We start from the raw sequence: 72,089 nt of genomic DNA on the forward strand, positions 1-72,089 counted from the left end.
ATTACAGACAAAAATAAAAGTGAAATCATTTTCAGGAGATTTTTAAAGAATAAGCTTTGTTTTTTAAGACAAAGAAAATTGCCCTAAAAATTTAAAGAATACAGATCATATTTATTACCCATGTGCTCTTATGACATTGAAATGCGGAGAATTCTTGAAGAATTTTCAAAAGGAATAAACAATATTATTTAGAATTTTGTATGGGATGGGAAAACTAAACACCTAGAAAGACAGGTTTGCTGTCTAGACATAACAAAGGGTAGAATGGGAATGATATGTTCGATTTATTCATTAGATGTAAACAAATAAAGTATCTTTATCGCATTCTTCGTGAACCGTAAGAAAGCTGGAATGCGATTGGCAAGTATTGGCTTCGGCAATTTGATAGCTAGTATAATGATCAATATTTTCATATAATTGTTGAAATGGTAAAGGACAAAATTAAAAATATTCCCATATTTTATCGGAAATTGATCCGGATACATGGTCTTATTATCTATGAAAAACAAAGGCAGACGTTCTTAATGTGAAAATATTTGTAAGTAATTCAAAACTGTCATTCCAAAATAAGCCGTTGTTTTTTTTCTTTCTTTTTTTTTAAAGTAACAGGAAATATATCAAAGATATATGGAATGATGAGACCAAGGAGTTTGTATAGTTGAAAATGTAGTGGTTAAAAGAAACTGTATATCCGAATTTTCACGAGTTAAAAGTTCTATACCATAAGATTTCAATCGAGTTTTTGAAACTGATAGAAATATTAATGATAAAAATGATGAAATGAACATAGATAGAAACGATAAAAACATAAAACCCACAGAATTGAAACTAATATATATTCGAGACATAATTAATAAAGATGTAATTCCTAAATGTCAAAATGAATGACAAGAAACTTTTGGGCACGACTTTAATTGGAAATGAGTATGGGGCAATCTGAATAAAACTAACATTGACAATAAGAATTCCAATGTAAATGCATTCTTAATATTATATAAACGGAAAGCAGGCTTCGAAAAATGAGATTTGCAAACGAACAATGTCATCTTTGCCAAACGGTAAATAATACTGAAAATTTGCAACTTTTATTTTTCAATTCCATTACAACCAAAATATTCATCATTAGAATAAAAATAATTTTCATATATTATGGAATATTCAATTGAATAATGAAATGTTAAAACACTTTATTGTTTTGGGAGATAACAGTGGTCAATCGAACCAAACTTTACTCGTAAATCTCTTTTTCATTTTGATGAAATGGACGTTGTGAAAAATAAGAAACAAAATCAAATATGATGGGATAAGAATCTCATCTATGGATATTTTGAATGTTTGGAAATCAAACATGATAGACAATCTGAAATCTATGCCCATTATATTTTTAATTCTGAAATGCAAAAGACAAAGTAACATTAAACAGTTTAATTAATTATATAAATGTATGTTAATTACTAAAGCGAGAACAGTCACGATGTGATATGATCTGACTTTTATGTACTCGTAATTTGTATAAGGTTAATTATGTTATAATGTTATATAAGTTTGTGATGTAAAATAATATTACTATCTAGAAAGTTTTTTTTTAATTTATTGTCATATGATAGAATTGTTGTTTCATTTTAGAGAATATAGTGGACTTTTTTTAAGACCTTTGCTTCCAGGGTAGTTTGTTTAATTGTAAACTGGGATCCTTAGTTTTCATACTGGTCAACTGTGGAAATTGTTAACAGAACAATTTTGGAACAAACAAGTAATATTTAAAAGAAAATAAATTACTCGAGTTGTGAATATGTGCTAAATTGGATAGTCAATATACTCGAGTTGTGAATATGTGCTAAATTGGATAGTCAATAGAAAGGTATATACTATGAAGTTATGATTCTAAATTTCAAAGTATTTGCCGTTCCACTGATTAACCGGTAGACGACAGATGTTTCATTGAGCCACGCAGTTCTCGAGCTAGACAGCAATTGCAAAATAACAGAAACGGTCGAATCTTACTATGGTATCAATCATTTGTAGAAGAATGCAATAACACATCCCGATACGTAATAGATACTAGTATTAAAATTTTCAATGGTATTTTTAGATGTCAAGTATTCTGATTTTATTTGTAAAACTCTGATGTAAAGAATAGCAGTTTCAAGGTTTATTATATTCAGCTACTTGTTTGTCTTTCACTTTTTAAAAATATGTAAAAAGTCTGCCTACATTTCATATTCAAACTACTTTCTGTTCTATGAGGACATCTCTTTACTTAGAAATCACTAACATAAGATTTGTATTGCAGACACATATTGACAGAAAAATGTTCTGAAAATCTATATATAAACAGGCAGAAAACGTATATATAGGGAAAAGATATTTCGCCAGAAAACTACATGCTTGAAAAGATAAAAAAGTAAAAAGAAGTTGTCCCTGATAAGTAGCATATTCAAATTAAAAATAAATTAAAAGTCAACCGCATTTTTTTTTCTATCCAACTTACACCTTGGTAGGATAAAAAGATCTGACCCGAAATAGTAAAATATATCAATCGTATTTTATTTGCATGATCGATCCCTTATTCCGAGAACCATATTTGTCTGTTACTTTTTACTGAACGCATCGAACTACTGTTATCAAAACCTTGTAAGGTCACAGAGGTTCTTTACGTGAAATCCGTCGTCCCTTATCTAGTTCAAGGTATGAATAATGACGATATCTATTTGATTTCTTTTTATGTAGTACACAAGCACCCTATAACTGGCTACGCCAATAGGTAACACAAATCAAAATTACAAAATTCATTGTATTGCAATGGCAATCGGAAACGCAGACAAGGCATCTGCTGTTTATTAGCAATCTAGAATATAGTTCCTACTCCATCTGCCGTACTGATCGTCGGTAATATAGTGTATTGTAAGACTTTCAAAGTTCAAGCTTTTTTCCTAGTGATCGTGGTAGTTTTGCTTAATTTGTAAGGATGTTTTGTTTTTTGTTTTGCTAAGCATTTATCTGATTTTTAAAAGTTGTGATGTTTTTGTCACCTTCCCAACACAACAGATATAGAAAGCATGCTCGGCGGGCTCCTTCTAATGAATACAAAATAAGATTCAAGCATATTTAGTTTTATAACATGACAAACAATGATAATAATCTCAGTAGTAAACAATTTGATTCGTTAATATGATTGTCATTATATAAACCAGTCTCCCTATTTTGAACTACCATAACGGTCAAACCAAATAAATATTCAGAAAGGATTTTAATCATATAGAAAATATAAACAAACAATAAGCCGTTGTTTTTTTTTTTTTTTTTTTTTTAATTCTTGTAACAACAGTCGTACCTATGATTATTCTTGTAGATATGCACCGTGTCGCAGGTTGTACATTTACAACCAACACACTGGTAATCCTGAGAACCGATAACGTGGCATGCTAGTAAGAAAACACATCTTGAGAACGTCTTTTTTCTCCTCATATAAACCAAAGGAGAAACACCTAGCTTTTTAAAATAAATCCATGGAAAACGGTTCTGGTTTTAAAATAAGTTAAATGTTTACGCCTTGACTTTCAATATTTATCCAATGAGAATGCCTTGCCTTATCAAATAATTCCACGGAGACTGACTTGCCTGTTATAATAAAACCTAAGAAAAATTATTCCATCAATAATAGACCGGATTCTATATAGAGAACTATTTTCTTTCAAATATTTTACCAATAAACTTATAAGCGACTGCTTGTTTTCACCCGAACTAAGAAATATTTTCCAGTCTCGAATGATTCTTCCTTCAAACATTTGAAAACTTGTCTAAACGGAGTGTTATATGAATAAGTGATACCATAAATGTGTTTAAAACCAATTTTGGATGTGTTCGGAAAATTTTGCATCGATGAACAATGAACAATTCAATCTATAATACAAATAAAAGCCACTTATGAAATAGTATTACAACTGATGTATTAGAATGAATAAAGTGTACTAAAATGAGAGCTAAAAAAATAATATTTTGGATCTACAAAAAAGTATAATTATAATGCGAACTCCACGGTAAATTCGATAGTTTATAAAAACTGACAAAATCAAACGTTATCCACCAACAAACGAGTGGAAAACAATTGTCATATTCCTGACTTGGTACAGACATTTTCTGAAGACAATGGATGGTTAAATTGTGTTTTATATATAGGTTCTGTAGCTTAACCTCCGTCTTGTATGACAGTTGTTTATAGTTCCGTTATATTGAAAAAAATGGACGAGCAACCCAAACATACATAACAGGTTAATGTTTTAATAATTTTGAACCAGAAGCCAAAACGGTGTAAACACCCATTAAATGCATACAACGCAACTGACTAAAAAATTACTACAAACATACAAATAAATCTTACAAAGAAGCCAACATAAAAGTCTTTGTAGTTTATATAGTAAATTGACAAAAACCTCTGACATATGTTTTTTCAAACATCGCAAACGAGCCTTTGACAACATCACAGCTGCTACTAGTATACAGGATAACCACAACTCCGTATCCGCAAACAGACGTTCAAGATACAGCGAACATTCCCACTGGAAAATTGGAGATCTTTAAACGTTCACAACAACAGAGAAACATACTGGATAATTTTGGAACTGTTGGAAAAGAGAATGTCTCACGTCATTAAGAGAATTGTATCGGAGTACAGGAAACAACGAGAGGACAATTAACACTGGTCGTACATATTCATGAAGACATATTACCAAGAAGCAAATAGAAACTGGCAATCGTCGAGGAATTGGTGACGGGAAACGATGGACGTTTCAGAGCTGCCGTAGTGAGAACTAGCACAGGACACACAACGCGACCCGTTGTTAAACTGTATCCAATTGAAGTAAATGCAAAAACGAAAACAGATGTCGTACTTTATCAAAAAGAAAAGCCTCAGTTCGAGCGAATGAAAAAATTCACAAGTGGATACATGGACAATGATTTGTGAAAGTTAAATTCAGTGAAATCTAATATTGACAGTTTAAAATTAATTTCACTTTCTGCCGTAACCATGGACAATTTTGAAACTATTTTATATAAAGTCATTATTTGGTAACTAAAAATTATTTGTATGACCCCGCCGTAGCAGAGGGAGCATTAAGTTTTACCCTTGTCCTTCTGTATTTCCGTCCGTTCGTCCGTACGTCCGTACCTCTCAAAATTGGTTTCCGTTCTCTAACATTAGTTTGCCTCAAGGAAATGTGAGGAAACTTATACACAATGCTTATTACCATAAAACACAGATCGAGTTTAAATATAGATGGCGTCACTTTTAACTTCCTAGAGTTATGTCCTTTACATGTGGAAACATTGCTGAATTTTTCGTTTCCGTTCTCTCACTTAATAGAAAAACAAAGGATATGGGTTATCTATCCATGACACAAAATCAGTACATGCACAACAAAAAAACACACAAAAAAGCAAAGGAACAGCTCTTTTATTGCTGTTCTTCATCTTAAAGTCACAGTGAGGCCTTCAACACGGAGCAAAAAAAAAATCTCACCTCACTGCAAGTTTAAGACGGCCTCTAGCACCGGCTTGAGCGGAATTCTTTGCAAAAATAATTTGGATAGACTTTGTAAAATGTAACACCACCTAATCGGGCCCGGTCAAAAAGAACATACAGGAAAGTAGTACATATTTAAAACAAAATAATTCCTGCGCACAGGTGTAAACCTTAAACCATGTAGCATACATTTTAGTAATTAAGGTATCAGATGAAAGGCGATAGACTGGTGATCATTGTAGAACACTCGATTCACTGATAATTCTGAATAATACAAAAATGTCTGAATGAATTCTAAAATTGAGGGCATATATAGCCTGTTTCTCAGATATGAAGTGCCTGGTTTGGTGTATCCAAAATTTCGGTAACCAGTACAGTACGGTCTGATGTATAAATACATTAAGTTTGCCTCAACCAATTGTTATGCATCTTATACATAATGCTTATTACCACAAAACACAGATCAAGTATGAATTTAGGTAGCGTAACTTTTACCGTTCTAGAGTTAGATCCCTTTATAATGTTATATGCAAGCGGGGGCATCATCTATGTCCTATGGACACATTCCCAATTTATTTTATGTTATTAGGTCTTTCCACTTTTCTGTGGAAAGACCTATTGTATTTGTTCTGATTATTATTTATTATTATTTTCTTCCGCCAAATTTTGTTCTCGCGTAAAATTTTTGTTTCGCAAGATGTCGCTTAGATATTTCTTATATAGTATCATACAGTTTATGCGCTTTTTATTTTCACCCATTCTAAGCTGAACAATTTTCTTTGTAGGAGTTATCTCCCCGAACACTGTTTTCCTTGCGACTGCATCTCCTCTGTAACCCTAAAAGAAAGCGACAAATTTATTTTATAAAATTGCTCGTTATATCCTTTGCATGATTTGTCCTATTTTGACCGAAGCGATATGAATATTCCATATGAGAGTTATTTCCCCTTATGCATTTGATATCAGTGATATGCATTTCTATCTTGTAAACCATAAGTGATAGAGACCTAGGATCTTTTGATTTGAGGTCCTTGATCCAAAAATAAGAAAATTAGGTCAAGGTCAGAGGTCAAGGTCATATTTTAAATTTTGATTTTGGCTTATTTTCAATTCTTTTCAAAAACCGTATAAGATATCGACAATATATTTTTACTAAATTGTAAGTTGCGACATGTCGTAACACATAAATTTTGGTTAAAAGGGTACGCTAAAATTAAATTGGAGTTTTCTCCCTTCTTTTATTAAAAGTTAAGCATATAGTGATATAACTCATTAACCATATATAATTAAGACCTATAGTCTTTTGATTTGAAGCCCTTGGTTTATGACCTTGAAATTGAGCTCAAGGTCATAGGTAAAATTGACGTTCTAGATTTTGACCTTTGCTTTTACCTCATATGTATACATGATAAAGCCATGGGACTTTTTGCATTACGTGGCAAGCCACTTGACTATGGAAAAGCCAACCGGAAGAGACCTGGTGTAAACCGGAAGTAGCTATTTTTTGTACTTATTTAATGTAAAAGTATATTGAACCATATATTTTTGGAATCAGTATCAAGTAAACTATCAAATAAAACCGGAAGTGACATTTTTCAAACCGGAAGTTACAATTTATCTCCCTTATTTTGAAAAAAATGTATAGAAACCATGTATTTTTGGAATCAGTGTACAATAAACTATCATTAGACGCTGAATATGATATTTTAAACCAAATTTTAATAGTTCTATTTCAAAATATACCTTTATGAGTGGAAAGACCTTCAATTGTTCTCTGAACAATTGGTTTTTAATTGTATTTATTTTCTTTTGCGAGCGGAGAATGTCGTGAAATTAGTGCGAACATCGTTCCCCTTTATTGTACGTTCGTTTGTCGACGTCAATACATCAATGACGTCGGCTTGGGCTGAAGTCCAAATAAGGTGTTATAAATGATTGACTTGAACGGCTGCATATTTTATATGTCTCCTATCGCCACTACATGTTATTCAAATAAAAATCTTGACGCTCATTGCGTGCATACTAATGATAGTTGAATCCTGAATGTTGAGTCACGAGTACTTTCTGGAAGTGTTCAATATTTTTCGATTTTGAATCTTCTGAAAGCCATCTCCTCCAAAAACACCTTGGTTTTGTTGAATCGTTTATCAAATTTTTTCGTTTTATTCAGTCTACCCATTTTAGGAAATTGCAGCTAAGTTGCTCACATCAGAAACCGAATTTCTTTTTAGACATTTACATCGAAGATGGTCACGATACTTCTTGATCCGCAAGATGTAAATAACGGGATCTAGCAGAGGACTTAGCACAATGAACACATTGTTGAAAATTATGAATAGAGTATCATTTATTTTAGATCCATTTCCCATGTAGAAAAGGAATACAGCAATACATCGTAGTAGAAGTACCACCAAAACAAGGGCTATAATCAAACCAAGGGTAACTACGTTTTTACGCATTCTTATTGTATCTGCCATTTTCTTTGCCGACTGACTAGTGGTCACTCCACTTGTTTGAACACTTTTATGCGAATGGGTCATCCGGTATACCACAACCCCGTAACAAGAGATAATTGAAACAACAACACCGAGACAAGGAATGTCGTGTGAAAAAAGAATCAATGGAATAGCGGAGTTTTTAGGTTCACACGGTACTGGTCCACCAATGGTGTCTATACCAATTCTCAACACAGCAATGAAGTGACAAAGTATAAAACAAAGTAGTACACATTTGTTACTCGTTAAATGCACCAATAATCCTTTTTTTATTGTAAACGTAGCGTTAAGTCGCTCGAGGCAAATCAAAAAAGTCTGTATAAGAGACCACATGAATGTTCCACAAGCTAGATTCAGTATCACCATGCACTGATATTGGAATGTCGCACCTTGTAAATCCATTAAACGCAGAACATTATGATAGATGAATTCTAGCCCCAATGCTATATCACTGAGACTTAGGTATAAAACTAATACAATGAAATGATTCTTCCTAAATTCTTTTGTACATGCCAATATGTATATAGAACAACCATGAAAAAACAACAGTACAGTAACAATTCCAAAATTAACTATTTTCATAACATGCAACATTTTTATTCCATACAATGACCTGCAGTTAATGGAAATATGAACTTCCGATTCATTATTCCAATGCCGTTTTTATGTGAAAACGTGTTCGTTGGCTTACAGTTACCGTCAAATCCACAACATTTAGTACGTCTTATGTCGCCATTTGCAACTTTTTAGTCCATACAATGACAGGAAATTTATAGAAATATGAGCATAATAATCATAAATATATACACAAAAACATGATAAATGATTACAGAATCTTATTGTGTAATTGGTATTTGGTTGATCAAATGTGTTTCCATGACAACCGCCTTATATCTCTAATTTTAAACATCACAAATCAGACAAACATGAATACCACCTTCGGAGAAAATAACTGAACAGCTACCATTGTCTTTAATAATAATGATTTTAATATTTTCATGATTTTATTGGATCTGAAGATATTTAGAAAGAAATATACAATATCCTATTATTGAGATTCAGTAAAAAGAATACGATGAATAATTTATTAATCCAATTAAAACATAGCTGTCATTCGGTTTATCAGGAAAAAAAAAGCTTGAGATAATTAGTAATAAGCATTGCGATCGAATCGTGAAAGATCTGTATAGGATCGTAAATTCAATGAATACAAATTAACTGCAAAATCTGTGAAATTATTCGTTGTATTATAAATTGGCGTACAAAATTAGAAAAAGAAAAGAAATGTGTCTGTAAAACCTACCTTAAAAATATTGTGCACTAAGGTAAGGAACAATGCATCACTTTTTAGTAAAACACGAAAGGCAACACTTAACCTTATGCGAATCGTTAAAACAAAAGTCACATTACATAGACTCATCGATACGATCCATCCCGCAATTAAATTCACAATTGAAAGCAGCATCACTGACCTGCCACATATATACTAAAATTTAAAACCAACGTAGAAATCTCAACAGATATCTACTACAAACCACTAGACACACATCAGTATTTGGATTTCCGATCATGTCACCCCTTGAACACTAGGAGAAATATTCACTTCTGTTTTGCGACGCGGGTGTGTATCATGGTAAGCAGTACAGAAAATAGAGAACAACTCTTAAAAGAAACTATCACATTTTTAAGACAATCTCACATATTTCAAGGGAGAGGATTATCCAAAATACTTAATAAATCCTGGTATTGAAAAGGCCAATTCTCTACCACTTTCGGATTTAAAAAAATCAGAACGACAAAAAAATGGTAATAATGTTATATCTTTTGTTAGTACACAGAATTCATTCAACCATAACATGTACAGCGTCAACAACAAACAAATTTGCCTATAATACACAAAAATGAAAATCTAAAGACGCTTTTAAATGACAACCTCAAAAATCTTTAGAAGATTCTTAAATGAGCAAGATTTGATGAAGGAAATGTGCAAGAATTTTCGTCAAAACCAATATAAAATGTGTGGTCTTTGCAAATATATTCATGTAAGTTACAAACAAACTGGAGTAAAAACACAATTCAACCGAACAGAAGCCTGAACTGTGGTTTAGAAAACCTCATATATTGCGTAGTTAGCAACAACTGCAAAGAATGGTTCATTTGACAAACGGGAAATTTGTTAAGCGAAAGATTTCGAGTTCATAGACAACAAATAAGTGATCCTAGCACAAGAATGACCAATTAAAGTGAACATCTAGAAGTTTGTGCGGATGGAAAATATTCAAATGCACAAAATAGTAAAATAAATAAAATTGGAATGAAAACCAGTTTCGACACAATTTTGAACGTTATGTCTATGCTACCTGAAGCACAATCATTGCTGGATACTCATATATGCCTGATGTTAACATTTCTAAAATTGCTCATGATAAACCCCATTGCTTTCCTGGTCAAAAATTAGATCAGCTGGGTTACACATTGGATACCAAATATGATAACATATTTGTCAAAATAAAAAGAATAGAGAAACTAGAGAATAGAGAATTGAGAGTTACGCATTCCTTCAAGTGACTGATAGTAAAAGTTTTTTTCGGGCTAGATTTCTGGCGAGCTTTTAATTTGGACAGCTTAGTACTCATACAAACAAATTTGCATGGGTTATCAAGGTCATTTAGACACACCCTAGCAGTAGTAGTAGCTTATTTCCATGTATGCTGTTTTTGGTAATGATGTACGTAGATTTCTTTATGGTTGTGTTATGTTAAAAGATAGTTGGCAAACTTACTTGAAACTAACATATAACGCTCAGAATCAATTGAGGTATTGGAACATACACTGTAGCAAAATGACACAGTGGGTGTTAAGATAAGCACAGTAACAGTAAACATTTTGTTTTGACTGAATTGTTTTGTGACGCCTCAAATATGGGCTTACGTTGGTTTGTTAATATCAAAATAAGAAGATATGGTATGATTACAAATGACATAGCTCTCCACCAGAGACCAAATGACAAAGAAGGTCAGCAACTATTGGTCACCACCTGTTGAGTCTGTTAATGAAAATATATATAGTTATGGAGGATATATTATTGGAACCCAATCAGAAAACTTTGGATTGTTAATGGAAAGAATATCATCAGTATATCTGAATGTGAAAATAAATGATCTGGCTTCTCTGATCTTCTTGCTTTTGACAAGTTTCTGAAGGAACTGCGACTTATGAAAATAAGAAGAGGTCGGCAAGGAGAGGCGCACTGTTCGTTCCCATAGGAATGCCGACCATATGTTGAAAAAGTCTACCTTTAAATTCAACAAATATGTTGTCAATAAGAAACTTTAGCATACTTAACACTTGTTCTTCTGTGTAGCATGTTTTACTTTTTTGTTCACTATTATCAAAATATGCCGTATGGTATCCCAAAGTAATAAATGTATAGCGTATGCTATCATTTTTATATTGAAAAGCATTGTGAATTATTTCTTTTAGATCATTTTTCAATTTCACATGGAGAATGGTGGTATACAGAAATTAAAAAATCAATCTATTATACAGGAATGAAATGGAGGTTGAATGTGAGGCACTTGTGGAGGTGAGAGTTCTTTAAGCAGCCATATTTGACATGACTTAACAGGAAAGATGTCTTCTTTTCTCCTACATTCAATACAAACTAGTTTCAAAAGATGCAGTACATTTATTAAAGAACTTGGTTTTAATAATTAACCGGCCGATTCAATTCATGTCGCATTATACATAGCAAAATTAACCGACAAAAAATGTTCTCCAAATTTTATCAATCTTTAGAATTGATACATGAGCTGAATGGGTGTTCTGACAATACTAATAATTCTTTAATTAAACCACCGAAATCGTCCAAAGGATTAAAGGGAAAACCTGTCAAAAAGAAAACAAATAGTATAGAAATGATTTTTGAACTATGTACAAATCTAAAAGATTCAAATTATCTACTAGCTGTAAGGGATTTAGCTATGATAGTGTACATTTTTACAGGATTTTTTCGTTTTGACGAGCTTATATCTGTTATTTGAAGATTTATTTTTCATGATGATTTATTCAAATTATTTCTTTCTTAACGCAAAACGAACCAATATAAGCAAATAAAAGAAATTCTAATTTCAAGAGGAAAAACTATCTCATGTACAGTCAATATTTTCAACAATTATATTCATGTGGGAAAATTGACTCTGAATGCTGATTTGTATGTATTTTTACCTATTTTTCAGCATAAATGTATAGCTCAAATTGTTTTCTAAAATAAGAAAATAAGTTATACAGAAGCTAGAAAACATATATTGAAGAGACTGAAATTAGTTGCGCCTTCTTTAAATCTGGGATTGCATTCGTTGCGTGCAGGTGGGGCGACCTGAACAGCCAGTCCAGATATAAATAAACGATGCATTAAAAGGCACGGCAGATGGAAGTATGATACTCCCAAAGACGGATTTATCATTAACACTTTAGAAAAGAGGCTTTCTTTATATCTGAGTTTGGTTTATAAACATTTTTTACTCAAATTTCGATCCGGAGGTGGGCTTCAGCTGGTATTCAATTCTTTTGTATAGTCTGGCGTTCCAACTTTAAAATAACCTGACGTGGCTTTGTATTTATGCATCGACCAAATCGAAAACATTTCTCAAATTTGCAAAATGCCAGTTTAATATACAAATGCTGGTTATGAGAAGAACACTACATCATGTACATGCAAATAAGTGTCACATAACTGGATCTAAATATTCACAATTTAGCTATGTTGTTGTTTAGTCATTCCACAGTAACTGTGAATGTAGATATAGGAGGACAATAATATTGTCTCTATGCGTTGCTCTGCACACAAATATTACAATGAGAATCTCGCATGCAACTCAGGTACTGAACTCGGATTTTTTTAGAACTTCCGTTATATTTCGATCCCGCTGTTCTCTATCCCACTGAAACGTGTTATGTCGTAATTCTCCATTATATTATGTACAAATTGGTGTATAAAACGCCTGTTTCTGTTGTCGGAATCATTCGTACAAGTCCTTCCAAGTAAGAGCATGAAATAGTTAACGGTTGACCTACTTGGAAGGCCTGCTAAGAATGATTCCGACAACAGAAATTGGCGTTTTATATACATCATTTATGTAAATGATTTACTGTAGATTTACGACATAACAAGTTTCAGTGGGAATGACAACCGCAGAATCGAAATATAGCGGAAGTTCTCGACCGAGTGTAATTTTCTCAAAAATACGAGTTAGGTACCTTGTGGTATATTAAAGTATATAGGTAATTTTTTCAGAGACAGATGCATGTGTAATAACCAGGTTGGTTTCCTTTTCCCTTCATGTAACCGACATTAAAACTGGTTATTAAAACAAATATAACACTAAATAAATGATATATTTTATTTAGCAGACTGCATAAGTTTTTTTATTGTCTAAATGTATGTTAGCATATTTTGACATTCTGAGCAAATCCATAAGGATTTTCGCGATATTATTTGATAACCTCCATTTGAACCCTATCTTCTTTTTATGTCATGGCGACCATGTTGGTCGGAGGCGGAGTAATTGGACACATTTGTTTAACTAAGTATTCTAAGAATGAGTGTAGCCAATTCGCCCAGAAGTTGCATAGAAGTTATCTTTAAGTACGGATATTGGGCGCCACGTGTTGGAAATAGTTCAAATAGGCCGTTTGGACCACGTGAGCTCAAATTATAGAGCTCGGTTATACTGTATGATATTGCTCATAAAGAAAAATAAATTTTGATATTTCAGACAATGATAACAGGAAAATTGTAATTAATGATCAACTTATATTCGTTCAAATGGAACACTTGAAAACTGATTATGATAATAATTATACATAATTAAGTACGTGTTGTTAACATTTAATTAAACGAAAGGTTATAGCATGTATCTCCTAAAGGTTGAGTTTTAGTGAGTTTAGAGTTATGAATTTGTTGGTCCTTCGTTTGGTTTTGTTTTTTGTACTGTGTGTATCACAAAAAAGGGAGGCGCACAGAAAAGTCATTTCAAATGATATAATTTCATAAAGATAAAATGTGGGCACAGATCGGTGTGGGTAGTATTGTTATTGTATTCAGTATAGTTATTCCCCTCCGTAATAGGACGAACAGGTATTTTGTTAAAACAAAAAGAAACAAACTTGAATTGGTTGGCTTAACAACAACATGATTTGTTTACGGTATTCACCACCCTAGTGTCTTTTGGACATATTTTTTTTAAATGTTTCAAAGAGAGGCGAAATATACCAAAGGGACATTCAAACTCATAAGTCGAAAATAAACTGAAAATGCCAAGGCTAAAAAAGAAAAATACCAACAGACAAACAACAGTACACAAAACACAACATTGTTGTTGTATTTTTCATAGGGTTATATGTTAAATTGTGACCCATGGTGACAGCCATCTTGTTTTTCAGATCGGTTAAAATCATCTACTCAAGATTTAGTAACACAGTTTAAGACTGTTTTGGAGAAAATGTTTCATATATTTAAATGTATGTCTAATATGATTCTTTGCTGAACTATGTCACTCAGAGGCGACCCATTTTTGTTTTCAGAAATGCATCAATAACACCAAGTTGGTAAGTGCATGTGTGCTTGATTTGGTTTTAATGTGTGAGACGGTTTCTGAGAAGCATGTATAACTCGCGTGGTTCTATTATATTCAAAAGTGGTGATGGTTTTTATGTTTGTTTGGCAACAAAATCGGCGGCAAAGTACCATAGGACCACCCCAGTATCATTAGTGCAACTTTTTGTTTTAATGTGTAGGACTGTTTATGAAAAGACGCTATGTTTATGTATTTTTCACCGGGATCTATGTCAAACAATGTTCAATGCTGGCGATGATTTTAAATTTAAAAAGACACCAAAAAATCGAAATTCGAACTTGTTTTAGGACTTCTAATGGATCATATATCAATATTTTAGGTATTTCCAAGAGATCCTGTAGGAGATTTTTGGAATATAGGCAATAAGAACAAAGTTTGGAAATTGCAGCCATTTTCAAATGATCCACATTAAGAACTAAAAATGTAAAGTACATTCTTTCCAAGTTCCTACCGGCAAAAATGGTTTTGCAGAAGATGTGAAAAGTAACACGATGTAGGAAACGTAATGACAATACTTCACTAGACAATTGGGCCAGGTATTCTTGTTATATGTTAATGTTTCTAAATATAAAAACAGTGATGTTGTTACATAAATAATAATAGTAATTGAAAGATCGTGTGTTCCTAGGACTCTTCAGTAGGCAGTATAGACTGTTAAAACATGTTTAAAAACACGTGGCATAATGTTATTGCTGACAGTTAATTATTTTTACTCCTAAAAGGTAAAGTAACAAAAATATACGAACTCCAAAAAATTCAAAAAAGGAAAGTCCCTTATCAAATGGCAAAATCAAAAGCTCAAACACATCAAACGAATGGAAAACAACTTTCATATTCCTGACTTGGTACAGTTATTTCTTTATGCAGAAAATGGTGGATAAAACGTTGTTTTCTAAATGTCACTTGCACTTGTTTATGGACGACATCAAAAGATCGATGTCGGATAAAAAAAAATTAATTCAAATAGTTTGGGGGTGGGTGGGTAAAAATCGCTGCAAGTTTTGTTATCCGACATCGATTTTCGGATTGAAAAATACGGATTCAAGTTCGGCCCTTACATATGTTTGGACTTTTAAACCAAATGAAATCCATCAAATCGTACCGGAAAGCACATTTTGGCCGAAAGTATTGGGGCGAAATTAATCATAGTATCTATGTCGTTCAAACGCAATATCGATCGTGAATTTTGAATGGTATGAAACCATATACAGATCAACACAGATTGTTTAGGTCCACACGGCATGGTGACATTCAAAAATAAACTATAAAATTTCTTCTGAAATTGTGTTAATTATCTAATTATTAAAATGAAAACTGAAATATAAATTCAAATACAAATTTGAAAGTTTTATAGAATTTTGTGAGATAGTAGAAAAATATGATAGTGGTCAATAGACATTGAATAGAGATTACATAGATCATATCACATTCACTATATTCATTAGGGATTGTGCTTTTCCCCTCTCTCCCCATTTGGCACAAATGCACTGCCCTGTCATCACCATACATTTCAATGGACCACTATTTAGTTTTAAGCTATATACGTTAAATGAAACAATGAACTGTTTTATATTCATTTGAGAAAAGAAACAAAAGCAATCAAAACAATAAACCCACTGTTTACCCATGCCAATAGTGGGCAGATTAAAAATGCAGAATCCATGCTGACTGTTGTGTTTGTAAAATTATAATTTAACCGTGCCTTTTTTGATGCATAATAAAAATACAAATAACTTTTTTCCAATATTTTTTAAAAGTCATGTCCAAGTCAATATACAGAACAAACATACATTGTTGAGGAAAAACATGATACAAAAAGTATACTCTGAGAGCATATGCCCATATTGGTCAATCAATTTTTTCCCAAATTAAGTTAAGAAGGGGGTGGGGGTCAGTGAAAAAACTATGTGAATTAAATTTTTTATCCTACATTGAACTTATGATGTCGTCCCTTAGCGTAGAAACATTGAATACTAACTTTCAAGTCTTTGGGTTTCGAGAATGGGAATTGAACCAAATAGAATACCACAGGTTGAAAAAATATTATAAAATGGAACAATAATAAATAATATTCCTTTAGTGATTCTTTTGTCATCATAAGTAAGTTGATTTCATATTCATTAGTTTTTCAGATGACATAGATTATTTTTTTTAGTCAGTCTAGAGTTGCAAACACATTGGTCCTTCGTTGTGTAATTTTCTTTGTTCCGTGTGTTTTAGAAAGAGGAAGCGCCAAGGTAAGTCATTTCAAATTATATCAATACTATTAAAATAACGAGGTCTAAGTTGTTAGCCGTCATGACCTAAAAACCACGAATAAAAGAATTCAACTTTATATATAACTAATATAGGACAATGGTGTTGATTCAAAATTACACCATTCCAGGCCCTTTTGTTTTCTAAATAATTAATATTACCAACGATTAACAAGTTCCGGGTCGAAACCGATACCGATACCCATAGTATATGTCACATGCAGTTTCTGATCTATCACCCGCTCAGCTATGTGCTATTCAATTTAGCATAATGAATGTCTTATCATTATTGTCTTTTACTGTTAAATTCGAAATTGAAAGTACTTAACTATGACGTCGCATACATAACAAAGTACGTTACAGTTATTAGAAAAACTACAGAAGTGAAGCAAAATGTATTTTTTAATTTTGACAGTCTATGAAAAACTTGTGAGGACAAAACGTAAAACTTGTCTTTTATTTATCGATATAATTTCAATTCATTGTCCTTTAAATTTTCGATTTTTGATTGGTCTGCACGAGAGGGTTTCATTAAAAAAAATTGTCTCCCTCTGAGCCATGGAGTAGAGTAAATTATCTCCCTCGCATTAGCCAATCAAAATCTTGCATTTTGACGTGAAGTTTAATAAACAAATATATTCACCTCGCGTCATAAATTTGAACATGTAAATATTGAAACCGCTAAAGAATGATATTACAATTACGGATTATTTAATAAACGCTTATGCCATTTCGTAGTAAGGGTTTGCCCGCGTTCCAACGAATTAAATGATATCAGAATAATCACCGATTGATTCGGGCTTTTTCTTTTGCATTTTTTGCTATGCATGTTATGTACATTCAAGCTAGGTTTTATTTGAATTTCAGATGTGACCGGATTGCATAATGTCGAAGTTTGTATGAACTTAGACCGTTATTCAAAGACGCTTTTTTTAAAGATTAATTCCAATTAAATATAGGGCATATGGATTAAATCGTTATCAATCCGTCCTTCATCTAATGTCTAACTAAACTTATGATACTATATCAAATCTATCTCTACTTTTTTTACGATGATACACTTCTCTGTTAAATTTACATATGCCGATCTTGCCGTTTAATTTCGAAAAGACCAAAATGAGACTGTAATTACTGCAAATGTTAATTACTCAATAAAAGAGGGACGAAAGATACCAGAGGGACAGTCAAACTCATAGATCGAAAACGAACTGACAACGCCATGGCCAAAAAAAAGGCAAACAGACAAATAATAGTACAGATGACACAACATAGAAAACTAAAGACTAAGCAACACGTCACATAATAGATATCCACTTCCAAAAAATACAAACTCGAGTTTGTTCCCAATGGATAACTGGCGCTAAAATTGGAGATTATAAATACTTTTGCACTTGTGAACGTCCACTCACCGCTTAGGACTCCAGGGTGCATTTAGGACATTTAATTAAATTCAAAATCAAAATGAATTTATAACAATCGAAAGAAAATTATTCTTCCAACCTGAAAACGATCGTTTTGAGAGTATCAAAACAATAATTATAAAGTTAAAAGTGTCATACTTTAAGTGTTGGGTTAAGTCATTCATGACCAATGTTTATTAAGAATATCAATAATGATGTTGATTAGAAATTATCTAATAAATGAGTTTTAAAGATGAAAGATGGAAAAAAAAACATTTGATGGAAATTTACACTTACTCTGAAGTCTTCTACTTTTAGATGTCAGTTTTGATGGCGGAAGCCGGAGTGCACGGAGAGAACCACCGACCATTGGTAGGAAAACTGACAATCCTAGTCAATTAAGATTGGATCCTGGACAAGTATAATTATAACAAAATAAAAGGTTTTTTTAGAAAAAGAAAATTTTACGTTAAATTTTCAACTTATCAAGTTTTTCAAATTGCTTTTTCTAATATAAACAAAACAAAACTATTCAATTTAAATACAAGTTCTGCAAATTTAATAAATGTTTACTATATTTTATTTTTTTCAGAGACTGATATTTTGTTTATTAAGCAAGCACACACGTATGTGTATGTTAATATTACCAGCCACCTAATTAATCAAGATCGAACTACTGCATCACTAGCATGTCAACACTGATGTTGTGAGATCGAATCCCGCACGTGGCAGGTGCACTCGACTCGGAATAGATAATATCTATCAGATAAAAAAGCGGCGAAGGATACCAAAGGGACATTCAAACTCATAAATCAAAAATAAACTGACAACACCATTGCAAAAAAAGAAAAAGACAGGCAAACAACAGTACACAAAACACCACATATAAAACCAAAGACCGTGCAACACGAACCCCACTAAAAACGTGGGGTGACCTCATGTGCTTCAAAAGGGTAAGCAGTTCCTGCTCCAAATGTGGCACCCGTCGTGTTGCTCATGCTAGTACAAATCCGGTGATAATTCCAAATCGGTAGGTCAAATTCGGGGAAAAGGAGACAGGATTGTAGTTACGACAATTGGAACATATCCGTTGTCAAACGGATACTCCATAACGGTCATAAATTTTCATGAGATGATCTTAGATAGGAATTTCAGAGTTGATTTGTTTGCTTACTACAACATAAATTATGTGTATTTTTTTTCATATTTTAATAAGAAAGATTTGTTTAACTAAACATTCTTTTTGTTCAAGCATATTGTTTTTCTTAAATTGTTTAACATTTCACAGCGGTATAATATGTTACTTTAATTATTCTTCCCTTAGTTTATTTATTTTGTATTTACATTGTATCATAGATCAAATTTATTTGTTCAGTGTATGTTCACTGGTGTTAATATGTCTTTTGATTGAGTTAAGCCATTTAAATTGATATTTTATAGTGTGTCTTTCTATGTTGTGATGTTACACTATTGTTTCAAATAAGGGTGAAGGTTTGGTACCATTAAAACGTTTAAACCCGCTGCAATTGTTTGCACCTGTCCTAAGTCAGGAATCTGATGTTTAGTAGTTGTCGTTTGTTGATGTGGTTCATAAGTGTTTCTCGTTTCTCGTTTTTTATATAGATTAGACCACTGGTTTTCCCGTTTGAATGGTTTTACACTTGTAATTTTTGGGGTCCTTTATAGCTTGCTGTTCGGTGTGAGCCAATGCTCCGTGTTGAAGACCGTACTTTGACCTATAATGGTTTACTTTTATAAATTTTGACTTGGCTGGAGAGTTGTCTCATTGGTACTCATACCACATCTTCTTATATCTATTTAGGGAGTGTGTGTAAATTTTTCCAGTAATTTCAGGGGAGATGATTTTTAAATATTACGGACATTGGTCGCCAAGTGGCGGCAATAGTTTATACATGCTTTTTGTATCAGGATAGCTAAAATATACAGCTACAGATCGGTGGCACGGTATGACGTTGCTCGTGTAAAAATTACTTTTAACATTTCTTTTTAAACACTGATAATATGCAAATTGACATAAAGTTACCACTTATATTCTTTCAACTAGACCATTTGAAATATGATTATAAAAATAAATATACATAATTAAGGAAACGTGTTGTGTCTATATTTATTTCAACGAAAGGTTACAGTATTCATTTCCTAGGGTTGTTTTTTTAGTCAATCTATAGTTGCAAACATGTTGGTTCTTCGTGGTTTTTTTTTCTTTGTACTGTGTGTTTCATATAGGGGAAGCGCCCAGGTAAGTCATTTCAAATGATAATATTTCATGTCATACAACTTTGGACACAGATCAGCGTGGATAGTATTGTTGATCGTGTGATATATTTGATTTATATGTTTTTTCTCCAGGTTCTATGTTTAACTACTTTTAATGATGGCGGTCATCTTAGAATTGGATTGGCACCAAAAACTCAAAATGAGTACATGTTTTAGAACTATTTATAGATCAAACCTTCAATATGCCAACAGATTCTTTAGAAAAAATTTGGAATCTAAACACTTATAACACAGTTTTGGACCTTGCAGTTATTTTCAAATTTATTACACAATTATTGTTACATGAAACATCGCCTTAGGAAATAAATTTCACTTGCAACTTCCTTATCTCTAATCCACAGACGTATCATCCTCGTATATTGTCAATTATACTATGAACATGTAATATATTGTATCCGTTAAAATTCTTCTTCAAACCTTGAAATGCTTGTTTAACGAATATCAAAGCAATTAATATGAAGGTATACATAGACAATAACTGTTTAGTGTCTTTAAATATCAGCTGTATTTGTACGAGGCTAAGAAACAGGTGTAATGCGAGCTTTAGCGAGCTATTACTCCTGTTTCGAGCCGAGTACAAATACAGCTGATATTTAAAGACACTAAACAGTTATTGTCTTTATCCTGCAATTAATTTAGTATTTTGCTTTGGCTTTGAAAGACAGAAAACTCACATTTATTGCCTTTATTTTCGATTTAAACTTCCCTTGAGGCCCGCGTAGTAATATTAAAATCACACAGTCAGCTGAAGACGGGTTCACAGAAAGAATCTCGTATGGTCAACAATAATACATCGCTCAAAGTAAATAATTACTTATTATAATATAACAACTACTTCAACAGTTAAAATAATTAACAAAACATTGTCCGATTTAAAACAAAAGAGTATGATTTGTCCTACGCTTCAAAATTTTTAACTGAACGTGACATTCACTGAACATGCTGAAATTGACATTGTTGCATGGTTGTTTTTTGTCTGTTACACATGTACACATTCAATTGTTTCACTCGATGATTGGTGCCGTAGAAAATGGAGTTAATCCTGGTGTTCATGTTTGTCTGTTAGCAGAAAATGTATTAATTTCATATTGCTCTAAAAAAATGCTTGAAAACAAACAGAACGTAAATTAATCTATAGTTCACACAAGGTCAAGCCATACGTCATTGGAATGCGATTGCAATACACATTCTGAGGTGACGAAGGTTCATACAACACTCGTCAACAGCAATACACAAACGTAGTCCGGCAGTGGGCGGAGCTTTAAAACGATATCTGTATAGGATACAGATACAGCCTAGCGATATCTGCTGGGCTGTATCTGTATAGTACGACACCCAATTGCAGGTAAAAGTTTTTATCGGCACGTGTCATACTTCAAGTTTTTGGATAGATCATGCATGACCAATGTTTATCAAAAATATCAATAATCAGTTGATTTGTTTGCTTACTACAACATAAATTATGTGTATTTTTTTCATATTTTAATTAGAAAGATTTGTTTAACTAAACATTCTTTTTGTTCAAGCATATTGTTTTTCTTAAATTGTTTAACATTTCACAGCGGTATAACATGTTACTTTAATTATTCTTCCCTTAGTTTATTTATTTTGTATTTACATTGTATCATAGATCAAATATATTTGTTCAGTGTATGTTCACTGGTGTTAATATGTCTTTTGATTGAGTTAAGCCATTTAAATTGATATTTTATAGTGTGTCTTTCTATATTGTGATGTTACACTATTGTTTTAGATAAGGGTGAAGGTTTGGTACCATTAAAACGTTTAAACCCGCTGCAATTGTTTGCACCTGTCCTAAGTCAGGAATCTGATGTTTAGTAGTTGTCGTTTGTTGATGTGGTTCATAAGTGTTTCTCGTTTCTCGTTTTTTATATAGATTAGACCACTGGTTTTCCCGTTTGAATGGTTTTACACTTGTAATTTTTGGGGTCCTTTATAGCTTGCTGTTCGGTGTGAGCCAATGCTCCGTGTTGAAGACCGTACTTTGACCTATAATGGTTTACTTTTATAAATTTTGACTTGGCTGGAGAGTTGTCTCATTGGTACTCATACCACATCTTCTTATATCTATTTAGGGAGTGTGTGTAAATTTTTCCAGTAATTTCAGGGGAGATGATTTTTAAATATTACGGACATTGGTCGCCAAGTGGCGGCAATAGTTTATACATGCTTTTTGTATCAGGATAGCTAAAATATACAGCTACAGATCGGTGGCACGGTATGACGTTGCTCGTGTAAAAATTACTTTTAACATTTCTTTTTAAACACTGATAATATGCAAATTGACATAAAGTTACCACTTATATTCTTTCAACTAGACCATTTGAAATATGATTATAAAAATAAATATACATAATTAAGGAAACGTGTTGTGTCTATATTTATTTCAACGAAAGGTTACAGTATTCATTTCCTAGGGTTGTTTTTTTAGTCAATCTATAGTTGCAAACATGTTGGTTCTTCGTGGTTTTTTTTTCTTTGTACTGTGTGTTTCATATAGGGGAAGCGCCCAGGTAAGTCATTTCAAATGATAATATTTCATGTCATACAACTTTGGACACAGATCAGCGTGGATAGTATTGTTGATCGTGTGATATATTTGATTTATATGTTTTTTCTCCAGGTTCTATGTTTAACTACTTTTAATGATGGCGGTCATCTTAGAATTGGATTGGCACCAAAAACTCAAAATGAGTACATGTTTTAGAACTATTTATAGATCAAACCTTCAATATGCCAACAGATTCTTTAGAAAAAATTTGGAATCTAAACACTTATAACACAGTTTTGGACCTTGCAGTTATTTTCAAATTTATTACACAATTATTGTTACATGAAACATCGCCTTAGGAAATAAATTTCACTTGCAACTTCCTTATCTCTAATCCACAGACGTATCATCCTCGTATATTGTCAATTATACTATGAACATGTAATATATTGTATCCGTTAAAATTCTTCTTCAAACCTTGAAATGCTTGTTTAACGAATATCAAAGCAATTAATATGAAGGTATACATAGACAATAACTGTTTAGTGTCTTTAAATATCAGCTGTATTTGTACGAGGCTAAGAAACAGGTGTAATGCGAGCTTTAGCGAGCTATTACTCCTGTTTCGAGCCGAGTACAAATACAGCTGATATTTAAAGACACTAAACAGTTATTGTCTTTATCCTGCAATTAATTTAGTATTTTGCTTTGGCTTTGAAAGACAGAAAACTCACATTTATTGCCTTTATTTTCGATTTAAACTTCCCTTGAGGCCCGCGTAGTAATATTAAAATCACACAGTCAGCTGAAGACGGGTTCACAGAAAGAATCTCGTATGGTCAACAATAATACATCGCTCAAAGTAAATAATTACTTATTATAATATAACAACTACTTCAACAGTTAAAATAATTAACAAAACATTGTCCGATTTAAAACAAAAGAGTATGATTTGTCCTACGCTTCAAAATTTTTAACTGAACGTGACATTCACTGAACATGCTGAAATTGACATTGTTGCATGGTTGTTTTTTGTCTGTTACACATGTACACATTCAATTGTTTCACTCGATGATTGGTGCCGTAGAAAATGGAGTTAATCCTGGTGTTCATGTTTGTCTGTTAGCAGAAAATGTATTAATTTCATATTGCTCTAAAAAAATGCTTGAAAACAAACAGAACGTAAATTAATCTATAGTTCACACAAGGTCAAGCCATACGTCATTGGAATGCGATTGCAATACACATTCTGAGGTGACGAAGGTTCATACAACACTCGTCAACAGCAATACACAAACGTAGTCCGGCAGTGGGCGGAGCTTTAAAACGATATCTGTATAGGATACAGATACAGCCTAGCGATATCTGCTGGGCTGTATCTGTATAGTACGACACCCAATTGCAGGTAAAAGTTTTTATCGGCACGTGTCATACTTCAAGTTTTTGGATAGATCATGCATGACCAATGTTTATCAAAAATATCAATAATCAGTTGATTTGTTTGCTTACTACAACATAAATTATGTGTATTTTTTTCATATTTTAATTAGAAAGATTTGTTTAACTAAACATTCTTTTTGTTCAAGCATATTGTTTTTCTTAAATTGTTTAACATTTCACAGCGGTATAACATGTTACTTTAATTATTCTTCCCTTAGTTTATTTATTTTGTATTTACATTGTATCATAGATCAAATATATTTGTTCAGTGTATGTTCACTGGTGTTAATATGTCTTTTGATTGAGTTAAGCCATTTAAATTGATATTTTATAGTGTGTCTTTCTATATTGTGATGTTACACTATTGTTTTAGATAAGGGTGAAGGTTTGGTACCATTAAAACGTTTAAACCCGCTGCAATTGTTTGCACCTGTCCTAAGTCAGGAATCTGATGTTTAATAGTTGTCGTTTGTTGATGTGGTTCATAAGTGTTTCTCGTTTCTCGTTTTTTATATAGATTAGACCATTGGTTTTCCCGTTTGAATGGTTTTACACTTGTAATTTTTGGGGTCCTTTATAGCTTGCTGTTCGGTGTGAGCCAATGCTCCGTGTTGAAGACCGTACTTTGACCTATAATGGTTTACTTTTATAAATTTTGACTTGGCTGGAGAGTTGTCTCATTGGTACTCATACCACATCTTCTTATATCTATTTAGGGAATGCGATTGCAATACACATTGTTGCATGGTTGTTTTTTGTCTGTTACACATGTACACATTCAATTGTTTCACTCGATGATTGGTGCCGTAGAAAATGGAGTTAATCCTGCTGTTCATGTTTGTCTGTTAGCAGAAAATGTATTAATTTCATATTGCTCTAAAAAAATGCTTGAAAACAAACAGAACGTAAATTAATCTATAGTTCACATAAGGTCAAGCCATACGTCATTGGAATGCGATTGCAATACACATTCTGAGGTGACGAAGGTTCATACAACACTCGTCAACAGCAATACACAAACGTAGTCCGGCAGTGGGCGGAGCTTTAAAACGATATCTGTATAGGATACAGATACAGCCTAGCGATATCTGCTGGGCTGTATCTGTATAGTACGACACCCAATTGCAGGATAAAAGTTTTTATCGGCACGTGTCATACTTCAAGTTTTTGGATAGATCATGCATGACCAATGTTTATCAAAAATATCAATAATCATTTTGACTAGAAAAATTTAGTTTAGAAGTTTCAAGTATGTTATAGAGACATAGAGTACAGTAGTGTTATATGTCTCTGATTGTTAACAAAACATGAGATGAAAATTTAGACTTAGTCTGAAGTCTTTTATTCTAAGCTGTGAGAGACAGTTTTGAAAAAATGTTGAAAAAAACTTTAATTAAAGGATTCAAAACTATTCCTTGTATCAAAAATCTTGGAGTGTTATGAAATTCAGATGAACGACGCAATAATCACGTATTGGTCACTTTTTAATAGAACGGTAATAAATTAATGTTACATCATTTGATCTTACATAATTAGAGGTGATATGTGTTGGTAATACATGTATACACATACATTCATGCTTGCTTTAAAAACAAAATATCTGAAAGTTATCTCAGTATTTAAAATAAATAAACTAACTCCAATTTTACACTAAGCTTATGAGCTAAGAAAAAGCTATGACTCGGAAGAAATATGTTAAATATTTGCCAAAAGTTTTCTAAATGAAATTAATTTCGACACTAAACAGCTTAATTCATTCAAATATAATTTTCTACAAGGGACATATAATTGTAGTATATAGCTCTGGTTCAACAAATTTATAAACAGCTTTATTCAAGATGGACCTACACTAAATTAGAATAAAAATGGATGAAAAAAGTCAATTGTTTTAGTAGTCTAACAAAAATGTAGTTGGCCTTTGATGTGAATATTCTCTTTTTGTGAACGTTGCCAAATCGTAAAAGTTCTCTTCTAGTACGAAAAGTCGATGGTTCAATTCCCCAAAGACTTGAACATTGATATTCCCTGTTTCTTCAATTCCCAGTTCAGAAACCCAAAGACTTGAACATTAATATTCCCTGTTTCTTTATGATAATATCCTGCTAATTAAATTTAAGCAATGTTACTATCATGACATGTGTTTGATCTTTCGATGGTGTCATAGATATAACTTGGCCGTCAATTTTGTTATTATGTGCTATGTTGGAACAGCAAGATATGATTTTTGGACGTTTTGATGTGGAGTCTGGTCATATACCGTATAATGTCTTTTATTTGAAAACTCTTTTTTTTTTAATTTGTCTGTACTGGATTTTCCTGTTGATTTAAAATGTAATTGCATACGTAATTAAACTTTCTTGATGCATACGAATAGATAGATTAATACATGCCTTTTTCCAGTTAGCCCTGTTATTATCCCTCGATTGAGATTTACCCTAGAGAAAATGCCCATTGGTAGATATCAAGATATGGTAAAAAGGCATGTATTAATCTATAATCTATAAGTATTAGCTGCTCAAACTCAATTTTTCACCCCGTGTTTCCAGTACTAGTATTTCCCACTGGGAACACCCGGGTATTTGCCAACCCTGTACTAGAGTCTACACGATGATTAAATAGATTTATGCTAGATTATCACTGCAGGTGAGTGTCGACTGGTTCACTGTCCATTATCTGTCAGGTGCCCGTATGTTGCAAGGGAGGGAACCAGATTGCATGTAAGTATTACTTGTCGTTTTTTTTTTTGGTAGAGTTGCTTGGGTCATTGCATATTGATTATGCAAATAAGACCCATGTTTGTATAAGTATTGCCTTTTGCTCTCGATCTAAGCATAGGTAACGGCGTTGGCTAGTTTCCGAAATGTGTACTAACACTACTGTTACAACTGCAAATACTGCTAGTACTTGGGCTTCTATAACTACTGTAGAAATCAATTCTTATAAAGCTTTACAATGAATTATTTTTCATATCTGTATTATTATAAATTGTAGGAACATGTCGACTTGAAAAGTTCAAAATGTAGTCGCAATGGTGATTATATCATAAACACACAGGGAACCGCGGACATAGAAAATACTAATGGAAGATGTTCCTGTTATCAGTTCTACTACGGCGACAATTGTGAATGTAATGACAGATCATGCAGCTACTTTAACAATGCTTTATGTGGAGGTTTGAACTTTATCATATATCAGTATTAAACGATTTAGAAGATGCAGCCCATTTCTTTTCCTGCTCTCTCAAAGTAAAACTCTATGTCCTGAATTTGATTCCAGAGCTATACTATTTAGATAAAAACGATATCTAATAATATTATCTTTTTTTTATTTTGTTTTTTATTTTATGAAAGAAAACATCTTTTATTGCAGATCTGCTGTTTTAACAATTTAATAATGTCTGTGCCTTATGTATTTATCAGTTCATTTATTAAAAGGTCCAAAGAACTGTTGGAAGTGGACTTGTTAATTGTATTGTTCACAACACATCTATGAAATTAACATATTATGCTGAAACTTATATTTTTCAATCTATTCAGTGTTTTGAATTTTTGTTGGTCAATTGTTATTATGCCATCTTTCAACCGATTTAACCCACCAATAATCCCTATTCATATCTATTGAGTGTTTGTACTACCTGTTTAACTGTTTGTACGAAGATAGCATAATTATCTGATGTAGTTTAAAACAAAGAAAAAAATCACCATTTATACTATGCTTAAAATTTTTAATACGAATTTGAAGAGCCTGAAAAAATCGAAAATCCATATTTTTATTATAAATTTTTTTATAACTTAAACAAAGATATAATTAAAAGATAAAAGATCTGAAAATTGAAGATTACACACATTGTGCACAGTTGCATTTCCTCTTCTGCTTACTCTTCATTGTCAATGAAAACTGTCCCTCCTAAATGAAACAGCTCTTTCATTTAGATCTCTAAAAGAATTACCAACTAATGTATTGACTAAAAAGACGATTCCATGTCCACATTTTTAGGGCCTGCTCATGGTACGTGTGTCTGTGGTACATGTTCGTGTAACCCTAGATATACAGGTGAAAACTGTGGTTGTACAACTAATACAGATACATGTATCTCTTCTGACAGGGTACGTTTTTGTCATAAAATATATAATGTATTGGTACAACTTTAGAAAATGGCGTAACTAAAAAGCTCCAGGTAAATTAAAAAAAAGGGGAAGTCCATAAAAACTGACAAAGTCAAACGTTGTCAATCAACGGAACAAGTGTTTAATAAGTTATCATATGTTAACTCTTATAGATAACGATATACAAATCGATTTATTTAGGATTTTTTTATTGTGTCTCACGGTAAATGTTGTTTTTAAATTGAATACTATATATAGAAAATTTATATGATACATAAATGTCTCATTTAAAAATCATGTGTAAAGCTTTTTAAAGCAAAGCAAAAATGAAAGCCAAGGATGTGGAGCTATTTCAGGTGGGACATAACACTACAGGGAGATAACTCTGTAGAAATCAGCTGAACGTTTTAATCACGTTCTATTGTTTAGGAAATATAAGGCTTCTCATTGATTAAAATTAGTGTTTGTCAAACTGCTATATATCCAGTGAAATTTTTCCGATAAAGTGTGTGGTTCAAGTTTTTTATATTTTTGTCAAAGGGTCAAAGTTAATATTTTGTCACCATTTTATGAAAATTAAACGAACCAAATTAATTTTAGTCAAGGTGTTTGGTGTTTGGAACATCATATAACAGTCTGACCCATATGAGGTAGAGGGTGTTTGAATATTAGTTTATCAGTGTCTACAGCTATGATTAAATCGTAAAATGGAAGAAGTAAAATTAAAATTGAGAATGGAAAGGGGGAAATACGTCAAGGAGACAACAACCTGATCAAAGAGTAGGCCGTTTTATATATATGTTATTTATCGATAGATCAGAATATATTTTTTGTGTTTTTCAGTCCATATGTAATAACCATGGATACTGTGAATGTGGTAGGTGTAGTTGTTATGAAGGTAGTCGATATCAAGGACCTTTATGTGAAGATTGCAAGGTATTTACTTTGATACACCTTACAACTTTCCGAGTAATGATTTTTTTTAAACTATTTCATTCAATGTTGTGGCAATGATCACATGACATCATTACGTCATGAGAAAAGAAAATGTCAGCTTCTTTTCATTTTTCTTGAGAAGCTCCTGTACGAAGTCTGCCGCAAAAGAATAAATGAATAAGTCGGCAAGATCAGGGACACAGTTGATTTGCATAGGAATGTCGACTGCTTGTTGAAAAAACAATACGTTTATCAAACTTAACAAATATGTTATCATTGAAAACCTCAAGAATATTGATGACAGATATAAGAAGATGGGACATGAGTGCCAATGTGACAACTCTCCATCCCAGTCAAAATTTATAAAAGTAAACCATTATAGGTCAAAGTACGGTCTTCAACACGGAGCCTTTGCTCACACCGAATAGCAAGCTATGAAGGGCCCCAAAAATTACTAGTGTAAAACCATTCAAACGGGAAAACCAACGGTCTAATCTATATAAATAACGAGAAACGAGAAACACTTATGAACCACATCAACAAACGACAACTACTGAACATCAGATTCCTGACTTAGGACAGGTGCAAATAATTGCAGCGGGTTTAAACGTTTTAATGGTACCAAACCTTCACCCTTATCTAAAACAATAGTGTAACATCACAACATAGAGATACACACTATAAAATATCAATTGAAATGGCTTAACTCAATCAAAAGACATATTAACACCAGCGAACATTCAATGAACAAATAAATTTGATCTATGATACAATGTAAATACAAAATAAATAAACTAAGGGAAGAATGATAAAAGTAACATGTTATACCGCTGTGAAATGTTAAACAATTTAAGAAAAACAATATGCTTGAACAAAAATATCAGCCATTTGCAATTACTTTAAACACAGGTAAATGAAAATAATTTTGTTGTTAGGTATACGTGTACAGTTCAAATAGAGAAAGGAAATATTTTAACAAAATAAATAGTTTTGATGTTCATAGTACGAAGAAGTGAAAATTTATAGTAATACCAAACACTTATAAAAGCTGGTATATAGACCAGATATAACCCTGAATTACATTAAATATAAAAAAAAGCATTACAATAAGAATCAACAGGTCAAATATACAAGAAAGTACGATTTGAGAGTACTCGCAATTACTGACAGCTAGTTAAAAGCCAAAAACAATTGATAATAAAAAATCATGCAACAGAGACTAAAATCAACTAAAACACATCCCGGGGATTTAGTATTTTAACGTCATTGACAGTCAAAGAAGACATGACTTTTGCAATGCCAAAAATAAATGAATCGACAGACAGTAGGATAGTTAGGAGTTAACCTCTTTATAGATCATAATGAACGTGGGTGTGTCCTTATACATCCCGTTTGAAAAGAATACAAATTTAGTTATGTTTTAATTTGCTGATGACAAAATCGATATTAGTGCCAATGTAAACTATATTCAAAGATCTAATTACAACATTGGTAAGACAACCTTCACTAATAAGTTTGTTTAAAGGTTCGGTGAGTTTACACGGATCACATAGTGATTTCCGCGCTTCAAGTACAATATTATCGTAAAATTTAGGATGTGAAATACCGTTTTTAATCAGTTTTCTACAGGTACAGCCAAATTTACTAATCAAATTTTTGTATCTATGAAAGAATTTAGTAAAAGTTTTACGTAATTTATGGTAACGAAATCCCTGACTTTATTATTTACCAGTGATGCATTGATTACGTTCATTAAAATCTATGACATCACTACACACACGGGCATAACGAACGAGTTGGGATATATAAACACCGTATGATGTCGGTTTCAGAGAATCGTCCGCTTGAATGAGATGGTATTTAAACAATTAATCAAATGCAAACTAATTCCAATATAGAAAAATGTTCAACGAATGACCGAACAACACACTCATTGACGAATGCCCATAACGAATTATCAGTGCCGTTTGGTCACGATTTTTTTTCTTTCGATATTTCATTCTTGGATTCGTTTATCGTTTCATTGCATTAACTTTTAAATGAAAATAAAGTATGAAATATAATGAAATAGAACTTTTTCAAGCATTCTTAATTCATTTGGATGATACGTTATCAACAGTCTTGATAAGCACTATGGTCGGACATCGATAGAGGGGTACTTTTATCGGATTTATTTCTCAAGTTAACTAATTGGCTTTTCTTGCCTGGGAAATCCCGGTATGTCACTGCAACAAAACGTAATAATGTCTAATGTTGTTCACTCGGTAGTTTTTAACATAATTTTTGTTTATGAAAGGGAAGTTGTACTGCTTTGTTATATTGATTTTATTTCATTGACTTTAAAATAGTTCTTTGAACTTTTTATTGGGTGTAAATCATATATTTACAATTAAAGTAGAAGAGTACTTTATGAAATAGAAAAAGTCAATCAATTCAGATTTTACAAAATTAAATAAAATCAAAAACCAAATGTTCAGAGGACAATGTACGGTCTTTCTTCCTCCTATGTTGATAATTAAGGTTTAATTTAACTTTTGTACAGATATTTATATATATGCAAAAACTTTTTAGAATAAAAAATGTTACTGTCATAATCAAAAACGATTTCAGAAGATAACTTATCTTGCAAATATTCCAAAAATACGTAGTTTGTAGTTCTGTTCTTTGAATTAAGGGAGATGATCAGCTACTTCCGGTGTCACTATTCTAAAACTATATGGGTTTTATGTGTTTCCCGCTGAATTAATTGACTACCTTCAGTGTGCAAAAGGTCACTTCTGGATGAACTTTAAAGGTCATATGTATGATGTCAAGCAAAATTAAAAAGATTTAGAACCCCCCAAAAAAATCAACCGAAAGTGAACTTTTGTAAACTGGAAAAAGACACTTTTGCATTCATTTCATTTTCAAGTATATACCAATAAACCAAAATTAGGGGTTGAGTTAAACAAACCAATTATTCTCGTCCTAAAAAGATATTTGATGTGTGTACATGCGTAAGTAAGCTATATATGAGCTGCGTCGGATAGAAATCGACCTTATGCAAATGAATATCAATACATCTGTTAACCTATTTCGGGTTAAAAAAAATCTCTACGGAAAATCTGTAACTGTTTTAACATTGAATTGTCGAAAGAACCCTACAAAACAGACCAAAATTGATCTTTTATTTCGTATTTGAATGTTCCAAAACCAATCAAAGTCTTATACAAGTACATGTATACATGCACTTGCATAAGGTCGATTTCTATCCGACGCAGCTCATATATGAATATCACATACACTGTATATTTCAAGCATAATTTAGCCGTCCGTTTAGGTTCAGATACACACACCACAAAAAAAAACCCCAAAAAACAGGATAGTTTCATAATGCAAAATCAATACTCCACATAAATTGTAAACATTTATCATTTCTAGGGCTAAATATACCATTACAGTAATTGCCCTACTGTTAATCGTTTTGGATATTTCAGGATTGCTCCAATTGGTGTAGAAAGTTGAAAGCATGTGTTCAATGTAAAATATTTGGAACTGGTGAGTTAAGTGAGGAGGGATGTAACAACTGTAACGACCGGTACGACATATATCCTGTCGATACAATTCCAGGTACGTATCATTATATTTGAATGTTACTTGAGTATTTTTTGTGTAAAACAGGCGAAGGTTACAAAAGTTTAATGATGGTCCAAAAATTCCGTTATAAAAAGTATGTAAAAACATTTGATAAATCCAAAGCCAAAACATTCTAATAGCTTGCATTAATGTTAATGGCATTGTGGATCATGATTTCTGGTAAAGTATATGTATATCTTTACTGTCTTAATCCCTTAAGTTAGAATAAAGTAGAGGCAAAAGATACCAAATGGACATTGGAACTCATAAGTCGAAAACAAACTGACAACGCAATAGCAAAATAAGAAAAAGACTGAAAGACAAACACAGTACACTAAACACATCATAGAAAACTAAAGACTGAGCAACAAGAACCTCACCAAAAAAACTGAAGGTGATCTCAGGTGCTCTGGAAAGGTAAGCAGATGGTTTTTTTTTTTGCACAAGCGATCATATTCATGGGTAATTATATCTGTGTTGTGATGTGTTTTATATAAAAATAAGAAAATGTTGTATGATTGCCAATAAAACATCTCTCCACCAGAGAACGAATGGTGTAGACTGATTGATTGTTGGTTGCTTAAAGTCCAGTGGCAAATATCCCATGCATGTTAGGTTACCAACTATAGGTTGCATACCGCAATGCAAGCTAAAAAAGGTTCCGAAATCCATACTCCTTCGCACCTTTCTATATCTTTATTTCAGTAAACGATTTAGAAATCTACTCAAACAGCCAGTAGTAGAAAAATAATAGTTGAATGAAAAGAAAAGAAACGATAAGTCCAATTTTCACTTGTTGAATTCGAAAGTCAAAAAGTATGATAAATCATTCATTAATAACTACATGACATTGTTAACCAATATTTTGATTAGCCTGATCATTCAATCCTTTATATGCAAGTTCGCATCATCGAACAAATATACATCAGGACTAACAATCCTCATCCTGCAACACCTCTCCGTAGACAAAAGGAAGACAACTGCTTCCGAGAATTGGGAACTGCGACACCATATGGTTGCAACGACAAAATGTATGGTATGGGTAGTCTATCTTGTCCTTCCTATAGCTCGGTGAAAGTGATAAACATTTTCAACTCTACTCTTCGACGGGTAATCGTCATTATACATCACCTACTCTCCATGATTTCTCTATTAATGACCTTCTGTCATCTATACAAAAGCCGTTGGATATTTATCACATTCGTACGAAGCTTATTTCACTACCCCTTTCAAAACTTTATTCTCTGTACAATTTATTTTTCGAAATCACTGTTACAATCCCCCATTCAAAACAAAACAAACTTACAGCAATCATTTCGGATATTGCCAGTCACAGACCTTTCAAACCAGTTCGCATGGGAAAAGATGAAAAGGTGATAATCCTTTCAAAAACTTTACTTTCACAACAAAGGACTCGATGCCATCAATTTGGGCATGATTCTTCTTCATAAATCAGTTCACTCAAGAATACCTCCCTACTTTAAAGATAAATCTGTACTTATCTTTTCTTATACCTATACCAAACCAATTGCAACAAACATTTTCAATTACAAACACGTGTTGCAGGATCTCAATATTGACGAATCTAAGTTTAAACCTCTTGATTGCACCTGTGCTAATTCACCATTCATATATAATCCGGCTGGCCATGTTATTACTGGTGATCTAAATATTGTCAATAACACTTCTCAAAATTTGGATTCAGTCGAGGATTAAGCCATGTAATGGGCTGAACGCGAGAAAGAAGACGTAGATACTTTTTCAGAATGAATTGATAAAAATCGGAATTTAAAAAAATGTTGTGTTTTGTGTGCTGTTGTTTGTCTTTTGGTCTTTTCTTTTTTTGCCTTTTCGTTGTCAGTAGATTTCGACTTTGAGTTTGAATTTCCCTTTGATATCTTTCGTCTCTGTTTTACAGATGATCATATATTCTGTCAGTTATCAGTATCAAATTTTTTAAATTCTGTTCTACATATTTCTTAAGACCTCCAAAGAGTTGGCAGTCGAAATGATAATTTGAAGATGAAAACAAACACCATGTCTAGAAAACAAACTTACAAGAAATTAAACAAAATACTACAAAAAGAGTACTAAAGAGTGAACAAAAACACAAAGAGTGGGTAATCAAGTGATCCGAAAGGATAAGGAGTTACTGAAAACAGAAAGTTTTAAGCATGTGTAAATCCAGTCTGATGTAAACGAAATAAGATATTGGGAGCTTGCTTTGATGAGACTGGTGTAAATATAAATCCATCAGACCATTATTACATAGTCATCGCAAAGAACCTATTTAACTAATTTGCAAACCTATTTCATTGCAGAACATTTCACTTCTCCATGCGAATTCAAAGACTTGGATGATAACTGCATTTTCTATTTTGGATATTTGCTCAATGACCAGCATAAGGAGATTTCAGTTGCAGTTCAGTCGACAAAAGGTAAAATCGGTTGCATCGAGTAAATAAAACCGAGACACTGTATAATTACATTTATGGTACCAATTTTACGAAACCAAATGCGTTTTTCGACAATTATTGTCTCTTCAGTGATGCTCACGGCCAAAATATTAGAAAATCCTTAACTTACTATACAAACGATGAAGGGCTGGTAAAACCAAAAAGTACCAAAACAATATCCAAAACCAGACAAGGAATCCACAAACTAAAGAAATATATTTTATAAAAATAGTCTATCCACTGAGTCGCCATTCTTTGCGTTACAAACCTTATAATATCCCATTTTTCTTAGCCATGGGGATATTTCTTTGAAAACTAAATTTATCTTCCAAAATGTGGCAGCGTCAAAAACATTTAAAACCATTACGTTTCATCTTTGCCTCCATGCAATTTATACGACCAAATCAGTACCCTTGAGATGATCTTCTGCTGAAGTTTCTTCCTTTCTGAATTGATGCTTTAACAAGAATGTTAAAAAAGTACTTACAGTATGTTAATTAGAAAGGAATGTGACCCTAGACACATAATTGAGACACTGGTTTTACTATAGCGTTTCTATGACTATGATATATAAACTTATGGAAGCTGAAGTAAGAATCAAATGTACTTTTTATCTCTTGTTATTTCGAGCCGTTACTTTCTTAAGTACCAAACTGGTGAGTTCACTACAATTGACTTTTTACAGTGGTATTGTTTTGGTTTCAATACGATTGTCCTGGTAAATGAGGGTTTAGAGTTCACAAACATGTTAAAACTCTCCACATAATTGATTGTTTGGTATGCCTTTCTCATTGCAGGAACTTATAGTTCAGAGGTTATTCCTACTTCCCATTCTAACATTTGTTATTGACATGACATTATTCGCAAATCAAAAAATCAATGAAAAACGAGAACGAAACAAACAACAAAAGAGGCAAGATTAATGATTTAATCACAAAAGGCATGTCTACATGTAAACACTTGAACCCATTGAAAATGAATGATATTCAGGTAATAGAATTGTGGTTATATCTTAAAATCTTCTTAGTTTAGCTTACAGAAGATAGGTATATATTAATTAATATACATTTTCTTTCTTTATAGAATGCCCTGCCCCATTGACCCGTAGGATGAAGATTATTTTGGGGCTAATCACTGAGAAATAATTTGCGATACTGTTAATATGTATCAATGTACATCAATGGTACAAAATACATGTGCTCTGTGAAATAGATCATTAAGTCAACTTATTTTGTTTTTTTAAAGTTAATTGATCAGTATGACAGTATTTTAGAACAATTGATATCAATCCATACATCCATTAATTCAAACATGATTATAAAAAATCTGATTGCAAATATATTAGCTGCAGCTCATATAAGACTTCCGTCTGTAATGAGAAGGGTGAGTATGCTAGATATTCTTACTAGAACTGTAATGAGATGATTACAGCTGTTAGTTTTTTCCTTGAACATATCTGTCCAGATTCCATATAGTTGATAAAATATAAACAGCAATTGTCGTCCTTTGCTAATAAATAGACGCTTTTTCGTTGTCTTTTCGTAACAAAAGAGATGATTTTTTGTTCCCTGTTGTTTATTTTAACTTTTTGGACAGTGATGTTCCTTTGGCCACTCCCTACGTTGTATGTATTTCCCCCACTTGTTTGCTTTACCAATGTCTGCAGTGACAATATATATTTCAATAAACTTAATCTATGTATATAACAGGTAAATTATAAAGTCGAGGATTTTGTTACCACAAAATGAAAACATTTGTTATATTTTATCACAGAAACACAGTTGGTTTAGAAGTTTGGCTGTAACAAACGGGATATCAGATCATTGTTTGTACTGTCATGTTTTTTATAGAGCCCTTATTTGAATTACGATTCATGTAAACTTATGGATCCTTTAAATAAACTTATTCCTTAAGTTTATCAATTTAACACTGTAAGAACTTTGAGTGTTGTCTTTATCGATGCTTGATTTTGTTATTAAAAAAATGATACACAACTAAATATGTATTGCATACAATTATGAACACGTATGTCCGACATCCTGTCTACACTTATGTATTGTCGTTAGGCATGGTCATGCTGCTCACACTGTTTATGACGTCCGTACACAAAATCTATTGGATGTGTACTACTTGATATTTTAGTCTAGGAAAACATGATGCATTTATTAGTCGTAAATGACAGTACTCTCAGATTTGTGTGCTTGGTGACCTTTCCAACTGAATTTTAAAGTTTTTTATTATGCTGTGGTGTAACACCACTGCCCTAGGTTAGGCCAGCGTTGAGCGCTTGCAAATATGTTTAATCCTGCCTCATTCTGTATGAGCCTAATCCTAAATTGGGAGCCTGTAATTCCGTGGCTGTCGTTAGTTGCTGTCAGTCATATTTGTTTTTCGTTTGTTGTTTTATTGTAAATCAGGTAATTGGTTTTCTCGTTTAAATTAATTTTCATTTTGTCATGTCAGGTCTTTTTTAGCCAACTATACGGTATATGTTGTGCTCATTGTTGAAGGCCGTACGTTGACTTTGTAATTACCTACATCTACGTAATCTGGTCTCATTGTTAATCATACCAAATCTTCTAAATTTTATATACATGTTACTTCAAGCATTTAACTACATATTTTGTTTAAGATAATCATTAACATTTACGAGTAAAAACAGAACAAGCAAAACAGTCCAAAACCAAATTTGCCGGTAAGAGATTCAACACTTGTTCTATAGCAAATACATATATTTATGAACTGAAAATTTACTGACAAAATGTCTCACGGAAACGGAAACGGAAGATATCAAAGGAAGTAACTAATTAGTCAAAAAGAAACCGACATAGTCATTCGAAAAAATATTGCATTATAAATCATGTCAGTACCGAAGTACTGACTACTGAGCTGATGATACCCTCGGGGACTGATAGTCCACCAGCAGAGGTATCGACCCAGTGATGTAAAAAATTGAAAACAACACGTTTAATAATTTCATGCGTCCGAAGCGCTTTTCTGGATTTACCTTCATCAGGAACGCTCAAAGCCAAACATTTAAAATCCGAGGGATGTTTAAGTACCGAAACAGTTGAAGAGCTATATGACAAAAATACATAAAACAAATAGCCAAATTCATCTAAGGTCAACTTTGCCTGAGGGAGTTGAAACCGTAGTTTCTTTATAATTTCAAAATTTATAAACGGACAATTTTAGAAGTTACTGGTGAAATCTGGAGTAGTGATTAACATATTCATGTCTTACATGTGCTCCTCTTTCATTTTTTATGTTTACAAGTAGAAATGATAGTTGATAAACTAGTAGCAGGTGTCTTTTAAACAGTCAAAAATATTAACTGTAGATGGTTTTAATTTTTAAAAAGTAACCGAATTTTTAAAGTCATAATTACCTTCTGGTTGTACATTATTCAAACCATCGGTGTCTCGTAGGATGTTCCGTGGAACACATCAAATGATACAGTATTTCGTGTAGCAGAAGAGGACCTTGGTAACCCGGCCGGTTTGGTCTTTGTATTGCTATTTATTGTGCATTAAACTACCAAAGTAATAATGCTCTCGGGGAATAATCATCAAGCAGTAAAGTTTTTTTTCAAGGGAGAAACTTGACATCGACTTGGTTGTAGTAAAAAGTTAAAAAAAAAAAAAAAAAAAACAGAACTCCAAAAAATATTCAAACCGCAAAGTCCCTTATCAAATGACAAAATCAAAATCTCAAAAACATCAAACGAATGGAAAACAACTGTCATATTCCTGACTTGGTACAGCCGTTTCCTTATGTAAAAAATGGCGGATAAACCCTATTATAGCTAGCTAAACCTCTCACTTGTATGACAGTCGCGTAGAATTCCATTATATTGACAACAATGTGTGAGCAAAACAAACAGACATAATAGGTAAATAAAGGCAACTGTAGTATACCGCTGTTCAATAGTCAATAGTCAAATACTAGTAAGCAAAAACAAATCCGGGTCACAAACCAAAACCGATGGAAACAAATCAACTATAATAGGAAAACAACGGAACAACAGAAACACTGAATTGCATCAAAAACAAACGCCAACATACATAGAAACGGACTATTTGATAGAAACTGCCATATTCTTGACTTGGTACAGGATGTCAAAAATATAAAAAATTGGGGTACAGCATTCAACATTATGTTATAATCTTAATCACTATGAAAACAAACAACTATGTCAACAAAGAAAACAATGGCATATAGACACTCTATAGACAAGGTACATAAGCAAAAACGAAAGACAAGAATACAAAAAATGACCATAGCATTACACAACGGCGGGATGTATAAATACCTAGTCACACCGAAAGGATTGCGCCTACCACTTTGTGACTTTGCTCGTGTATAGTTAATCTTGGTTGAACGTCGTCGAAATTAAAATAATCAAGGCACCTCCGAACATTCACCATCGATCTATTGTAGGGGTAAGGATTTTTTTAAAAATTATTTTCAATTGAAACAATCGATTTTCAAATGAATTAAATGGGAATATTTAATAATTTAACTTCAGAAACTTCCGTATGTGAAAGCTTATAAAAGCTAGGGTCACTGTTAAGATATATTTTCGCAGAATTAAAAACCATACATTAATTTCCCAAATCAGGTAAACAGATCAATTCGCAAACATTAAATAAATATTAGCTTCAACGCTAGAAACGTTCTTTATCTAGAACGTTAAAATCCTCTTTTTATTTGGAAAATCGTGTTATGCTCAGTGTTATTAAAACTGGGCACAAAGTCTATATACAATATAGATTTTGTTAGTAGAGTAATACCTCTATATATACATTCTGCTCTAATACCCACAATATTAAGGATAACGTTGAATTTTCAGTGATATTTACTTCATGTTTTACCATGAAGGTTTTAATATTAAATTTTGGTTAAAACTTCAGAAACACATGATAATTTTTTTTATCTAAACGTACACTTTTATTCAAACAAATATAATATTGGTGATTTGTTTTCATCAATTTTCTTTGCTTTTATATTTGCTTTCAACCTTTGGAAAATTTCAGATCTAACCGTTTCTGGTTATGCTTTATTCGCAAAATAACAGACTTAGTCTTTTAACTCAATATTGATAAAAAAAAATTGTTTGATTTTCAAATAATAACGAGCACCACTCAATTCTAAAACGTAAAATTTTCATCGAATTACCAGAATTTTAACTTTTCCCAACATCTGCGACAATGATATATCTCACCATAGTCCCGACGCAGTTCAACGGAGAGCAGTACTCCTTTAGGTCGAATCCGGTTGAAATGGTAAGGAATGACAAGTGAGGTGTTGTCAATTTGGGAAATGATACCGCCTTGTTTTATTTACTTTTATTTTCACTTTCTTCAAAACGTTTCCATACCAACAATTGTGACGCCAGTTAAACTTATGAGCTAAAACCTGTTGAACAATTTTTGTCTAAATGAATGATAGCAGTTCTTGACATTCAGAGCATTCTGACAAATTTTCTATATTCGCAAAAATTAGATTAAAATTAAATATTCTAAGGATGAGTATGGGCAAATTGTCCAGTATCTTCAGAAAAGATATCAAGTGTAAACAAAGTATGGACATCGGACGCCAATTGGTGGGAATAGTTCATACAGGACTTTTAGACAAGATGAGCTAAAATTGTACAGCTCGGTTGTACGGTGTGATATTGCTCATGATGAAGATACATTTTGACATTTTACACAATGATAACAGGCAAATTATATTCGTTCAATCAGAAAACTTGAAATCTGATAATCCTAATAATTGTACATAATTAAGTAAACGGGTTGTTAACATTTAATTCAACGAAAGGTTATAATGTGTATCTCCTAAGGAAATTTGTTGGTCGTTCGTTGGGTTTGACCTTTGTACTGTATGTATCACAAGGGGGAGGCGCAAAGACAATTCATTTCAAATGATATGATTTCATATAAAACAACTGTGGGCACAGATCGGTGTGGGCAGTACTGTTTGATAAACGAAAATATGTTCGAGACGTGTTATGTTGAGACTGTCATACTGTATTTGGTATATTATAAATGGTAATTTTATGGAGTCATCATCCCATTAAGTTATTCCCCTCCGTAGCAGGACGAACAGGTATTGTGTTAACACAAAACAAAAACATTTGGAATGGATTGAATTAACAACACCATGAATTTATTACGGTGTGCACCACCCTAGTGTCTTTCGGGCATAATTTGGTTAAAATGTTTTAGATGTTTTGTGACGAAAAAACATTGTGTGTGTATGTTTCATAGAGTTATATGTTAAATTGTGACCCACGATGAAAGCCATCTTTTTTTTCAGATCGCTTAAAAAATCTACTCAAAATTTGTTTCCAATGTTTGAGACTTTTTTGGAGAAGGTACATGTATTTGTATGTATTTCCAATATGATTCTTTGCTGAACTATGTCCATCAGAGGTAACCATCTTTGTTTTCAGAAATGCACCAATAACTCCAAGTTGGTAAGTGCATCTGTCCTAAATTTGGTTTTAATGTGTGAGACGGTTTCCTAGAACCATGTATTTCTCGTAGGGTTCTGTTATGTTTAAACGTGGTTATGGTTTTTCATGTTGGTTTGGCATCAAAATCGGCGGCAAAGTACCATAGGATCACCCCAGTATCATTTGTGCAAGATTTTGTTTAAATGTGTAGGACTGTTTATGAGAAGACGCTATGTTTATGTATTTTTCACCGGGTTCTATGTCAAACTATGTTCAATGCTGGCGGTCATCTTACATTTGTTATGGCACCAAAAAAATCTAAATTAGAATTTGTTTTAGGACTACTTATGGATCATTCCTTCAATATTTTCAATAAATATTCCGAGAGATCCTGTAATTTTTTTAGAATACAGGCAATAAAAACAAAGTTTGTAAATTGCAGCCATTTTTAAATGATCCACACTAAGAATTCGAAATGTAAAGTACAAACTAGCCAAGTTCTAATTGGCAAAAGTGGTTTTGCAGAAGAAGCGAAAAGTAAAATGATGTAGGCAACGTGATGACAATACGTTTCAAGACCATTGGGCCAGGTATGCTAATTATATGTTTATAAAAATAAAACAGTGCTGTTGTTAGCATCAATACAAAATTTTATTATAACAAATACTGATAAAGAGGAACAAAATGAAGGAATTTTGGGAGTTTTGTTTATTTACCTAAATAAAAATAGTAATTTAAATATGGATTGTAACTGTGTTCCTAGGACTCTTCAGTAGGCAAATAGATGGTTAAAATATGTTTTAAAAACACACGGCATCATATTGCTGATAACAGTTATTTGCTTTTACTCCTAAATGTCACTTGCACTTGCTTAGCGTAGAAACAGAGAAAACTAATTTTCAGGTCCTTTGGTTTCCAGACTGGGAATTGAACCAAAAACCTTTTGCATTTGACGCGGCGGACTTTTACAATTTGACAACGTTGACAAAACCACATTGCAGTTGACAATTAAAAAGCCCAAAGAACTAGCAAAAAAAAAATAACGCGGGTAGAAAAAAATATTATAAAATGGAACAGTAATAAACAATGTTCCTTTTGTGATTCCTTTGTCATCATTAGTAAGTTTATTTTCATATTCAGTAGTTTTTCAGATAACATAGTGTGTTTAATGCAATTAATTTTTTTTTCCGTGACAGTCTAGCAAATAAATTACACAAATGTTGTTGTATTAAACGGAAATAAATGTCACTTGCATGTTCGTTATCTCTTATTCGCAGACGGTATCATCCCCGTATATTGTCAATTATACTATGAACAAGCAATTTATGGTATCTGTTAGCTTTGAATTTTGCAAACGAGGTCATAGGTAAGTTAAACATGATCGAGTATTGTACGACGTTTTGTTTTTGTATTCTGATCTATATCAACACGACCTTCAATTGTCATCATAATAAACAAATATATTTACCTCGCATTTCAAACTTGAACATGAACATATCGGAATATTCAATCAGCTAAAGAATAACATTACAATTACGGATTATTTAAGAAACGTTTGCGCCATTTTTTTCCCCGGGTTCCAACGAATTAAATGATATCAAATTAACCACAGTATAATACATCATATAGATAATAGTAATAAAATGTGGGTCATCCAACCCCTATTTCAGATAAGAGGAGTGTTTCGAAAATTTAAAGAAGGTATTTAGCTTGATACGTTGAAAATTTAACGAATTATTTTTCGTCGTTGTAAATTTTCGTTTTTCAATAAACTTTATTTTGTGATTTTGTTGTAATTGAACTTGTCCGAGAAAATATCAGAAAAATTACCATTCGATGATCTTAGATTAAAATTCGAAGTTGACCTGTTTGCTAACTACAACATAAAGTCTGTGAATTTTTTCCCCTCCATATTTCATTAAGACAGATTAGTTTAACTAAATATTTTTAGGAAGTGGGTGTAAATTTCCCAAGTAATTTCAGAGAAGAAGATTTTAAAACATTACGGACATTGGACGTTAAGTGGTGTAAATAGTTTATACACGATTTTTGTACCAGGATATGTAAAATGATAGCGCTCGGTTGTACGGTATGCTATTGCTCGTGTAATTAATTTTGACATTTTTTTAGACACTGATTATATGCAAATTGGCATGAAGTACCCACTTATTTTCTTTCAATCGGAAAATTTGATGTATGATTATGAAAATAATTATACATGATCAAGTAAACGTGTTGTTAAAATTTAATTTAACGAACGGTTACAGTATTTATTTGCTAAGGTGTTTTTTTAGTCAGTCTAGAGTTGTAAACATGTTGGTCCTTCGTTGTTTTTTTTTCTTTGTGCTGTGTGTTTTAGAAATAGGAAGCGCCCAGGTAAGTCATTTCAAATTATATATATTCATATATTACAACTCTTGACACAGATCAATATGGATAGTATTGTTGGATATAAAGTGTTATATGTTTGAGTCATGTTATGTTGGTACTGTCATACTGTAATCGGCATAATATATCTATAACTAGAATGTCGCGGGTCCGTGACTGAATTCAAGTAACTACACCTTATTTTTAGCCTGGATTTTTAGTATTCGTATTGTCATCTGATAAAGTCCTGCTGATTATAAGGTGCACAGTTTTCACTGCTTTCAAAATCTTTTTGTTTAATACCGTCGACCCGGAACTTGTTAATTATTGGTAAAATTAATTATATGAAATCAAAAGGGCCTGGAATAGAGTAATTTTAATCAACACCATTGTCCTATATTAGTTATATATAAAGTTGAATGCTTTGATTCGTCGTTTTAACGTCACGCCGGCTAACTCTTTGGAAAGTACCCACGCCTTATTTTTAGCCTGGCTTTTAAGTATTCGTATTGTCATCTGATAAAGTCATGCTGATTATAAGGTGCTCAGTTTTCTCTGCTTTCAAAACCTTTCTGTTTGACCCGTCCTGGTTTTCTTACTATTACCGGATACTACATGTGACATATACTATTGGTATCTGTATCGGATTCGACCGGAACTTGTTAATTATTGGTAATATGAATTATGTGGAAAACAAAAGGGCCTGGAATGGTGTACTTTTTAATCAACACCATTGTCCTATATTAGATATATATAAAGCTGAATTCCTTGATTCGTCGTTTTGTGTCATACCGGCTAACAAATTTGACCTCGTTATATTAGTAATATAGATAATTATATGAAGTTATAATTCCCTATAGTCGTTCTCCTCATAGGCATGACTAACATGTATTATGTTAAAACAAAAAATATTCAATTTGTTGGTTTAACTACAAAAGAGGGACGAAAGATACTAGAGGGACAGTCAAACTCATTGATCGAAAACATACTGACAACGCCATGGCCAAAAATAAAAAGACAAACAGACAAATAAAAATACAGATGACACAACATAGAACACTAAAGACTAAGCAACACGAACCCTACCAAAAACTGGGGGTGATCTCAGGTGCTCCGGAAGGGTAAGCACCCGTCGTGATTATATGCAATAATTTTATATTTTGTTCACCCACCTAGTATCCTTCGGGCATGTTTGATATGTTTTCTGACAAAAAAATGTTTGTATGCATTTCTCATAGGGTGATATGTTAAACTGTGATCCATGGTGATCCACAGTGATCAAAGGTGACAACCATCTTGGTTTTCAGATCATTTACAACCAAAATAAGTGTGAACGTAATCTATGTATTACTGGAAAATTATTAAGTCAGGGATTTCGTTACCACAAATTACTTAAAACCTTTACTAAACTCTTCCATAGATATAAAGATTTGGTTTTGAAGTTTGGTGGTACCTGTAGAAAACTTATTTCAAACGGGAAAGCACATCCTCATTTGTACGGAGGTGTTGTTTACCGAGCCCGGAAATTTGGAAACGATCCTGTAGAATTACCGATCCTTTAAATAAACTTATTTTAAAAGGTTACCAATTCAACACTGTAATTAGATCTTTGAATATTGTTTTTATTGGTATTAATATTGATTTTGGTATCAGTAAATTAAAATCAAACTAAATATTATTGTTATATACATTTGCACATTCATGGCTCTACAATCTGTCGATACCTGTATCTTGGCATTGCACAAGGTCATGTTTTCCCTGACTGTTCATGACGTCTTTACACTAAATACATTGGATGTTGGATGTTTACTGATTAATAATTTAGTCTTATATGCATGAACTTTTTTTATTAGTTCTTATTGGCTTTGAACTAGCTGTCAGTAACTGCGAGTACTCTCAATCTGTACTTAGTGTCTTTTTGTTGTGGGGATGTATAAGTACCTGTTCACGTCCACTCTGTGTTTTTGTTAGATGTATTTTTATTTGTATCCATTTGATTTGTTAAGCATTTTTTCAACTGATTTTTATAGTTTGTTCACATGTTGTACTGTTACACCACTGTCCCAGGTTAGAGGAAGGGTACGCGCTATCAACCTAGTTTAACCCCACCACATTCTATATATGCCTGTCCCAAGTCAGGAGCCTGTAATTGAGTGATTGTCGTGTTTTGCTGTTTCTCATATTTGTTTTTCGTTAATTGTTTTGCATAGTTTGTTCTTATGCTGTGCTGTTACACCACTGTCCTACGTTAGAGGGACGGTTTGGCGCCAACAAACTATTTTAACCCCGCCACATTCTGTATCTGCCTGTCCCAAGTCAGGAGCCTGTAATTCAGTGGTTGTCGTTTGTTGCTGTGATACATATTTGTTTTTCGTTCATTTTTTTGTACATAAATTAGGCTGTTAGTTTTCTCGTTTGAATTGTTTTTGTCATTTCGGGGCCTTTTATAGCTGACTATGTTGTATGGGCTTTGCTCATTGTTGAAGGCCGTACGGTGACCTATAGTTGTTAATTTCTGTGTCATTTGGTGTCGTTTGGAGAGTTGTCTCATTGGCAATCATATCGCATCTTCTTTTTATATATAGTATAATTTACTCAACATTTGGTTACAATGTTTGAGACTGTTAAGGTCATAATTATAAATTGGCAAAACTTTTCGGAATTTTTAGTCCTCAATTCTCTTCAACTTCGTACTCTATTTGTCCTTTTAACATTTTTGATTCGAGGGTCACTAATGGGTCTTTTGAAGATGAAACTGCTGAACTCAGAGGCGTCTGTTTCAAGAAATGCACTAAAAACTAAAAGTTAGTAGAGAAATATCCTTAGTGCGTTTGTGCTTGATTTGGTGTTAATGTGTTAATGTGTGAGACGGTTTCTGAGAATCTGTTTGTATGTATTACTCGTATGGTTCTATTATGTTCTAACCCTTTGGTCATTTCTTATGTTGGTTTAGCCCAAAAAACGGATGCAAATTAGCATAGGATCATCCCAGTATCATTAGTGCAATATTTTGTTTAAATATGTGAGACAATTCATGAGAAGACGCTATGTTTATGTCTTTTCCTAAAATTTTTATTTTATCAAATAATGATAAAGAGAAACAATTTAAGTTGATTTGATGAGTTATGTCCCTTACATAAATATGTACGATACTAGTAATATCATACTATATACTAGTAATTGAAAGATCATGTTTTCCTATGACTCCTCAGTAGGTAGTATAGATGGTTAAAAGCGCATTTCAAAAACAGATGGGATCATATTGCTGATATCTGTTATGTGGTCTTATTCCTAATTGCCACTTGCTTATAGTAGAAACAGTGATTACCAATTTTCAGGTCTTTCGGGGTTTCCATTTCAAAAAAAAGAGAATGTTCCAGTTGATTCTTCAAAGGCAAAAAGAAACTAGCAATTAAAAAATGGAACAATAATGAATAATGTTCCTTTTGTGGTCCTTGTGTCATTGTTAGCAAGTTTATTTTCGTACTCATTCGTCTTTCAGACCACATTGAGTATCAACTGCAATTAAAGTTTTTTGTTTGACAGTCTTGCAAAATTCATTACACAAATATTGTAATATAAAATGTCGCCTAATGGAATAAATTTCACTAGCAACTTCCTAATCTCTGATCGACAGACGTATCATCCCGTATATTGTCAATTATACTATGGATATGCAATTTATTGTATCCGTTAGCTTAGCATATACTATTTGAGACTCCTGTGTACATTCAGGACATATAATCAAATTCAAAATCACATGTTTAATTTTTGTAAATATCTGTTTCTGAAACTTTGATATAGGAAAAATACAATAAATTTTAACAAAAACATGTATTTTTTTGTTTCGATCGATAATCACGAGAATGTTCTTGTTGATTTATAAAGTAATTTCATGGTTAATTAAACATTATTGATGCATACAAATAAGAAATAAATAAAATTGATACATGCCTTTTTCCAAACTTGCCCTGTTATTATCCCTCGATAGATATTTGCCCTCGAGCTAAAAGCCCATTGGCAGATATCTAAATATGGTAAAAAGACATGTATTGATCTATAATCCATAAGTATTAGCTGATCAGATTTATTAATTAACCCGATGTTCCCAGTACTAGTATTTCTAACTGGGAACACCCGGGTATTTTTCAATTGTTGATATCTCAAAAACAAGGACACGGTTATTTATATACTATTACCTTATAACAGTATTTTAAAAATCTTGTTATTTTGAAACATCCTTATGGTAATTGCATTTTGATTATGCAGAGATAACACCTGTTTGTATCACTATTGTCTTTCGTTCTCGAAATATAAAGTGTAGGTATCGGTGTTGATTAGTTTTCGAAATGTGTACTAACACTACTGTTACTACTTCAAGTACTACTAGTATTGGGTTCTATTACTACTACAGAAATAATTCTTATGAAGCTACTCAATAGTTTTATTTTTTTTTTGTATCTGTTTTTTATGAATTGTAGGGACATGTCGACTTGAAGAGTCCAAAATGTAGTCGCAATGGTGATTATATCATAAGCACACCGGGAACCTCGGACATAGGAAATACTAATGGAAGATGTTCCTGTTATTTGTTTTACTACGGCGACAATTGTGAATGTAATGACAGATCATGCAACTACTTTGACAATGCTTTATGTGGAGGTTTGAACTTTATAATACATTACATCTTGTGTTTAGTTTAAAATGATTTACAAGATGCAGCCTACTTCTTTTTCACCTGTCTCAAAGTAAAACTCTATGTCGTTAATTTGATTTCAGAGCTACATAATTCAGATAAAAAAGATATCAAATAATATTATCTATGCCTAAACTTATGCAGTTTATCAGTCTATTTATAAAAAGGTCCGAATGGAAGTGGACTTGCAAATTGTATAGTTATCTATAAAATAAGCACAGTTATCTTATGTTGAAGTTTATATTTTTCAATCCATTCTTGTTTGCTGATTGTTGTATGCCATCTTTCGGGATAAAAATGTGCAGAAACCGGTTTAAACCAGCAATAATCCCTATTCATATCTTCTGAGTGTGTATACCAACTGTTGAACTATTCGTACGAAGATATTCCAATTATCTGATGTAGTTTTAAACCCCCAAAAAAAAACTCATCAAATATACTATCCTTAAAATTTGGTACGCCAGACTCGCTTTTAATACGTATTTGAAAAGCTTAAAAAACCGAAAAGACCTATTTTTTTCAAAAAGGTTTTTTTAATTTAAGAAAAGGTTAAATGTAATTAAATGATAAAAGATATGAAAACTTGAAGATTACACACATCATGACAGTTACATTTGCTCTTCCACTTGCTCTTCATTGTCAATGAAAAATGTATCCCTCTTAAGGGAAACAGCTCTTTCATTTAGATTTCTTAAAAATTGTCAACTTATGAATTGATTAAAAAGGTTATTCCATATCAACATTTTAGGTCCTGCTCATGGTACGTGTGTCTGTGGTACCTGTTCGTGTACCCTTGATTATACCGGTGATAACTGTGGTTGTACGACTAATACAGATACATGTATCTCTTCTGATGGGGTGAGTTAACATATAATATGTACGTTTTAGTCATAAAAAATAAAATATATTCGTGTGAACTTTATGAAAATGCTTAAAAAAGTATAACTCAAATACTGAACTCCAAGGCACATTAAAAAAAGGGGGGTGAGTCCATTAAATCTGACAAAATTAAACGCTAGCAATCAACGGAACAAGTGCTTAACAAGTTAAATTTTAAATACAATTATAATGCATTTAAAATCATAAAAAAAGGCCCAGTTTATATTTATTTCTCTTAGAATATCAAGGAATAACATCACACAATTTCATACGTAAGTGGGATTTCCGTAAATGTCGTTTTGCATGATATAATTTCGTTTTTTTATTTTGCATTTGTCTGCAATTTCACGCGTTAATTCATTTATATATATTGTTTATATTTTTTCGTTTGGGCTTGTATTATATTTGCCTTTGGGTTTATATGATTCGTTCCTCCTATTTTGACTCTTTCAAAATTCAAGAGTCTATCCTAAATTGAGGTAAATTATATGGCCTTCCAAATACCGTTTCGATTCCTAACATCACTGAAGAGACATTAATTGTCGAATTCCGGATATGGTGTACAAAAACCTTTGCACCTTTTGTTTGCGGTATACCATCTTTTCCGCAGGTTTATTGTTTTCTGTTTAGTATTCAATTTATAATTGAGATCCATTTATTACATCGGTGACCCGTTATTTGGCAATCGCCAATGGCAGTCAGCAGGGTTTATGAACATCAGTTGTTCGACCTGCTAGTCAAATGCGTTTTGTTAAAATATACTTTTTCACTCATTTGGTCTTTTGGAAAATGTTGTTTGTGCTGTATTTAGACCCCTCTACCAAGAAATTTGTTTTGCATGCACACGTATAAAAATTGCGGTTTTTATCCAACGCAATCATAGGATAGAACGTTGTTTTCAATTTAGACTTGTTTATATATATATATATATATATATATATATATATATATATATATATGTACACGTCTAAACATGTGACAACTTTATGACAGACATTCTCCATCGGGTAACACGTGGTTATACAGGGCTAACACCATATATGTAATTCGTTTAAAATTTAGCCCAACAATGTTAGATCTTCAACTTTGCGTTAGCAAATTTTTGTTCTTCCCTCAGCGGGATTCGAACCCTTGTGTCTGTGACATCGTGGTAACACAGCCTCCACCGTGTCCAGCGTCCTTGACCACTCGACATCCTAGGCTACATAAAAATATAGCTTTCGGTGGTCGATTTAATGCCTTTCCTCGTCGTCTTTATCTAGGGTTGTAACACAGTACATGATGTATAGTGGCAAGTAGATGCTGTACCTTTCAGATCAGCTATTTTGTCTGTCGTAAAAGAGGGACGAAAGATACCAGAGGGACAGTCAAAGGATGATAATGTTAATTACCATGCCGCCACATCAAATTTTTAATTTTATTATACACGTCTAATTTTGAGACGAATTATATAAATATATATATATATATATATCGATTTATTCAAGTTTTTTTATAGTTTCACAAAGTAAATGTTGCTTTTTTTAATACAAAAATATATATAATACATAAACATCACGTTTAGAAATTATGTACAAAGCTTTTCAGAACAAAACAAAAATGAAAGCCAAGGATGTGGAGCTATTTAACAAAACATAACATAAAAGAATAGTCTGAACCATATTAGGTAGATTTAACTAAAGGGTGTTGGAATATCAGTTAATCAGAATTTACATTTATAATTAAATCATTAAAAGGAAGATATATATGTTATTGATAGATCAGAATATTTATGTGTGGTTTATTTTTCAGTCCGTATGTAATAACCATGGATACTGTGAATGTGGTAGGTGTCGTTGCCATCAAGATGGTTATCTAGGGCCTCTCTGTGAAGATTGCATGGTATTTACTTTAATTCACTTTACAACTTTTCGAGTAATGATTTTTGTAAACTGTATCCCATTCAATGTTTGGCAATGATCACATGACATCGTTACGTCACGGAAAAAGATAATGTCAGCTTCTTTTCATTTTTCTAGAGGAGCTCCAGTACGAAGTCTACCTCATCAACAGAATACATGAATTAGTATGCAAGATTATGGACACAGTGGATTCCCATAGGAATGACGACTGCTTGTTGAAAAAGACGTTTTTTAAACTTAACAAATAATTATCATTTAAAACATCAGGAAATTTTATGATGTTAGTTTCGGAGAATCGTTTATTTGAAACAAATGGTGTTTCGACAATTGATCAAATGCCAATTTATTCCAATATAGAAAACTATTTGACAAATAACCGAACAACAGGTTAGTAAACGAATGCGCATAGTGCATGAGTTAATTATCAGTGTTTTGTGGTCACGAATTACATTTTGTTCTATATTTCATTCTTGGATTAGTTTTTCATTTTATTTCTTTAAAATTTAAATGAAAATAAAGTAGAAAATGAAATGAACTATAACTACTTGCGCATTCTTAATTCATTTTGATGCTAAGTCATCAACAGTCTTGATAATACATATGGTTGAATATCGGTAGTGGAGTGGTTTTATGTATTTATCAAAGTTGTACAAAGATTCGAACATGTAAAATTTTGTTTGTTTGTAGTTAACAAGTTTTTAGTTATTTATAGTAAGTTTGGTTCGATTGGGTAATTGCGTTTTATGCACGAGCCCATCATGAAGTTTAAGTCATTCGAACCATTGCAGTCAATGTGTACAGAATCATTTTACCAAATAAATTATATAATAATTGATATTATTTATTTTCAGTTTTGTTGACCACCAGGATGCGGCAACCAGTACCAACTGCTAGTTTTCGGTGTATTTACACCAACTTTCCATATTAATATACAAATATGAATAATAAAATGTGCGTTGGTCTCTTGAAGTGGCGTCTCCCATGTTAGCGATTGTGTTTTTTTTATGAATATTTTATGTTCGTTTGAGTTTAAAAGTTAGAATATAGATCGGATTGATTTAACATGTTGAAGTGTCAGTTGTGTTGGCCTGCGAAAGCCCGGAGTGTGACTGCAACCAAACATAATAATGTCTAACGTTGGCCTTCTGTAGTGATTAACATCATTATTTATAAGAAAAGGAAGTGGTACTGCTTTGTATTATCTATTTAATTTTAGTGCAGTGACTTTAGAGATCTTTTTACTATTGATTGTGTGTAAATCATGTTTTTACAATTCCACATACCTGATTAACACATGCAGGGAGAAGAATACTATATGAAATAGAAAAGTCAATCAATTCAGATTTTACAAATTTAATTAATCAAAAATCTATTATTAATAGAACAATATACGGTCTTTCGACCTCCCATGTTGATAATTAAGGTTTAAATGAACTTTTATACAGGTATATATGCAAAAACGTTTTTTGATATACAAAAAGTAACTTTCATAAACAAAAACGATGTCAGAAGGTCTTGCACATATTCCAACAATACGCAGTTTGTAGGTCTTTTGTTTGAATTAAGGAAAATGGTTAGCTATTTCGGTGTCACTGATTCCAAAAATATAAGGTTTCATGTATTTTCCTTTGAAATAATGGATATAATTGGCTACTTTCGGTGTGCAAAAGGTCACTAATGGTTGACTTTTTGAAGGTCATATATATGTTGTCTTGCCGAACTTAAAAGATTTAGACCCCCCAAAAAAATAAACGGAAGTGAACATTTGTAAACCGGAAGGAGCCACTTTTACATTCATTTCATGTACAAGTACATAGAAACTATATAGATTGAAAATCGGCGATAAATAATCTTAAGCCATCTGTAAAGCTTTCAGCCATTTAAACTAGGAAAAAGTTTCAAAGACAATAAAATAGTTATTACTGAAGGAAGAAGACCCTAGAAATGGGATGTGCTTCTGCTAATACAACTGCATACTAATGTTATTGACTTGTCTTAACTTGTAAACCTTAAGCTGACATAATCACAAACATAAGGTGTCATGTTAAGTTATCTTTAACTTAAGCTATACTTTAGGTCCTTTTTGGTTTTATCTGCTTTGATATTGTCAAATATTTTCGCCGCGAGCATCACTGAAGAGACTTTAATTGTTGAAATGTGCATAAAATGCATTAACATTAGTTCCGTTAATGTTATAATTAAAGCATCAAATGAAATATTTCCCTACAAAATTGTTTGGGTATTTTTCCTAATGTTCTAACTATAAGATTTCCTTACTTAGTTCTGATTTTAGATATCGATCAAATTGTAAACATTTTTCAAATTAGCAAAACAGTAAAGTTTCTTTATTTTATTCATTGATTATATTATTAATTGTGAGGCGATAAACATTTTCAAAACAGCGAAATTTTTATCAAATTGAGTTAATCTCTGTTTGCAGGAGCGAAATTTGCAACAGGCTTTGCAGAAAAAAATTACGATGAGAATCTCACATATCAAAATAATAATTAAGTGCATTAAAATGCAATCAGCTATATCCTAATCTATATTCCCTCAAAATAAATAATGAAGCATTCTGTATACGAACATATAAACTGTTATTGAAATTTATGTGACTTCAGTAAGTTATGGCTTCTGTTTTATATAGTTTATATAAACACGCCTTTTGTACCAGGATAGCTAAAATGATACGGCTCGACTGTACGGTATGATATTGCTCCCTTAAAAAAAAATGTTGACATTTCTTTTTAGAAAAATTATATGCAAATTGGCATGAAGCACCCACTTATATTCTTTGACTAGAAATTTTGAAAATATGATTATGAAAATAGTTAAATATAATTAAGTAAACGTGTTGTTAAAATTTATTTCAACGAAAGGTTACAATATTTATTTGCTTAGGGTTGGTTTTTTAGTCAATCTAGAGTTGTACACATGTTTGTCCTTCGTTGGGTTTTTTTCTTTGTGTTGTGTGTTTCAGAAAGGGGAAGCGCCCAGGTAAGTCATTTCAAATTATATAATTTCATATTATAGAACTGTGGACACAGATCAGAGTGGATTGTATTGTTGGATAAGTGTTAATATGGTTGAGTCATGTTATGTTGGGACTGTCATACTGTAATCGGCATAATACATATAATAGTGTTATGAAGTTATAATTCCCTATAGTCGTTCCACTCTGAAGCATGACTTACAGGTATTTTGTTAAAACAAAAACTACTTGAATTTGTTGGCTTAACTACAACATGCATTAATTTTATATTTTGTTCACCATCCTTGTATCCTTCGGGCTGTTTGATATGTTTTCTGACAAAAATGTGTTTGCATGCATTTCTCATAGGGTGATATATTAAACTGTGACCTACGGTGATCAAATGTGACAACCATCTTGATTTTCAGACCAGTTACAATTAAAATAAGTATAGTATAATTTACTCAACATGTGGTTACACTGTTTGAGACTGTTATGGTTATAATTATAATAAATTGTTTACCAAACTTTACATTTTTCGAAATTTTCTACTTAAGGAATAGATTATCTTAGCTGTATTTACAAAAACTTTTCGGAATTTTGGGTCCTCAGTGCACTTCAACTTCGTACTCTATTGGGCCTTTTTAACTTTTTTTATTCGAACGTCACTGATGTGTCTTTTGTACAACATTTTAATCCTGGTATCTGAGATAAGTTAATTGGACAAGAAGCTTCATGTATTTACAATATGATTATACGCTGAACTATATCCCTCATTTGTTTTTATAAATGCACCAAAAACTAGCATTTAGTAGAGAAATTCTTTAGTGCATGTGTGCTTGATTTGGTGTTAATGTGTGAGACGGTTTCTGAGAATTTGTTTGCATGTATTACTCGTATGGTTCTATTATGTTCCAACCCGGTGGTCAATTCTTATGTTGGTTTGACAACAAAACCGGCTGCAAATTAGCATAGTATCATCCCAGTATAATTATTGCAATATTTTGTTTAAACATGTAAGACGATTCATGAAAAGACGCTATGTTTATATTTTTTTCACCGGGTTCTATGTCAAACTATTTTTAATTATGGCCGTCATCTTAGATTTAGATTGGCACAAAAAACTCAAAATTGTCACATGTTTCAAAACTATTTATGGATCATTCCTCAAAAATGCCGACAGAAACAAGAAGATTTTGGAATACAAACAATTATAACACAGTTTTGGACCTTGCAGCCATTTTCAAATTCATATCCACATCAAAAACTCAAATATTAAATGAAGATTCACGCCAAGTACTTATTTGCAAAAGTGGTTTTACTATTATATGAGAAGTTACACGATGTAGGAAACGTGAAGACAATACTTCAAATGACCAGGTCAGGTGAATTATAGTCATTTCGTACCCTAGCCATTTCCTATCCCCCATGTCATACCCTGGCAAAAACTATTTCGTACCCTAACCATTTCGTATCTTGACCTTTCCGTACCTCAGGGAATATTTACATGTATACCATTTCGTACCTTATGGAAGGTTGTGTGTATTCCACGTCGTACCTCGCGGGAAATTTATATGTGTTTCATTTCTTGGTTGAAACAGTCGCGTTGACCTTTTACTATAAGGCGGTAGAGTTCACGAGAAATGCCTAAAATTCAAAATTAAAGCACCTATGAAATATTATATAGAAATAAAGTCAAAAAATCTAAAAAAGTTTTATATCTTAAAAAAATGAGAACTTTTACAAATATATGTTACGAAAAAGTAAACATGTATTTAGCCCATGGGGTACGAAATGGTAGATGCATTCGGCCCATATGGTACGAAATGGTTTTTATCGTGGGTACGAAATAGTAAATGTTGGGTACGAAATGGTAATTTTGCGTACGAAATTGCAGACGTACGAAATGGTCAAGGTACGTAATTACTTGCTACCTGTCAGGTATGCTAATTATATGTTATTGCGAACCCAATGAAAGTTTTCCACAGTGCCATCTCTATCTTGACCAGGTATTTAAACTTTTGCAAGTTCACCTGTCCTATTGAATGAAGAACTGTTAAGAAAGGTTTTAATTAACAAATGGAAACACATGGAAAATATGGAAAAAAAACGATTGTCATGGCTCTTTGAATTCACTTATTTGTCACGTTTTGCACGTGCTCTGTTTTTATTGTTTATCAATGTCACGATCCGGTAAACTTCGGCACAAAAATCGAAAATTAATAAGCTTGCGATAAACAATCACTGAATCAATGAAATATTATTTGTCAATAATACGTTATAGATTCATAATAGATATAAAAAGAACGTGCATACAAGCCTTAGTTTAGTATATATGAATGCATTAGTTCAATAATTTCGATAACATTAAAATTTCATATGACTTTAAAAAGTAAAACAACAAAAATACCGGACTCAAAAGGAAAGTTCAAATCGGCAAGTTATCAAAAGGCAAAATCAAAAGCTAAACCACATCAAACGAATGGAAAGTAACTGTCATATTCCTGACTTGGTACAGGAATTTCCTTATATAGAAAATGGTGGATTAAACCTGGTTTTATAGCTAGCTAAACCTCTCACTTGTATGAAATCGCATAAAATTCCATTATATTGAAAACAATGTGTGATTAAAACAAACAGACATAATAGGTAAAAATGTCAAAAATAGGGGTATATCAATCAACATTGTGTTATAATCTTAATCACTATAAAAACAAACAAATATGTCAACAAAGAAAACAAAATGGCATAAGGACAAATCACATAAGCAAAAATAAAAGACAAGAATAAAAAAATGAAAGACAAGAATACAAAAAATGACCTCAGCACAACAACATATTGGCGGGATGCAGTACCGAGCCACGCCAAAAGGATATTACGAAAAACTGACTAAACAGTTAAGGTTAATATTTTACAAAGACAAAAAAAAGAACACTATAACACGTTATTAAGATGATAAACAACGTCAGTACCTAGAATCTATATTTCAAGACCAGCATGTATTATTTGTGAAGTTGATACGTAATATTTATCAACAAGGTCTAGGTATCTTCCGATGAACTTTTTTAGAAAAAAGGACGACACGTTCTTTGACACTGGTTTATCAACTTTGTGCTCAGACACTGGTGACGTTTTATAAACCCATCTCACTCTATGGGTGTATAGTATGGGTTTTTAAGGTCATGATTCTGTCATTGAAAGTAAAGATTGAAAATTCTATAAACTTTTGCAAAATCTACACCTGATTTTATAATATCAGCAGAATTGGGCGAATATTACTTTTTGAAATTGATATTAAACCCTGTACAATACATAACTGGACAAATTTATGATTTGGAACACAATATAATCTATCTATAATTTTAGTGTATTCATTGTATAAAATACAGAAATGATATACATGGGTTAGAATATGTAAAATCCATACTTGGTGATTGGTGTTTGTCAATTGCATGGGATATACTGTATCTTTGAAGTGATGCATATAGATGCTTACATTGGTACCAGTACATTATCGGATTTATCCCTATCGAGATAGTTAAATTATCAAATTTTAAAATCCGATCTAGTGCGAGGACTTTGAAATTCGATAATTTAACTAACTCGATTGGATAAATCCGCTAATCTACGAGTAACTATGTAAAAATCGGTTTCTCAAATGATTATCAAATAAATTTCCATGATTGATTAACCAAAATCCCACAAAATCATTATTTTTCTCTATTTTGATATCGTTTAATTTTATCAATTTTTATAGACTTCCCCTTTTTGAATTTGCCTTGGAGTTCAATATTTTGTCATACTTCTTTTCTTGTTTACGTATATATATTTATGTAATCCAAGAGGACAAACTGGAAGTTTATTTGAAAAAAAAAGATAATTTTTATGCACAAAAAGATCTCTTAGAGATCGATTTATTACCATATACTATTTGGTACTATGCCCTTATACGGTAATATTTTCTTAATGTCTATCAACGCAATTGATCACTTCTAAAAGTTTTAATTGAACTGAAGTATTTTCTGACACAAAATCGGTTTGGCTTAAGCAAATTTTAACGTGAGCATTATTTCAAATAGTAAAAGGAGGAGGATTAGTTTGGTTTCAGTTTGGTTCTTGGTTTATAGTATTAGTTATTTTATGATTTGCTAATAATTATTATACAAAGTGAATCTATTTTGGTATAGAAATCTTTCTGAGTGTAAGTTGAACTCTGATTGAAAGATTCCAAATGCATATGGAGTGATAATTGTCAAAACGCTTTTGAAAATAGCAAATCACTTTTAACTAATAGTCCAGTTCTGATCACTCCAGACTTTGGAAAAAATCAAACTTGCCGTTGACACAAGTGATGTAGGAGTTGGAGCCGTTTTATATCAAGAAACAGATGATAATGTTGAAACACCTATTTCATATTTTTCTAAGAAATTAGATAAACATCAGAAAAATAATTCAACTATTGAAAAAGAGTGTTTTGCACTGTTGTCTGCAATTCAACATTTGATGTATATTTAGATTCCACTATGTATCCTTTTCCTGTTTATACTGATCATAATCCTCTCACCTTCATACAAAAAATGAGAAACGAGAACCAGAGGTTGACTAGGTGGAGTTTATTGTTACAGGAATTTGATGTTATTGTAAAACATATTAAAGGTAAAGATAATGTAATAGCAGATGCTTTATCTAGATCTTATTAAAACATTGCATACATACTATATATTTTTGTATATATTGTTCATGAAAAGTTATCATCAATTTTACAACTTTTGTCAAAATGTATTTGCATGAATTCTTTTAAGTTGAAGTTTTGCATTTTATTGTTATAACTTCTGATTTATGAAAAGTATAGACACTTTTAGCTTTCAGCGGAGATAACTAAGATAATTTATTTCTTATAGAATGTATTTCAAATTATTCATCGTGCTGTGCAGAAATTAAATAAGTGCAATGATCCAATTTTTGCTCTTCATTTTCAAAAAGAATGTTAAGAGTTTTATTATATTTTTTCTTGTCTGCGTATTTAATATTCACTACACATTTGCTAATGGAAGGAGGTATAGCAGGCAATACCCAATTAATCGATCAATCAATCCTTTTGCACACGTATTCTTGCTTTATCGTGCACGATATAAAATGGGAATTTTGCACAATTTTTAGGTAAAACAAGCCCGATGTCCTATCCCTTGTATCATAAGTTTGGAAATAGCACGATACAAACTACATTTAAAATAAGCAGGAAAATATAGTGTACACTTACACGTTACATTAACAGATACATTATAGAACATCAACAGGAAATTTTTTCGCCTGGTATCTATGATGAGTTATTTTACAAAAACTAGGTTTATATTTATCCCGTTTTATTAAAAATAATATGTTGTCTTCAGTTTTGCAGAACATAAAAAAGTAACAATTATTGCAATCTTTCTCTGTTATTCCTTTTTTATAATTTGGCTTATTACCGCCATTTCATTGCGGTACTTTTCAATATCTGTTTAATGTTTTACCCGATAAGGATAAGCTTTAAAAATTACATTCTGACACTTTTTTTTATATTGATTAATTGATTTTGGCATATATCTGATTACAAAAAAGGAAAAACCTCTAAACAAACAACCAAATCTGAAGCTTTATACAATGTACTTAATTTCAGATACAAACGTATTCATGTTGCGGACATCCTTTATTGTAAAAATTTTACAAAAATTCTAAAATAAAGTATAACATGATGTTATCAAACAAGGTGTGACAGATGAATTGAATGGATTTTAAAATTAATTAATTGTTAGTTTGTAGAGATACCATCAAAAACCCTGGAGTGTTACATGTACTATAAAAGTATTTATAATACTAATTTTCAATAATTTATATTACTTGTAAAAACTCCACCAAACAGGCATTCAATAGAAACAATGTCTTTCATATTACTTCTGACGTTCAGCTACAACTGTTTTTCCTGTAAAAAGTGATGTTTTCGTAATGTACTTTTTACGACCTTTCATTTGATATACGACAAGCATACCTTCTGAAACTTTTCGCTTTTTACACTTTATGACCCCATCCACTTAATTTTCGAGATCGGAAGTATGATATATGTAATGTAGACTTGATGATCTTTCATTTGATATGCGACAACGCCATCTTCTAGAAAGTTTGATTTTTGCACTTAATAACCCCATCCAACTAGTTTTTGGAGAACAGGAATTTGAAATTTGAAATGTACACGTTATGACCTTTCATTTGATATACAACAACCTTATCTTAAAAGAAAATTTATGTTTTGCACTCAATGACCCCACCCAACCCATTTTTTGGGGACGTCAATTTGATATTTGAAATGAACGCTTTATGGACTTTCATTTGATATGCAACAACCTAACTATCTGAGAAGTTTTAATTTTTTGCACTAAATGACCCCACCCTTCACACTGGGATGAAAAAGGGGTTTGAAATTTTCATTTTTGAGTAGAGCTCATTTATACGTTCAATTTGATATACATAATGACCGCATTTGGCAAAGAGCCAAACATGATGCAATATCAATTATATAAATAGAACTTATGAAACTTACAAAGTCAATGTTAAAGATGAAAATTTCAAATTGATTTTTTTTTTGAGTTTTTCATTGAAAGTTTTTGGTAATTAATCAAACATATAACCATTTTAAACTCTTCAATTTCTGAAAATTTCAGGTGGAAAGCTGTTGTTGATTCAGAAATACATGCCTCCGCTCGCAAAATTTCAAACTGTATTATCTCTAAAACGACAATAGATATCTCAAATCTGTAAAATGATAAATGATCTGCAGGTGAAGGGAAACATTGTAAAAAAAATTGGGACAATTCCAAAGTTCATCAATGAATCATCAAATATATGATGCAAATACCAAACTTGAGAACCGGAAGTCGTAGAGACATGGGACTACCACCATTTAACTCAGAATTGCTTGACCTTTCAAATGTCACAAGGTCAAGGTCTTAGTACACTTTGAAGGTCAAGGTAAAATTTCATCATGACCTGACATTGACCTCAAATTGAAGGTCTTAAAATACTGGTCATTTTTGCAGTTTATTGTAGGTTGATATCTGTTACCTTTAAAAAGATATACACACAATACTCTACTTTTAAGAATTATCACGTTCGAACTTTCGAACAGACGGTCGGACAGTTTTGAACTTAATGTATAAAATGTAGAGCTCGTCGAGAGGAACATTTTATACGTAGTATGTATGCAGCCAACTGTTATCGTTTTCTTAATCTGTAAGCTTGAAATTGCAGCGTAAATTTTTTTTGTACTCAGTGACCTTTGACCGTGGGTGCAAATTAAGGGTCACATGAATTAAAGATTATTGGTGAAGGACCCAAGTCTCTACGACTTCCGGTTCTGGAAATACAATTTTTCAAAAATTGAGTAATTTTTTTCAAGGGAAATAACTCCTTATAAGGATTGATAACATACTAATTGTTTATGTTTATCAACATTGCCATTTGTTCCTGTAGATGCTGCCATTTTCAATTCGAATCTATCTCTTATACTTTTTAAGAAAAATGCAAATGAAAAAAATTGCTTCAAGGGAATGTAACTCTCAAAGGAGTTAATGAAATCCTACGCAGCCTCATATGGTAATACATCATGATAAGATCTACCTATAGTACAAATAAGGTCATGATATCTTTAAAAACAACGAAGGGGGTCCATGTTGAAAAAACACAATAAAAGGGAGATAACTTCTAAAGGGGATGATGAAATCCTTAACAGGTTCATCTGGTAATACTTCATGATGAGGTTTATCGAGAGTCCATATTCGGTCTTGATAACTCCAATAGAAACGAGGTGAGGGCATGTCAAAAAAATGTTGGAAGAAAAAAAGGGAAAAAAAAGAAAAAAAACATTAGAAAAACTATAAGGTCTTTCCTAACGGAGTGGAAAGACCTTAATTATCGAAAAAATTAAACAATACAGAAATGAAAGAATCCTCATCCAGACCCTTATAGATTATATGAGATATGACTTTTAATTAAAATTAACTGTAAGTAATTAGAATAATCATCAGTCACCAAACACCCTGGAAGTAAAATTTGATACAAGCAAACAAAGGTGTGGCATATGGCTTGAATGGAATTTAAAATTAATTAATTGTAAGCAATTAGAGATATCATCAAAAACCCTGGAGTGTAATATATACCATAAAGGTCTATTTTACATGTAAAAATCCACAAAACAAACATTCATCAGATACAATTCTGAGAACGTGAGTATTTTCTGTATGTCTGCTGTGTACATTTTTCATTTTTTTTTGTAATTTAATCAATAGAAAAAGCGATTAAGGACGCATTCAAAACAACTTAATATGATCCTTGTACTTATACCTCGGTTTCTTTACCTTTCAGACAACTGTTGTTTTAACATTAAGGAATGTATCTCCCTCATGCAAAGCTCTGATTCCTTGCCCGGCTTTGGCTTTACTTTTTTGTCCCTTTTGGTTTATAGCTCTTCATCTTTTTAATAAGCTTTGGATTTTCAAATATTTTGGCCTCGAGCATCACTGAAGAGACATTTATTGTCGAAATGCGCATCTGGTGCAGAAAAATTGGTACCGTTTATGTTATTGTCATGTTAGTGAGTCACATTTGACGGTAGATGTGTTTCCTAAAATATTTCCTCTGAATTAAACAACGGGTTTCAGTGTGAAGCAGAATATGATTACCCTGATCCGACTTTTCTTATATATCCTTTTATAAAAGGAACAAGCATCTACACATAACCATTATGATGACTACTGTAAATTTTGTATTGTTAGTTGTCAATCAGCCATTCAATTTATTTTCAGATCTCAATTTAAGCAGAAATAACAGCGATGAAGATCCTATTGGCTTTCTTCTTGCTTGGTAAGTTTAAGGAAGACACTATTTACGTCATAAACGTAAATGAAACAGCTCATTTTAAGAAGTCAATTTTGATGATTATTTCAACCTTTGAAATACACTAATATTGTTAAAATAATAGCCAGTAATTACCTGAAATACAGATTTTAACTAAATGGTTATAATCAGATTTTAAAACTGATCGTTTATTCGAGGATATCATCATTTCAGTCGTCAGTGCTTCGGAAATGACATGATTCATAACATTACATTTATAAACTTCCCGAGTGTTAAATTAAGAAAGAATTAACAAACTAATGTTTCAACTCCTCAAGCAAAGTTGACCTAAGATAAATTTTGTTATTCTTTGTTTGTCCTTTTGTTCATACACCTCTTATCGTTTCTACGTGTTTATATATCCAGACTTTCAAGAGAGTCGTTATGGGGGTACCTTTATGACAAATAATGGTAAAAAAATCTTGCCAAATGACGTTAACGGTTATTTTTGGTGCGTGACGATAAAATGTACATTTTCTTTAGGACGATAAAAAAATCTACTGATTTTGACGAATCACGTTAATTTTTTTCCAAAAATAACGGTAACGGATAATTATTTGAGACCTCTGACGAATCACGATATGGATATTTTGACGAATCACATGGCATTGCATGGGATACACTGTATCTTTTAAGTGATGCATATAGATTGTTACATTGGTACGAGTAAATTATCGGATTTATCGCAGTCGATATATCAAATTATCAAATTTTAAAAATCCGATCTAGTGCGATGACTTTAAAATTCGATATCTTAACTATCCCGATTGGATAAATCCGCTAATCTACGAGTAACTATCTATAAATCGGTTTCTCAAATGATTATAAAATTAATTTTCATAATTAATCAACCCAAATACCCCAAAACCAGTATTTTCCCTATTTTGACTAAAAAAAAATATTCCTTTAACATCTGATCATTTGATGCGACTGTCATACAAGTGAGAGGTTTAGCTAGCTATAAAACCAGGTTCAATCCACCATTTTCTACATAAGAAAATGTCTGTACCATGTTAGGAATATGACAGTTGTTATCCATTCGTTTGATGTGTTTGTTTTTTGATTTTGCCATTTGATTGGGGACTTTCCTTTTTGAATTTTCCTCGGAGTTCAGTATTTTTGTGATTTTACTTATTTCTTATATTTGAATATTTAAAAAAAAGTAAAAAATACATAATTTACTTTGAACAAAGCTTTCTCAATTCTATTTCCGTAAATATAAAATCTTATGCAGAGTTAACAGCTACAGCCGAAAAACGAACCAAACTGGATTCTATCTTATAATTGGGTTCTTGGCTAAATGGAGAGAAAAAATTCTCTATTCGCTATTTTGATATCGTTTGATTTTGTCAGTTTTTATGGACTTCCCTTTTTTGAATGAAATTGCCTTGGAGTTCAGTATTTTTGTCATACTTTTTTTCTTTTTACATGTATATATTTATGTAATAGAAAATGAAAAACTAAAAGTTTATTTGAAAAAGAAAACCTCTTATAGATCGAGATATTACTATTTGGTACTATGCCCTTATACGGTCATATTTTTTTAATGTATATCAACGCAATTGAACGCTTCTAAAAGTTTTGATTGTACTGAAGTATCTTTCTTAAACAAAATCAGTTTGGTTTAAGCAAATTTTAACGTTAACATTATTTCAAAGAGTAAAAGGAGGAGGATTAGTTTGGTTTCAGTTTGGTTCTTGATTTAATGTATAATTTATTATGCGATTCGCTAATACTTATTTATTATACAAAGTGAATATATGCGGGTATAGAAATCTTTTTCATTGTTAGTTGAACTCTGTTTGAAAGAAACAAAAGACTCCTGCAATAGTGTGAGGGACCACTACATGTTTAAAAAAACGAAAAATGGCAATTTAAAACTCACCGAAACAAAATGTATGACCGTAAGACTATCCTGTGACTAATGTACATGTATTGTCAACATAACAATCAATCCGTTCGGTTAAATGCTATTTCTTTATAAAATTAAAGAAACGGTGGATATAGCGGATGAACGCAACAGGGCACAGCACTATTTCAATTTTTAAAGTAAAGAAACAGTAGCTACATGCGGACACGGTGCTTTTTCTATTTGAAATTTGAGAAACAAGGGAATACGGATGGACACAATACAATTTCTATACAAAAATAAAAAAATTAAGGGCTACAGGCGGACACAACTGGACACAATGATTTTCCTATATAGGCTAAACCAAGAGCCGCTATCTCGTAGCAGACAAAATCACCAGAATTGGAAGAACACATATGACACTAGAGATCAGTATTCAGGAAGTAGTAACGATAATAATATTTATAACTTACTTCATATATTATTACATGACAAACTTGCATGGGTCAAGATAGAAAATTATATTTTTGCTTGTGGTTAGACGTGTTACAAGGCAGTTTTGTTAGTGGTTCATTCCCTTTAAACAGTGTATATGTCAGATTATAAATATGAAAACTTTTTCAAGGATTGATGCTTAAATAATTGTTTTAAGAAACCCAAATATAAAAATAACAAGTAAATTTAGTTTCCATGTGTAAATTAAAGGTATACACATTTGTATTATCATTATTTTGCTATGTTTTTGTAAATTTAACTCCCCCATTTTCAACAATTTAGAACATCCTATGTTTATATCCAGCGACGACTCTGAAAGAGCGGGAAAACATTTTTAGGGTAGAAATTTTCATAATTCTAGAAGTTTGAATTGAGAGGTAAAAAAACAAAACAAAAAAAAACATCTAGTATTGATTAATGGTTAACATCTATTTTAGATATATATTTAAAGCATTTGAGCTTGAGAGAAAATATTCATCATGGTATGATTCGAAATTTAGGAAATCCTCTTTCAAAAATGTTTGTATTTTATACATTTTGTAATTACATTTCTTTTATGGTTAATTGTTTAATTTTTAACTATTTCATTAATTACTCAAAACACACCAAGTTACTTGACAAATAGAGTTATCTGTCTTTCTATGCATAAAAATGAATGTATAAAAAAAATAATAGGTTTATAGGTTTCAGTCATATTTGATTTATTGTCCATCAAAAGTTTGATAATAAATAGTTTAAATATGAATACAAACATGAGTCAGCTATCTATATCTGCCTGGAATGTTCATGGTTTAGGCGATAAAATGAATGATCAATTATTTTTGGAAAAATTAAACAGTGATATTAATATACTTATAGAAACTTGGACTGGAGTTAATCCAAAAACTAATCTACCAGATTAAGTTTCAATATCTAAATGTATAAGAAGGAAAAAAAAGAAAGCAAAAAGGAATAGTGGTGGAATAATTTTATCATACAGAAAAACATTATCTAAAGGTAAAACATATTTAGAAAAAGGAACCACATCTGTAAATAGACTTTGGTTAAAACTCGATAGAAACATTTTTGGTTTTGATAAAGATTTATATTTATGTACAGTTTACATACCCCCATCAAATTATGAAAATTATTTCGAATCTTTAGAAAATGAAATTAGTATTTTTGAAAATAGAGTGAAAATTCTCCTCATTGGTGATTTTAATTCACGAACAAGTCTAAGTCCTGTTTATATCACAAATGATTCTATAGATTTAAATGATTTTTGTGAGGGAAATATATTACCACAAAATTATCCTATAGATGAAGTCCTGAATAGAAATGATCAAGACAAAAATAACCAATGGTATGAGTTTATTAGATATGTGTTTGATAGTCCCCGAGGGTATCACCAGCCCAGTAGCCAGTACTTCGGTACTGGCATGAAAATACGGATTTTGTGTTATCAAAATTTGCTGTTACAAAATTTTGGAAATTATTTAAAATTAAGGAATGTATCTCCCTCATGTAAAGCTCTGATTCCTTGCTCAGCTTTGGCTATACTTTTTTGTCCTGATTGGGTTATAGCTCTTCATGTTTTAATAAGCTTTGGATTTTCAAATATTTTGGCCCCGAGCATCACTGAAGAGACATTGATTGTCGAAATGCGCATCTGGTGCAGAAAAATTGGTACCGTTTATGTTATTCTGTCCTCAGAATACTAAATGGCAGGTATCTAGGTGACTCAATGGGATTTGTACTTGTTTGACACAGAATGGCTTAAGTAGTGTTGATTATGCCATAATAAGTGAACGTCTTCTGTCCTCAGTTCTTTATTTTATTACTAAAGATTTTAACTATTCGTCCGGCTATGCTCAAATTAAAGTGATAGTAAAATGCAATTTCAAACAAGAACATTTTAAACACTCATCAAATTTTACTGGCTGGAATGCAACCAAGGGTTACAAGTGATCAAATGAATCAAGTTATAAAATCATTTATGCACTTTCTTGTGTAAATGTGCAAACAAAAATTATTGATTTGAAATTTTGTCACAGTGCAGTCAACATGACATTCTCTTGCACAATGTAATGCAAATGAATTTCTTAATGCATGGGTTTCATTATTTCTGCTTTGAGCATGCCTTAAACAATGCAGAATATAATGGTAACATACCGGTAAGTCATTTTTTTTATAAAGCATAGTATGATATGATCTGAATCAGCAGAATTGTCATTGTTTTAGAAGTCCAAGTGAAATCATTTATTTACTTGTTTATCATCGGATGGATAATTTGCTTTAAAATCACACTTATCTTGTCGTTATTACGCTCGGCTTTCATCCAGAAGACGATCACATTCATTTTAGGAAAGCACTGAGCACTGTGTAAGCAGACACTTATTTTATTTTTTTCATGTGTGGGCAGCGTGTCTGTAGATTATCTGAATTATCATGTCTTGTCGACCTCAATGCTCAATATTATTTCAAACATTTCAATGGATGTAACTCAAATGTGGTCTATTTACTTTGGCTTTTCGTGGGTTTTTTTTCAAGTCATGTTATTTATTTTTCAACCCGGACCGTTGAAACGTTGAAGGCCCTACGGTAAACTGTAATTTTGTTCGCTTATTTGTTCTTTGGTCTATCAATAACTGTCTATACATTGGCATTGAAACCACATCTTCTTGTCCCATAAAAAAAGGTTGAAAGTGTGTATATTCTATTTTTTTGTTTTTAGCTTTTCTCCTGCGATTGCGGTACCTTTTTGGTCAGCATTTATGTGTTGCGTTTAAATATGAGTTGTAACACTTTATAGTGACTGGACAGGTTGAACAATTCCTTCTCAAGAAACAGAAAAAGAAGACACATCGGAACAGCACCAGACTATTTAACATTTAAGCTTATAGATCGGGATAGTATGGTAATCTATCAATAAATTGAATAATACTGCGGATAACGCACGTTTTCTAAGTCTATGGGTTTTTTCGAACATTTTCTGTTCAAATTTCACACAATTTAGACAAAATTGTTCAAAAAAGCTAAACCAACTTTATTGAAATAATGACAAGTATTATTCACCTAAAAACTCGTACTTTTCTGCGATAAAAACACGTGCGATTTTTGTGAATGAAAGCGGTGAACTCGCGCATGACAGACCCAATAATTTTTTTTATCACGACCAGCCCACCGATAATGACATTATCAGACAGTACATCAAAGGGTAAATGTACAAATTACAGATAAATGAACTAATCAAACACAGTAGTCTTGTTACATTGACTTCTTTTTCAAAATTATTTAACTTGATATTGAAAACTGGAATTTATCCAGCACAGTGGAATAAATCTGATTAAACCCTTCTTCATAAATCTGGGTTCAAGTCTGACCCATCTAGAGGAACATCACTTGTAAATTGTATTTCAAAAATATTTAGTGCTGTCCTAAATGAGAGGCTTATATCTTTAATGAAAGATAAATATTCAAACACTCAGACAGTTTAAATTGACAAAAATTGGAGTTGGGAAAAATTTATTTTTAATGTAATAAAAAATCTATTATCTAGAACTGAAACAGCTCTGAAACTGAATAATCTTTGTTCAAGCTCCTTTGAAACATTCAGTGGAGTAAAACAGGGGGACTCTATCAGTCCAACTCTTTTCAATATTTTTATTAATGATTTAGGGCAAGTCCCTACAAATAAAGACTCCAAGCCACCTAAATTAGTTGATTTTGTTGGATCCCTTTTATATGCTGATGATTTAATCATAAACACAGAGAGTAAAGAAGGTCTTCAAAACAGTGTAAATAACCTGAGAGTTTTTGTGATAACTGGAAGCTCACTCTTAATATAAAAAAATCAAAAGTATGGTTATTCAACATTATAGTAATAGTAATGTGGACTCATTTATTAATTATAAAAATAATTTATTACAAAATGTTACTGAATACAATTTTTTTTAAAAAGTTCATTTAAACTTTTGTAAATCTTTATTGGGAATAAAAAAGTCTGCCTCAAATGTTGGGGCACGATCTGAACTTGGAAGATTGCCAGTAGAACATTTCATTTCAATTTAGTCTTTGATTTACCTAGCAAAACTTAACACCTAAAACCATAAACCCCCTTTTAAATGAGGCTTTTTTGTTGTCAAAATCTCATGACAACAACGGTACATATTTTTGGTATACATATGTCAAGAATATTGTATATGGTAGCGATATCTTACATAAAATAGAATATTGTAATAATTTGAAAAAAGTTAAACTAATCAATATTCTTATCAAGAAAGAAATAGAAGACAAATATAAAATTTTTATTAAAAATAGATTTAATAGTTATGATGAAAAAAAGTAAGTTGTTTTTATACAAAAACATAAAACTAGGTGAAGATAAAGAATTTTACCTATGGTACAACGATATTTTATAAGAAAGTGACCACAATCTTGAAGTTGAAAAGGGTAGATATTTAAAAAAAAAACCTCGAGAAGATAGACTTTGCAAAACTATGCAATGTTCTTGAAAACGAGGAACATCTCCTCTTGGAATGTAATATAAATAATAAATTAAGTTTGGATCTATTTAAAAAATTAAAATTGGAAGACGAATTTAAGTCACTTCTAAAAGACAAAAAAAAATTAAATTATTAAACCCTATATCAACAGAACATGTGAAACTAATCGGCTATTTTTTAAACTAGTCATTAGAACTAAGGACAGGCGCGGCCTAATTTTTCATGTTTTTTTGTTTTTGTTTTTGTTTTTTTATAATAGTCTCCAATTGACTCCATCACCATATGATTTATGTTTCCCCTTCAGATAGAGGCCATTCGGGTTGCTGTAGTGACATGCATTATACCACCAACCTCCCTTGAAGTCCACTGCGCATGCCTTGCCCCATTTATCCTTATCTCTATCCTTTGTTGAGAATTTCTGCCCATTCTGAAATGCCATGCCATCTCCTGAAGATATACTTTTTATTTTACAATAGAAATTGATCATGAGATACTCAAGTCATATCCAATTTCACAACAATGGCATTGGTAACTATGTTATTATATATTCGGATGTAAAAGCATATTTTGATACAACAAATGATCAATTTTTACTTTTTCGTTGAATATTTGATATTTTTTGTTATGCTGTATTTGATATAAAAATAAGGATATGTGGGATGCTTGCAAATGAAATAAGTATCCACCATAGAACAAGGGGCAAGGATATGAACAACTACATGTCACCATACGGCTATAGAAAATGAACAAATCCCACTGCTATGATATAGTTATAAATAGTTATAAAAGGCCTCGGACGACAAAATGTGGAACAATTTAAAAAAAACACTAACGGCTTGATTTATGCTAGAACAATATATATATATATATATATATATATATAAGTCTGAAAATTACACCCAACAGTGTTAGAATTAGACTTTTATGCTGACAAATTTTTGTCCCTCAACGGGATTCGAACTCACACCTTTGATACACTACAGCACCAATCGCTTAGCCTCATGTCCAGCGCTCTAGACCACACGACCACATCCGCTATAAAAATATAACTTCAATAGTCGTAGTGTTACCTTGTCACGTAAGGCGAATCTAGAGATAGACATAAGACATGTGTTTTAAGCGTGTGAAGATGTTATATTATTATTTAATACCCAATGTATTTGTTATTTGTCAGCAATCTAACTCAACAATTTTTATATACCGTATGGGATAATGATTCAATTCATTATACAGTCACTAGAAATAAGTACTGTAAATTCAGAAATTATTGCGAGGTTTTTATTAATGCGAATAATGCGACTGGGTGAGTATCGCAAAAATAAGAACTCGCATTTTGATATCTGATACATATATCTGTATGCAGATTTTCCTTAAATCGCAATAATCA

General features: G+C 32.0%; 2 protein-coding genes across 5 annotated transcripts; both read left to right on the forward strand.

The window, feature by feature from the left end:
* Nucleotides 1–20,476: 20,476 nt before the first annotated feature.
* Nucleotides 20,477–37,192, forward strand: LOC127733037 (integrin beta pat-3-like). 4 transcript variants are annotated; one of them, XM_052242306.1, is made up of 7 exons: nucleotides 20,483–20,572; nucleotides 27,554–27,734; nucleotides 28,559–28,668; nucleotides 29,512–29,604; nucleotides 33,081–33,213; nucleotides 35,541–35,657; nucleotides 36,759–37,192. In XM_052242306.1, exons 1-7 carry the CDS (start codon nucleotides 20,510–20,512, stop codon nucleotides 36,818–36,820), a joined length of 759 nt encoding a protein of 252 aa, XP_052098266.1. In that variant the 5' UTR covers nucleotides 20,483–20,509; the 3' UTR covers nucleotides 36,821–37,192. The 4 variants fall into 4 exon arrangements, with proteins under 4 accessions (XP_052098267.1, XP_052098266.1, XP_052098268.1 ...); XM_052242304.1 differs by lacking the exon at nucleotides 20,483–20,572 and adding an exon at nucleotides 23,055–23,144; XM_052242307.1 differs by lacking the exon at nucleotides 28,559–28,668 and having other exon boundaries at nucleotides 20,477–20,572.
* A 7,198-nt stretch (nucleotides 37,193–44,390) lies between these two features.
* Nucleotides 44,391–52,966, forward strand: LOC127733045 (integrin beta-6-like). Its single transcript, XM_052242322.1, has 5 exons — nucleotides 44,391–44,511; nucleotides 48,984–49,164; nucleotides 49,947–50,056; nucleotides 51,869–51,958; nucleotides 52,830–52,966. The coding sequence occupies exons 1-5, from the start codon at nucleotides 44,449–44,451 to the stop codon at nucleotides 52,836–52,838; spliced, it is 453 nt and encodes a 150-aa protein (XP_052098282.1). The 5' UTR covers nucleotides 44,391–44,448; the 3' UTR covers nucleotides 52,839–52,966.
* Nucleotides 52,967–72,089: the final 19,123 nt, after the last annotated feature.

This window comes from Mytilus californianus, unplaced genomic scaffold (genome assembly GCF_021869535.1).
Source record: "Mytilus californianus isolate M0D057914Y unplaced genomic scaffold, xbMytCali1.0.p SCAF_3, whole genome shotgun sequence".
NCBI classification, from domain to species: domain Eukaryota; kingdom Metazoa; phylum Mollusca; class Bivalvia; order Mytilida; family Mytilidae; genus Mytilus; species Mytilus californianus.

Bases quoted from the DNA above. Each gene is read 5' to 3' on its own strand.
- LOC127733045 (XM_052242322.1), top strand. From the start codon at position 44,449: ATGTTGGTCCTTCGTTGTTTTTTTTTCTTTGTGCTGTGTGTTTTAGAA. The intron at 44,512-48,983 runs GTAAGTCATTTC...TATGAATTGTAG, and splicing joins TAGAAATAGGAAGCGCCCAG to GGACATGTCGACTTGAAGAG. The intron at 49,165-49,946 runs GTTTGAACTTTA...TCAACATTTTAG, and splicing joins TGACAATGCTTTATGTGGAG to GTCCTGCTCATGGTACGTGT.
- LOC127733037 (XM_052242306.1), top strand. From the start codon at position 20,510: ATGTTGGTTCTTCGTGGTTTTTTTTTCTTTGTACTGTGTGTTTCATAT. The intron at 20,573-27,553 runs GTAAGTCATTTC...TATAAATTGTAG, and splicing joins CATATAGGGGAAGCGCCCAG to GAACATGTCGACTTGAAAAG. The intron at 27,735-28,558 runs GTTTGAACTTTA...CCACATTTTTAG, and splicing joins TAACAATGCTTTATGTGGAG to GGCCTGCTCATGGTACGTGT.